This window comes from Glycine soja, chromosome 3 (genome assembly GCF_004193775.1).
Source record: "Glycine soja cultivar W05 chromosome 3, ASM419377v2, whole genome shotgun sequence".
NCBI classification, from domain to species: Eukaryota; Viridiplantae; Streptophyta; class Magnoliopsida; order Fabales; family Fabaceae; genus Glycine; species Glycine soja.
Window position 1 is genome coordinate 8712126 of NC_041004.1, and position 72089 is coordinate 8784214.

Here is a 72089-nt window from a genome sequence, read left to right on the forward strand (position 1 = left end):
TATTTCTGGCCAAATGACTTCTATAGCCCAGTCTAACACTTCTAGACTTGGGTTTCCTACTATGATCACCGCCCTATGTAGAGCCAGAAGGGTTGTCTCTTACAGCCTTACTTTTGAGCGCCTGAGCCCGGTCAATAACTTGGCCTACATCAGGAAGAATTGTTGAAATCCCAAGGATCTAATAGTTTCTATCCGAGGGGCTAGGAGGGTGAGGACGAGGCCAACTGAGCTCCCTTCCACATCTGCAGCTCTTACTCCGGCATCCACTTTAATAGCCCCTTCAGTCCCAACTCAGCGCTTTGAAGCCATGCTTCAGAATATTCATCAGGGACAAATCATTTTATTACAGAGTTTACAGGTGGTGGCGCCTCCAAGATCCATTCCTTCTATTAAGTAGTTTTTGGAGAGGGTAGCATGGCCTGGGACCCAACCTTCTCTTCATAGGGAAGATGAAGGTCCCACAGCTCAGGTACCACAGCATGTGGAGGATGAGTCATCCGAGGCCACCATTCCAGAGCCATTCATGGTAGAGGAGGAGGCAGGTAAGGCACAGGTTAGACAGGAAGCTGCTGCTACTCCTGAGAGGTCTCGAGAGGTCACATCAGATCCACCCACACTAGTGGTGGACCTATCCTCACCATAGCATGCAGCAGACCCCTCCACTCCTATCCTAGAGATACCAGAGGACCCGACTACACCAGTCCTAACTCTGAACACTTCTCCTCCAGCTACTCCAGTACTTCATCTGACAGATGATGAGGATGTTCAGACACAGGATACACAAGACTAGTCATAGGAATTCTAAATTCCTGATAATGCTTTTTGATTGTTATTATTATGATTATAGTTTCGGCATATTGTTTTTTTAGTGATTTTGGTTAATGTTGATATTCACTGATGTTTTTATTTATGGTTAGTTGGTATACTTATTTTGAAGCATATGGAACAGTTGACTTGATTTTGATGATAATGTAGTGAAACACTTTTATCCTTTTGTAAAAATTGGTGTATGAATTGATTTTGGTTTGAATGCATGATTATGATGGAGTTTATGTTTCTTTTCATGAGTTTGAGCAAGTATGTATGTTAGACAAAGAAAGAAAAAGTATGTAAGTCTGCAATTAGAATGGTTAGTCAATAGACAGATTGATTGAGAAAGAAAAGCTTGAACCATCACAGATGAGAGTGTGATCTTAAACAGTGAGTGAACAACTAGCTTTAAGTAATAGTCTTTACATCAATCTCTGAAATCTAGAATGAATGTATGAATGAGGACATGATGAAGGCCATGATTGTCTATATACAAGCCAATTGACCAAAAAACTTACCTTGAATTATAATTGTATCCTTTGCACCCTTTGTGAGCTAAATTACATTTTCAAAATCGAACCATGAACTTGAATGAGTACCTCCAGATACCTTGTTTAGATTCTAGGAGAGCATATGGTTCAAGGCAAATTGACCCCAAATTTAGGGGAGTGGAGTTGATTGGGATGTAAAGTAAAAGGTAAAGCATCAGCACACATAACAATTAAGTTGTGTTAAAAAAATCAAATCAAAAGAAAATGTGTGTTTTTGTAATAAGGTCAAATGCAAATTAAAGTGAAAGGCTAGTGAGTAAGCTAATTGTTTTTAAGAGAACATTTGAATAAATCTAGGATTTATGCTTTCTTAGAATCTAAGCCTTTAAATCCTAGAAAAACCAATGATTAGTAGCCAAGCCTCACTACAAGCCTATAAAAGTCCTTCTGATTCTATTTATGCATTTCTGACTTGATGACATGAGATGAAATTCAAAGATTGGATCTCTTGCTAGTTGTTAATTATGAATAACCTAAACACCTGTGCTTGAGTGAAATAGAAGTCGTGAGACTGTGGTTTAAGCTACTTTCCTTTATATCTGTCTTATGCCTAACTGCATCTAATTGTACAGGTTCCATTTTATTCTTCTCTTTGAATGACTGCATGCTTTGTGAAAGACAAATGATGGGAGCATTTTTCTTCATTCTCATATCATGCATTCAATAAATTTTATGCATACACCTTTGTACATAGTCATTGCATGTTATTTTCACTTAGGGACCAGTGAGTTGTTTTGTATTTGCTTAAGGACAAGAAAAACTTTAAATTTAGGGGAGTTGTTAGTCGATGAATACAACTAACTTTTTTGTATAAAACCTGTGTAAATTGTATAAAACTCCTCTAATTTATGGTTGTTTTGTAGTATTGTAATTACTTTTTGTTAAAGATAGGTAATAAATACTTAGTATGTCCATTTTGTGTGTTTAATAATCATTTTCTCTCAATTTTAGGTTAATTAGGCAAGTTTGTGAAGTGCTGATTTTCACCCTCTCACTAAGCCAATATGCTGGCTTAGCAAGCCATCCACTGAGCGCAACACTCCTCGGCTGAGCGCGAGGAAGAATCTGAAAGAAGGATGAGTTGTGCATTTGCACTAAGCGAAGGGTCATCCAGCGAAGCGCACCGCTTCAGTCCATCCGCTAAGCGAGAAAAGCACGCGCTTAGCCGAAATCTACTAATGAGGGCTAAGCGGTTCAGAATTGTGCTAAGCGTGCAAGCACGAACAAAGCCACCGATTTAAGCCTGAAATCAGATTTTGAAATGGAGTTTGGACCTTTTCTTAAAGCTTCTGCATGTCTAGGGTTTTCTAGAGAGAGAAAGGTCCAAGTTCCAGAGAGTTTGAGAGATTTTGCTATGTGAAGACCTATAGAGAATCGAGCTTGAAGAAGAAGCCGTCTTGAGAACTTGAGATGAGTATGTGAGTGATTGTGAGGTTCTAGAGGTGGAGGAGACATCCCCACCACTTGTATTTCTTCAATCCTTCACCTTTCTCTTCTCTTTGTTGTAAAAAAAGCTTCCTAGTTATGGAGAGCTAAATCCTCCGTTGGTTCTTTCTTGTAGGTACTTGATGTAAATACCTGTATATCTATTTAATGATGTTTTGTGTGTTCACTATGCTATCCAAACTTCATTCTACCATGCTTTTGCCTTGATCACGTAGATGCATGTGTTTTTAGGATCATTCAACAGTGGAAACTGATCTGATTCTTAGAACTTGATAGAACGGGGCTAGTTTATCGTATTATCACGAGGGATCGGGGTACGGTAATCTAGTTGCTGTATGTTTGTCTTAATACGGTTCTGGTCGAGTTTAGTCCAACAAGAGGAATCTGCGGACGATGCCTGATCAGGATTAGGCTAGACTATCATAAGGAATCGGGGTTTAGCATTTCAAGAGACACCATAGAACACATGAGCATTGTTAAGTAAAGAATATCCTTTTAACATCAGGCACCTATTAGGAAGACCAGAGTGTTACCTATTTGTCTTTACGCATCATTACTCACATGATTTTCCTTTTTCATAGTTAGTTACACATCTGTTCATAGTAAAGACATCATTTTTTATACTAGACACCTATTCATTGAAGTAGCTTTACCAAGTAACATAAGTTCCTCGAGAGTTCGATACTTGGTTCTTACCGTTTTATACTACTTGCGCGATCCGGTGCATTTGCCGTGACCGAACAGGGTCCTCATTAGGTAGACCGCGAAATAAATTTCCTTGTATCAACTGAATTAAATAATGAGGGTAAGTGATGTTGTGTGCCTGAACCTCTGGCCGTGCGATGCTTGTAAAGAATTGCGGCACAGTAGAACTAGAATAGTCCTCAAAGGTGACTCTAGGAGGTTGATCTTCAGCCATTCTACGAGCTTCAGATGCACCTGTGTCAAATTCCCTTGTTTGTGGGAAAACAGAAGATGACTCTGATGAACAAGGTTCCTCTAAAATTGGTATTGCTCTTTCCTGCAAGATTTTTCTTCTCCTTTTTGCATTATTTCTTCTGCAAGTGGCTTCAATTTCCAAGTGTAATTCAACCAAATCACCTGCAGAAGATCTACGCAGCATACAAAGCACTAGCAAGAGCAGCGGTTAACCAATTCAAGAGAAAAACAAATTCTGCACTAACTAAATATTCAAAAAAACAATGAATCAAAGAATAAAGAATTAATGCCTACAAACTGAACTAAACTTCCTAAATGGAAAGAAGTTCCCCGGCAACGGTGCCAAAATACTTGTTCGCTCTCTTAACAACTGCAAATTTATCGGCAAGTGTACTGAGTCAAGCAAGTAGTATTAAAACGATAAGAAACCGAGTATCGAACTCAGGGAACTTGTTTCATTCAGCAAGCAAGCATTGGTATAAAGCCATGTAATTAAAATTAAACAAAAGGTGTAAAATACAATTCTAAATTAACTTCAAGTAAGCTATCAACACGGTGAAAGAAACAAATGATTAAAAACGTCGGGTCCTTCTACTAAACGCTTGATGTAATTAAAAGATTTTTCTGTGTTCTATGTTGAGAGCGAAATTACTAAACACCGATGTCTCGCATGAATGGACTAATTCTATTTAAACCTTGTTCTAGGATGTCTCGTCGAACTTAGCCTAAATGAACAACATTACAATTACAACATATTAAAAACTAAAACCTTGCACTCTATGCCTAGCAATGTCGTTATCTAGCCCTGCTTTGTCCAGTTCTAAGGATTAGAAACATTTTCTAATGCTAAAAATCCTAACTTTACACACAAGTGGGTGATCAAACCAAAAGCATGCAATAATTAAGTGCAGATAGAAGCAATGAACACATAAAACAACTTTAAATAGATAGTTAAGAACTTACATCAATGTTCAGCAGAATTTCCCAACACAGAAAGTTAGCCTTCCATCACAAGGAAACACCTTTCAACTACAAGATGGGGACTTTGGAAGAAAATAATAGGTTACATAGCAGTGGGGATGTCTCCTCCATCTCTAGGAACCTACAAATCACTCCCTAACCTAAAATCCTCTTGAAAGCTCAGGTTTTTTGCTCCTTTGCTCTGTTTTGTGCCTCTTTGTTTCTCAACCTTCCATAATTCCTTATTTTTCAAACTTCAGCCTAAAAAGGGGCTTTCTGATCTCAAAGGCTCGCTTAGCGCCATTTTCGCGCTAAGCGCGAGTAAGTGATCTCTGGGTGAGACAAATGACTCGCTGGGCGAGCTGATGATACACTGAGCGCATGCTTGCATGGCAGATCCCCTTTAAGATTCCTCTTACTCGCTAAGCGGGCTGATGTCTCACTTAACGGATGATACTCGCTAAGCGCATGGGCCTCGCTTAGCGAGGAAATAGCTGCTGCACCTTCCTAATTTTTCTCCTTTTTACCTGAAATTGAAGTGAAAATTGCATTAATTTTATGTAAAAAGTATCTACTGAGCAAAGATTAAACTAAACAAAAAAATATCTACAATCCTACAAAAAGAATCATAAATTGGGGAAAATATATACATTTTATAAAACTTTTTTATACAAAAGTTAGTCGTAGATGACGACTAACATATAGGCACACTGGAATCAAGTTAATACCTTTAGGCAATCTAACATACAATGCAAATTCAACCGAGCACTTAGTGAATTTGTGCTTCAAAAGAAAAACATTTATCTTCCTCAGTTTATACATATGATGTTTTCTTCCTTTTACCTCAAAGTCTGGTGGTTGCAGTACATACACTTCTTCCTCCAATGGTCCATTGAGAAAGGAAAATTTCACATCTAGTTGGCACACAGACCAACCTTTTGAGCTAGCAACAATAATCACTAGTCTAATTGTCTCCATTCTTGCAACTGGTGCATATACTTTAGTATAGTCCACTCAGGTCTCTAAAGGAAACCTTTGCCCACCAATCTTGCCCTTTGTTTCGCAATTGTTCCATCTAGTTCCTGTTTCAACTTGAAAACCCTCTTCACATCAATTGGTTGCTTGTAATTGGAGGATCTACAAGCTCCAAGTATTATTCTTCTCAATTATATTAATTTTTCCAGTCATGGCATCCTTCCATTCCTTCTGCTTAAGAGCTTGCTCCTAATTTATTGGCTCAGAGTCTACCACAAAGGCAAAATGCACCAACTCACCACTATGAGATATTGCATCATATGTGTATACTTCATGATTAGTAAGTCTTACTGATGGAAATCTCTCCCTCTGAGATCTTCTCACTTGTTGTTGTTGTAATGTTGGTGTTGAGCCATCTGTTCTAAATTGATCTTCTCCACCAAAGACAAAAGGAATACCAGAATTTGATTGTTTTTCCCAATTCCATGATGTCGCATCTACCTCAACTACTATTGTGGGATGAATAAAAGGTCTGCACAATGATGAGAACAAGAAGTGTCGCAATTGCTAACAATCCTATGAATTTCCACACCGTGGGGATATGATCGCATATCAAAATTCTGCACCGATTTTTCCAATAGTAAACTGTGGTCTCACAAATCCCTCTACATCGATGCCAAGTGACCATAGGCAATTCTTGCAATGCCATTATAACATTCCTCTCTTGTTATGAGTTCAAGCTTTCACAAGTTATCTCATAACTCAAAGCCTTGTGGCACAACACAATAGCTCTTGCTTCATGTGTTTACCTTCTTGCTGTGTCTATTCCATTATGGACAAGTGCATCAAGTGAAGTATGTGGATGCCTCCCGAGTTATTCGCCTCCTGGTAGCCAAAGGCTCTAATGAAGTATGTTGATACCACTGTCGTCCAGGAAGACCTTGTTAGAATTAATGTCTCATGTGAGAGGCATGTGACTTATGTAAGGACTAATAAATAAATCATTAATAATTAAGGACTAAATTGTAATTGGGTCAAATAGGAGAAACTTCTAAACGTAACTGTTACTTGATGGAAGTAGTGGTTGTAAAAGGGGGTTAATACCCACTAACTTGAAACAAAGTCCCCTTCCTGACACAAAGTGTTCTCTCTAATCTCTGGTCATCACAAACATAGAGAGACAGAAAGAATAGTCAAGGGAGTGAAATCTTGTTTTTCTCCTCTTCCGAGGAAATCAAAGTAAACCAAAGAGACGCCTCAGTATGGAGAAAGGTACGCACTGTTTATTTATTATTTGTGAGAATCATAGGTTTCAAGATCCTATTGGTTTCCTATCATTGTTAATCTAAGGAACTCTTAAAATTTTACATATGGTATCAGAGCATGAGTTATGAAATTTATGATTCTCCAATAATGATTTATTTTCTCCCAACTGTGCATAAACCCTAATTATGAAATTTAGGAATTTTATTTTTCTGCTGCAAATATGGTATTTTGTAAATAAAAAAGGAGAATTTTTTCTAAGAAAGTATAATATTGGAGAAAGAAATCAATTTTGTATTGCTTGCTTTCGTGATAACTGCACAAATACATGAAAAGCAAAAGTCCCCCCTGTGCTGCCATGTACATTTTTATCAATCGAAGGAAAGTAAGAGAATAAGCTTTTCATTTGAATGGAAAGAGCCAAATCCCAATTCTTTGTCATGTTGGAATTGTTATTCTTAGCCCGCTTTTACTATTCTCAATCCCGCGTGTTCAATTTTTTTCCAATTATTATTATTGAATGTCATTAAAGGATTTAAAGTTTATGTCCTGAAATTAAATTAATGTGAATGCTTTGAAATTGTCGGAAGCAATAAATATGTATATGCTACATATTTGCTTGAATGTGTTTGAAAGCAAAAGACAAATAAATGTGAATATTATTTTATGGCCTCGAATGAAATTAATATAATGACTATGAATTGTTAATAGCAATAAGTATGTGCACGCCATATATTTGGTTGGAATTAAATGTATGATGAATCTGTTAGTCACCAAAGTGGCCAAATTTATAAGGTTATTTAATTTCGTATTAATGATTATTTCAATTACTCATAGAATAATGGATGCTAAATTATATGGTTGTTGGTATATGGGTAATTGAAATTCATTGTTATAAGTCATTTATGGATCGCCCAAAGGTTGATTAGTTGCTCTTATAATTAGTGAATATAATTGTAGGTGATTTGTGTGTATCATTGATTTTATTTATATACCCAAAGGTAATAGGTACTACCAATTGGTGCATATTTAATTGCCAAATATTGTTAAGAGTTTTATTAGCATCGTCATGTTTGTATGTTGTGTGTTAGTGTATCTTCCAAAGGAGAGCATCAATATACATTGATTGTTATCTGAATGAATCATATGTATGAGATGTGTTTTATGAAGCTTGGGAAAGATCTAACAGACTCAGCCTAATATTCATGAGAATGACTGTTGCAAACAGTATTAAGACATCTTTGCCTAAGACCGATAATATTAAAAAGTTTATGGGGTTAGTGGGAAAGCGCTCTCAAATAGTAGCTAAGTCTCATGCTTGGACATTAATGAGTACATTGACCACCATGAAGTTTGATGGTTCACGTACTATGTATGAACATGTCATTAAGATGACAAACATTGCAACAAGACTTAAGACCTTGGGAATCAATGTGAATGAGAACTTCCTTGTTCAGTTTATTTTGAACTCATTACCGTCTGAGTATGGCCCGTTCCAAATGAGCTATAATACCATGAAAGATAAATGGAATGTGCATGAATTGAACAATATGTTAGTTCATGAAGAAATGAGGCTTAAGAATCAAGGAAGTCACTTAGTCCATTATGTAAGCCACCAAGGGAATCAAGGAGTTGAAAAGAAATTTATGAAAAAGCATGATAAAGGAAAAGGGCCATTAAAGATCAATGACGACTCTTTGTAAATCCAGAAGGAGGTATCAAAGGGCAATAGTTGCCAATTTTGTGAGAAACCTAGACAATTTCCAGAAGGATTCCCTAAAACATAAGTCTTGGTTCGAAAAGAAAGGTGAGCTTAATGCTCATGTATATTTTGAATCAAACTTAACTGAAGTTCCCCGTAATACATGGTGGATTGATTCTAGATGTACGATTCATGTTTCTAATACTATGCTGGGATTCCTTACAATCCAAACTATCAGACCCAAATTTCATCCAGGTATAATGTTTTTATTCGGATATGATGTTTTGATCATTGCTAATTGAGTTATGGTATTTGGCACCAGTTACAGCACAAGGCCAAGGGGTTGCACAAGGTTTTGATGGTTGTTTATCAGTTCCAGAAACAAAATCCATAAGGATGGGGCAAAATGTTCATTTCCTAGAGTTTTCTAACCCTAAACTCGCCTAGGCTAGCATCTAGCTCGCTTGGGCCATGAAATTTCTTCAGGCCTAAGTAAGCTACTCGTCTGGGCAAGCTGATACCTCCAGCTTTAAGTAACCAGCTTGCCTAGGCGAGCATCCCCTGAACCAAATGGCTTTTTCTATAAATAGCCATGTAAGGGGAAGGGTTTAAGGTCCTAAAACTGAAGAAAATAGAGGAAAAACATGGAAGGACAAGGAGAAGAAGAAAAGTAAAGCCGAGGCACTTCAAAATTGTGACCATGGATCATTTCCTTCGCCATTTCTCTTGGTAGCCTTGTAACCTGCGCAACGATCGCTTATTTTTTTTCTTAATAATTGGGTGTAATCTTTGTACCCTTATGTACCCCTCTTGATATTATATATGTAATCTTTTCTACTCAAATATCACTTGAGATTATTTCAAGGTCCAAAGCCTTAAGGACTCCCTCCGCTTTTCAAAAATTAAAACATCGTTTCTAGGTCCAATGCCTTAACGACTCTTTGTTTGCAATTAAAATAAATCCTTAAAAAAAACATAAAATCAATTCAACACACAAACATTCAGACTTAAAGAACTCCGCAAGTCTAATTTTCTCATTGCACCTAAGGATACATAAGAGCAAGGGCAAAACCCTTGTCGATTCAAAAAAAATATTAAATAAATAAAAATAATATAGTAAAAGAAAAGAAATTCACCGCTCTTGGAAAAATAATTAATTTTGTAGTCACGTTATTTTTATTGCATACTCGATTAAAGGTTGTTGTTCCTTGTGACGGGCGCATGGGGTGCTAATACCTTCCCTATGCGTAAACAACTCCCGAACCCTTCTTTTCAAAATTTACAGATCTCTTTTGGTTTTTCTAACGTTTTCCTCGAATAAATGTTGGTGGTGACTCCCACTCATTTTCCCCTTAGGAGACAAACATGCTTTTATTTATTTTCTTTCGTCGTCTCGTCATAAGGTAGGTTGCGACACAAACCATAAGTCCAATTAAGAAGTTCATCTTCATGAGGAATAGAATGAAAGCTTCAGTGGAAGTAGTCGGGAGTTATCGTTTAAAACTTGACACTGGACATCATTTAGATTTACTTGAAACTCTTTATGTACCTAGTTTATCTAGGAATTTTGTTTCATTATCTAAACTTGATGTTATTGGATACTTTTTAATTTTGGTAATGGATTCTATTTATTTAAGCATAATCATCTCATTAGATATTGGTGTTCTTTGTGATGGTTTATATAAATTGAAATTAGATGGTTTGTATGCTGAAACTGTTTTAGCTTTGCATCATAATGTTGGCAATAAACATAGTTTAGTGAATGAATGATCTGCTTTCTTGTGGCATAATCGTTTAGGTCACATTTCTAGAGAAATGATAGAAAGATTATTAAAGAATGAAATTCTTCCTGATTTAGATTTTACGGATCTAAATATTTGTGTGGATTGTATTAAGGGAAAACAAACAAAACATACAAAGGAGCTACAAGAAGCACTAAACTTCTTGAAATTGTGCATACTGATATTTGTGGACCTTTTGATGTTAATTCTTTCAGAAAGAAAAGATAATTTATCACCTTTATTGATGACAATTCATGTTACGGTCATGTCTACTTACTGCATGAGAAATCTCAGGCAGTGGATGCCTTAGAAATTTACTTGAATGAAATAGAAAGGAAATTAGACAGGAAGGTGAAAATTACTAGATCTGATAGACGTGGTGAGTATTACAGAAGATACGATGAAACTGGGCAACACCTAGGTCTATTTGCTAAGCTTCTTCAGAAACGTGGCATTTGTGTGCAATACACAATGTCTGACACACCACAACAAAATGGTGTATCAAAAAGGTGTAATAGAACTTTAATGGATATTATTAGGAGTAGGTTAGTTAATTCAACTTTACTCGTATCTTTGTGGATGTATGCCTTGAAAACTACCATGTATTTGTTGAATAGGGTTCCTAGTAAGTTAGTTCCAAAGACACCTTTTGAACTATGGACAAATAGGACACCCAGTATAAGGCACCTGCATGTTTGGGGTTGCCAGGCAAAAATAAGGATTTATAATCCACAAAAAAGAAATTGGATGCAAGAACAATCAATGGATATTTCATTGGTTATCCAAAAAGTCAAAGGGGTATATGTTTTATTGTCCAAATTATAGCATGAGAATTGTCAAAGCTGGAAATGCAAGGTTCATTGAAAATGGTGAAATAAGTGGGAGTACAATTCCACGAGAAGTGGAAATTAAAGAAGTTAGAGTGCAAGTTCCTTTAGCTTGTTCCTCTAGCAGTAAAGTGATTTCTCCTTTAGTTGTTGTTATAAAATATAATGAAAAAGCACAACACAATAATGATCTCATGATACATAATGAACCTATTGTAGAAGAACCGCAAGAAGTAGCATTAAGGAGGTCTCAAAGATAAAGGAGATCAACTATTTCGAATGACTATGTGGTATACCTACATGAAACAGAAACAAACTTAAGCATTAATGATAATGATCCAATTTCATTTTCACAAGCTGCAAGTTGTGATAATTCTGAAAAGTGGTTAAATGCTATGAAAGAAGAGATAAATTCCATGAAACATAATTGTGGTTGGGACCTTGTAGGATTGCCAAAGGGTTGTAAGAGAGTTGGTTGTAAGTGGGTCTTCAAGACTAAACCTGACTCTCATGGAAACTTTGAACATTATAAGGTTAGACTTGTTACTAAGGGATTTACTCAGAAAGATGACATTGATTATAAAGAGACGTTTTCACCGGTCTCATGAAAAGATTCTTTCAGGATTATCATGGCAATAGTAGCCCATTATGACTTGGAGATACATCAGATGGATGTGAAAACTGCATTTCTTAATGGAGATTATGAAGAGAATGTTCATATGGACCAACCAATGGGGCTCTCAATTGAAGGAAAGGAACACATGGTGTGCAAATTAAAGAAATTAATATACAGTCATAAGCAAGATTCCCGCCAATGGTATTTGAAGTTTAATGATAACATTGTTTCCTTTGGATTTAAGGAAAATACTGTTGATTGGTGGATATATCTGAAGATCGATGGGAGTAAGGTTATTTTTCTAATCCTGTATGTTGATGATATATTGCTTGCAACTAATGATCTTGGTCTTCTTCATGAGACTAAGAAATTTTTCTCTAATAACTTTGAAATGAAAGATATAGGTGAGGTAAGCTATGTGATATGCATAGAAATATTTCGTAATAGATCACAAGGATTGTTAGGCTTATCTCAAAAAGCATATATCAATAAAGTACTAGAGAGATTCAGGATGCAAAGGTGTTTAGCATCACCTGTTCCAATTTAGAAAGGAGACAAATTTAGTCTCGCATAATGTCCTAGAAATGATATGGAGAAAAAAAAATGGAAGCAATTCCACATGCATAAGTTATTGTTGCATCTACCATGGAAGCTGAAGTTGTAGCATGTTTTGAGGCCACAATTCAGGCTAATTGGCTGTGGAACTTTATTTCAGGGTTTGAAGTTGTCGACAGTATTGTCAGGCCGCTGAAAATGTATTGTGATAACTCCGCATTAGTATTTTTCTAAGAATGATGGGTACTCTAAGGGTGCTAATCATATGGAATTTAAGTACTTTGTCGTGAAGGAAGAAGTTCAAGAACAAAAAGTGTCAATAGAACATATTAGCACAAACCAAATGATAGCTAACCCTTTGAATAAGGGATTACCACCCAAGACATTTATAGAACATGTTGAAAGTATGGGTATTATTGTTATTGATGATCATTAAGTGTAATTTACCTTATGCATTTTAGTGACACTCTAATCTCAATTATGATATGTTTTTGATAACCTGTTCTTTATGTTTGCATGCATGTTTGTGTTAGAATAATGTTAATAGATTTTATCTTGAATAAAGACATTATGTTGGACCAATTATGTACTTCTAACTAATGGTCATATTAAGGAGAAGACTAATTTGTAGTACATGGAGGGGACTATGTCGATTAAGTGATGTACAACCACCATGATTTGAATTGTTTCCTATTCTTAATCTTGAAATTATGATGTACCCAATGTATAGAACTGTTTAGTTATTTTAATGTGCATTATGTTAGTTTAATCTATTTATTTATTTAGTCCATAATGTTTAGTAATGTCACATGAGTCAAGTGGGAGAATGTTAGAATTAATGTCTCATGTGAGAGGCATGTGACTTATGTAGGGACTAATAAATAAATAATTAATAATTAAGGACTAAATTTTAATTGGGTTGAATAGGAGAAGTTTCTAAAAGTAACTATTACTTGATGGTAGTGGTGGTTATAAAAGGGGGTTAATACCCACTAATGTGAAACAAGGTCTCATTCTTGACAGAAAGTGTTCTCTCTAATCTCTGGCCATCACAAACGTAGAGAGATAGGAAGAATAGTCAAGGGAGTGAAATCTTGTTTTTCTCCTCTTCCGAGGAAATCAAAGTACACCAAAGAGACGCCTCACTATAGAGAAATGTACACACTATTTAATTATTATTTGTGAGAATCATAGGTTTCAAGATCCTATTGGTTTCCTATCATTGTTAATCTAAGGAACCATTAGAATTTTACAGACCTTTCTGTATAATTTCTTAAGAACAATGAAGCCTTGTGATATCGTTCAGAATAGACTTGGTTTTTTTGTTGTTTCTTGGTATAGGCTCATTAGAAGAACTAATATTGTTGTTCTGGTTACACATAAATCGCCACGCATGATGAGAAGCTCCAACAAAAGGCAACCATCTACAATCATTAATTTAGCTAACTCGTGTGGTTCCGATTCGATGTTACCTCCATAGCTTGCAATGATTATTTTATCCAACATGAGGATGTCAATGCTGCAATCTTTAAGCCTATGATCTGATTTTCTATTTTGCTCGTGTTCCTCTTCTGTGGAGAAACTCTTGCTTGTAACACCATTTGGTTTCTTCCATTATCTATAGGTCCCGGGTGGTTTCTCTATGTAAGGGTCCTATGGAGACCTCCTTTGTCTTGAATGTTGCTTCATTTAGGTTTTGAAGCTTATCTGTGACACTTAAAATGCAGCATGCTTAAGATTGTCCATGATAGAGGATACCCAACATCACTTCAATGGGAACCATCCAACTAAGGTCGTGTTGTTTCATCTTGAATTGAAAAATTGTTTGGATGGATGTGGGAAGATCTAGAACAATAAGTGAGCACCAAGAATTGAAGTGTAAGGCTGGGGAGAATTGAGATATATGGCTTTTATAGATGTGAAGTCTTTCAACAAACCATGGAAAAGGAAAAGGCAAGTTTGAACTTTTCCTGCTTTTTGGTAGAGTTATATATGTGATGACAGTCAATAAACCATGAAAACAAAAGAGATATAAGATTAGTTTATTCATTCCAGATGTATGAAGGAAGAAAGTGGATGAAGGAAGAAAGGGACAAGTTTGAAGTTACCCAGTAGCTCCTTTGCAGAGTTATGAAGAAACCAATTCAAACTATGATACAATTAGTCTTTTTTTTTAAGCAGGGATACAATTAGTCTGAATTGCTAGATGGATAAAAATTAGATTTTATATATTAAAAATCAAACTCAATAATTCATTTAATAAAATCATTAAAAGTCGATGTTAATTATCAAAGTAAAATGCTTCATAATTTAAAATTAGACTAACATATGTTTATGATCTCTAATGAATATTCAAATTTTGTATTTTTTTCCCTAATAAAATTTTCATTCATTTTTATCCCTGATATATGAAAACTTTTGTCTTAGGTCCCTGTCATTAGCAACCTTCCAATTAGATGTCGACATGCCCGCTAAGTTGACATATCAGCATGTCACATGTGGTGCCATATGATATGAAATGTGACACATAAACAGATGATGTAAGCTAAGACAAATATATTTGTATCCCCAATAAATACTCAAAATTTGTGTTTGTTCCCTAATAAAAAGTCGTGTTTGCTCCATGATATTTGAAAGTTTTGTGTTAGATGTAACACCCTTGATTGTCAACTTCTCAGTGGCTCACACACTACGACACTTCACACTGTGTCATTTTACTCAACTCTTTGTTGGTCATAACCCTCTATAGGTAATCCTTTCTGAGACCTCGACAATTTGCTTCAGCTTCTTTTAGGATCAATGACTGTCCCCACAGACCAACACGAGACTTTTCAACATGTTTTGTCCTCACTCACATGCTTTTTGGAAAACTTCCCAGAAGGTCACTTGTCCTATAACTACTCCAAGTCAAGCACGCTTAATTGTGGAGTTCTTAAGTGATAGACTACTGAAAAGTAAATGCATCTTGTTGGTATAAGCAATACCAATTAATTTCTTTAAGTCATCCTCAATTATATAATCTCATATCTGTATAACCTTTGTATCACTCTCATACTTGTGTGATTCAATCAGGGTGTTACATTGGATCCTTGTCGTCATTTAAGTGATAACGTGTTCGTTAAATATTTTGAATGATGATCTGTAGTGGCTAAAAAACCGCTAACATTTGTTTCAAAATTTAAAATACAATTTAAGTGATAATTGCCAGAAATTTTATTTTAAATTTTGAAACAAAAATTGGCTCATCTTTCGAAATGCTTAATTGACGAATCATTACTTAACTGGCGGCATTAACCTAAAACAAAGCTTTTCAAATATCAAAGAGCAAACATGCAATTTTTTATTAGGGAACAAACACAAAATTCAAGTATTTATTATGAATCAAACATATTTTAACCTTGTCATTGGACATGTCATCAACGTACGTGTCACATTTCATCTTATGTGACACCATAAGTGGCATGTTGATGTGTCAACTTAACAGACACATTGACATTTGTTGGAAGGTTGCTAATGGTAGGGACTTAGGACAAAAATTTTCAAACATCAGGGATAAAAAATAAATGAAAATTTATTAAGAAACAAATACACATTTTAAATATTTATTAAACAAGTAATGATGTCCAATTTGGAAAATATAATAGTTTACAACATGTTGGTGTAAACAAGTACCAATTAACTTTTAAAACAAAAAAGTACCAATTGTCTCAATAATGATATTTATTTAAAACATTAATAATGGGTCAACACCTTAAATCAACGACAATAATTAAAGTTTAAGTGTAAAATTTACAACAATTTCACACTAAATATTACCTCTAAAGAAAGTGTTGTTTCATATAAATCATGAAAAGTTAATAAATAAATGAACAAGAGTAGTAGTTTTTCTAATTTATTAAATAGATAAAAGAGAGTGATACTAATATTAGATTCAAAAACTAAATTGACATTTATTAAGGGTATTGGTAGAAAAGAGTAATTAATATTACATTGAAAACAAAGGCGACACTTATGTTGGAATAGAGAGAGTAATCATTAGTGGAGACATGTTTCAATGAGGGATGAAAGTGATTTTGAAGTGATGTGATTTATGTTTAATTTGGATGTTTTTATTATAAAATCAAGTTACTAGCTAGTAAAACTTAGTATAAACTTTTAAATCCAATGCAAAAATTATTTAAAATTGCTTTAATTCAGAATCAATTCTCAACTCCTCTCCAACATTAAATAAAAAATGTCAAAATTATCCAAAATCAATTATAGACTCAGAATCAATTATTCAACATATGTGTTTGGTTTCGCATGGGAGAAATATTTATTTTGAGTCTACAATTGATTTTACGCAAATCCTTACATGTTTGGTTTGATGTTGGAAAAAAATCATAATTGATTTTTAGTTTAAAAATGATTCTAAGTTGAAACAACTCTAGGGAGCTTATGCCTTAAATTCAAAATTTTATCTTGAATTTGACTTCCTAACTTTATTTTTTTTATTAAAAAATCCAAATATTAATCATATCACTTCAAAATCAATTTTCATCAAAATTAACTTTACAAAATCAACTTCATTCAAAATTAATTTTATAAACATTCAATCAAACACGCAATTAATTACTTTTGATACAGATAAGAAAATTTGATCAAACATAGATCCCAGACGCTATAATCCAAAACACACTATATTTCATGTGTGGCTAATTGCTATTAAACATTTCACGGCTTCATAACACTATTAATCACATATTTTGATATAACCAAGTTCTTTTACTCTTAACTACCTGTGAAAAAAGCTAGTCATGTTTATATATATATATATATATATATATATATATATATATATATATATATATATATATATATCTTCACTATGACAATCAATAATCTCAACACTATTAATCATTTTTTATATAAAATTAATCATATTTACATATGTTGTTAATCATGTGTGATAGTCAATAACCTTGTGACAAAGTATACTTTCCCAAATTAATATATTACTTTTTTCCTTAGATATTTTTAGTAAACTGTATCAAAATATATTTTCCAACTAATTAAAATAAAACTGTTTCAAAATATGCATTAAATTAAACTAGAAAAAATGCCAAAATGCCGCGTACCATATATCTTTAAGACCAGTAGGAATGAATAACCAGTACCAAAATATTAGTGTACCAAATGTTAGAAATTATATAGTACAAAGCTTTATAACCTAAGAAGGTCATGAAACTCCAATATAACAATCAATACATAGGGGCGTAATGTCTTATCTGATATTTTTTTATGGCTTAAATATATTTAAGATTTTGGATAAATGATGGAATTTTGTTTTAGATTCTTAATAAATTTTTTATTATTTTGAGTCTCTGATACATTACAATTTTTATTTTAAGTTCTTATCATTGATTAAGTAATAATGTATCACCTTATAAATTAATCTTTTTAAAATTATTAATAGTTGTGATGGTGTCACGTCATTACTTAATTGATGACAATGACTCAAAATAAAAATTTTAATATATCATAATTAAATTCAAAACAATAAAAAAAATTATTAAAAATCCAGAATAAAATTATATTCGATCATTTATCATGAATTTTAAACACATTTAAGTTATGATTTTTCTTGATCACTCCAATCCTTATGCACCCCAGCTGTGAAACCACCTTGACTTCCACATGATAATTTAATTAAAATTGGAGTTTCATGATAACTCGTGTAAGTAAAATCAATTTCAAAAGTTGATAATAATTATTGAAATAAAAATTTAATTTTAAATTAAATATAATACTAAAAATATCTATATACTATACTTAAGTTTTGTTGAACTACTAAATATTTGAATAATAGTCATTCCACATGTTGATATAACAAGTTGTTATGAGTAAATATCAACTTCACATATCACAAACATGTGGCTCACAACTAAATACAATATGAACGATTTAAAAATCATAAGTCGGATAAAAACCTAAATGGTCGATTGAAACAATAATAGTATTGGTAATAATCGACTTTAGATAAGTCTAATGTAACTTTCAGAAAAAATATTTAACACAAATGCTGATAACATCACATAAGCAAACACTATAAATAAATAAATATGTTGTAATCACTCAATGCAGTAACACACAACATAATTCAAAGACTTTAAATATCTCTCTATTTCACACTATGCGATCTAAATCACATTTTGTGTCTTATACCATAACACATTTACATATTATGTCAATAATTACATTTATATAAAACATGTAAATTGATCATCACCTTACAATCAATGATAATAAAATCAATTAAAGTATAAAAGTTGAGACATGTTCACACTAAATATTTGTCAAATGCACAAGATTAACTCATTAATCCACGTTCAGGGATCTAATTACCAAACAATCTCGCTCTTGTACACAAAGGAGAAAAAAAAAAGATAGACTTCACCTACTATCAATCAACAGTCTAAGAGAAGAAATTAAGCTTATTGAAAAGCTAGTAAATATTTGGAAAATATCCATTTGCAACATGTTGGTATAAAAAAGTACCAATTATCTCACTAATGAAATTTATATAAAACGTTAATAAATTAATCAACACCTTACGTACAATCAACGATAATAAAATTAATTAAGGCGTAGTAGAGACATGTTCACAAGCTTAACTCATTAATCTACGTTCAGGGATCCGGCCCAGATACCCAACAAGCTTTCTCTTGCTTTGAAAAATGATTGTCATGAAAAATAACTTAGACTTCACCTACTATCAATCAACAATTAATAAAAGAGAAGTTAAGCTTATTGAACAGCTAGTAAATACTTCGGAAAATATCCATTTGCAACATGTTGGTATAAACAAGTACCAATTATCTCACTAACGAAATTTTTATATATAAAACATTAATAAATTAATCAACATGTACCTTACAATAAGCGATTATAAATTAATCAAAGCGTATAACTAGAGACATGTTCACAGTAAATATTAATCTTCAACTATTATTGATTTTATTTATAAAGAAACTGTAATGAAAAAAAAAATATCAGGTTAGAATTCGGGTGTGGGAAACACAAATTCTTAACTGATTTTTAAAAACAAAAAACAAAATCTGCCTTATGAATTCGGGAGTGGCAAAAATGATTTCCAGCCGGGTACAGTGATGAAAAGGCCATGCATCCAGGGAAATAACATTGGCAGGGGGTCAGGAAAACTATAAAAAAATATTAAATGTGTTACCTGCAATAAATTAGATGATACAAAATTATCATATTATTTATGATGTCAACTAATAATCATGTCACTAACAAAAACTCTTGATAAAGTAACAGGGGTTCCAAATCCTGGGTAAGGATTATGATTTTCTCGGAGGTTAATAAACCACAGGCAACTCCCGGTTTTCTGAGGGTTGTCATAAACCGCTAGTAAGACGTTTGTTACGTACTTACGTACGCTTTCTCGATGGAAACACCAGCAATTTCAAACCCCCTTAAAATCATTTTTTTTAATCTCAAATTTAGATTTAGCCATATTAAATTAAGAGAATGTGTAATATATATATATATATATATATATATATATATATATATATATATATATACATATATGATGATTTTCTTTTCTTATAACATTAACAAATAAAATGAAACATGCATCTGCAATTATAATTTGCATTCATTTACAATTCATAGACACCAGGCAACTTTACTTTCAACAGAAAGTCTTGGAATGTTTTTGTTTAATTATTTTCTTATTTTACATGGAACTTTCTTGGTAGATCTTTATTCCTTTGGCTTTCTTCGACTTATGCCAATTTTCTCTCTCCTCTCTTTATATTTTTTCTGCTGGAGAGATACCAAAGGGAGTAGGAGAGAATCCATTTTCCCAAATACACTCAGAGTATGTTTGGACGAAGGAATTTAAAATTTTGAGAAATTTTAAATTTTAAGAATTTCAAATACTTCAATTGAAATTATTTTATTTTTAAAATTTTGTGTTTGGATAAAAAAAATTGTGAGGGTGAAAGAAAATGAATACAAAGAGAAGAGAAGATATACTTGTGTGCTTCCAAAGAGAAGAATACTAATGTGGCATGGAAAGTCGCAGGGAAACTAGGACACGACGATATACACCACCACACCCTGACCACACATTCAATCAATGGCATAAGGCATGATCCAAGTCCTTCGCGCCAGCGAGCACCTCCGCCTCGTGATAGATATGTTTCACAAGCTCAAACGGTGTTTCTTGAAGAAAAGGATCATCGGCATGAAGAAAGAGTCGCAAGTTGGAGAACGAGATTTCAGGAACTTTCATGTAAAAGAGAAGATAAAGATTATAAAAGAAATATGCGAACGTTTTATAAGATTCTTCTATCAAGAATAGAATTTCAATTTCTCATCTTTTAGAAGGAAATTGAAATTCCACATTTTTAGTTGCTTAAAATTCTGTTTTAAAATTCAAAAAATTTAAATTCTTCATAAAAAAATCCAAATAATGAATTTTACATTAAAGAAATTTAAATTCTCTGATAAATTACTTTCCTCGGTTAAAATTCTCTATTCAAACATACTCTCAATCTTTGAAAAGAACTAGTTCATAAACGAAAACCAAGTAATCTCAACCTCCTTAGGAAGACGATGGAAGGCCAAAAGTCCCATCATTCAACATCCCAAAGGTCAGGTCAAGGCCGGCACAAAAATAAGACGACTTAAATCTTTGTTTTAGACCTATAAAAAATAAATTTTTTTATTATTAATATATGTATATTAAGTATATGCGTTATTCACCGACAACACTTCACCCTTTGTGAGATTCTCAAATAATTTTATTAAATGTTTTATTAGTCTAAATTTTTTTTTCAACCAAAAAATCTCATTTTAAAGCTCCATTTAGGCTACTAGTGTGTTGGACCAGCCCTAGCAAAGTTCCATCAGCTTTAGTGTGTCATCCCCATCCGTTATGTCTAGAGATTCTTCTACGTATGGACACAGCTCGCCTCGTCCTCGTAGAAGAGCCGTGGTGGATGATGTGAACTAAGTTTATCAAATTCGAGAGTTTATGCAAACTGGTGAGAGTTTCATAAACTCGATTCGTAGACTCAACTCATAGACTCATAAGAGTTTACTTCATATATCATATAAAAATAATAACAAAATATCTATAAATAACACTAATTAAATATTTCAACAATATAATAAATTAAAACAGTAAATCATAAAGTTCAGAATATTTAAATAATCAAGTCTAGTAATAACACATCACTACTTGACAATAACTTGTAGAAGTTATAGTAGTGCTAGATCACTTTCATCGAGGGTTTGATGTGTTATTAGAGAATAAGAGTTTGATATTATTAAAGGTGATAATTTTGTATTTGAGAATAATATTGTAAATGAAGATATGTTAAATGCTAAACAAACAAAAAACAATGAAAATGACTTACATTTTGGTTTAATTTTTTTAACTTGTTATCTCGTTGACTCGATGGTAAACTAGATAATATACTGAGTTTACTTAGAGTTTATAGATTTTATCCAGAACTTACGAAAAAAAGAATTTACTCAAAAGTTAACTCGTAGAAGATAAGTGACACTTAAACGAGTTAGAGTTAACGAGTTAACTGAAGAGTTTGATAACCATAATATTAACCGTGCAAGTGAAAAAGCGCATTGCTGTTCATCCCGAATCTTTAGCTAAACAGTGGATTCACTTTTAGCATCCACGGGAGGAGATCCTTCGGAGTGAAAAAGCGTATTAATCCAAATACGTACTCCAGTTAGTGTTTTGGTTTCATGTCTCTGATGTGGTTTTAGTTTTACACGTTTAATAATTTGTAATTGGCTAATTAATTATTAATTTGGCTATCCAATTATTTTAAATAATTTAATTTGATACTCAAATCTTTAAAATATTTAGTTTGATTCTAAAATTCTTAAAATAAATTAATTTGACATTCAAATTTTTAAAAAGTTTAATTTATCTTTAAATTTTTAAAAATAAATTAATTTGATTCCAAATTTTTAAAAATTTAAAATTAAATTGCACCATTCAAAATAATTTTAAAGACCAAATTAATTCATTTGTTAAAATTTTATGCCACGAGGCCATCCTAACGTTACTAGCTTCAAAAAGCCAACTTCGAGCATGAAGCAAATCGTATGATGAATAAAAAAACAAGGAAACAATAAAAGAAGAAGCAAAACTTCTTCGTCCTCCATTGCCGCGTGTGAATGATATGTTGATTTGTGTGGATTTTTTTATTTTTATTGTTTGTCCGTGATCAGTTTGGACTGGGTAATACATCAAGTGCTTTCCATACTGGCCAATTGAGTTTATTTGTGCTGATTGAAGAGGTGTGGATTCTTCATTCTTCAATCCTATCCACTTGTATTGTCGTATTTTAATAAAATTTAAACTAATTAAATCTCAAGGACATATTTCCTCCGATTGATATAAGAAAAAAAAATGTCTTTCTAAGAAAATTAATTATATTTAATTATACTAATTTTAATTAAAAAAAATTCAACTTATTTATTTTTATCAAAACTTGATATCAAGAATAATAAAAAGGGTTATTAAAAATAATACTTGAATTAAATAAAAAATATTTTATAAAATATTTTAGAGATATTAACATTTAATAAGATAAAGTTAGTTGATATTTTACTATATTTAAAATTAAGAAAAAATATTTTTCCTTATATTTAAGATGGAAGAAGGATGTAAGAATGGTAAATTTAAATTTGCTAATATTAATATTGATTATTATTAATTTTGATTGAAAATATGAAAATATGATAATGTTCATTAAGTTAAATTGTTCATAACACAAACTTAATTAACTATCTGACAGTCAACTCATATTGAAAAAGATCAAATATTTTTAAACTGATAACAATAGTCTTGTATGAAATTTATCATCATAACTCATATTGAAATATCACACCAATTTTATCTTTTTATTCTTCTTGATTTAGGTTTGTGTCGATTCAAGAATATCTCTCATTTTTAGAGTAAGAAAAGTAGAGATTCATATCCATAAAGGTGGGGCTGTTGTGAAAAGATTTTTTACATAAATCTTTTAAGTTTTTAATCCATCACATCTCTTTTTTGCAACTTTTTCACGAAATATTTTTCGCACTAAATATCATTTTCCTTTATTTTTACGCTGCTTTACCTACAAATTGGGCTTTCGTCCCACCTGAGAGCACAACTCAAGGATTGAATATGCTCTTCAATCTATGCCGCATAATGAGATGCAACATAGCTATTTAAGTGAGATTTCATTACAGCATTATAAGTTTTTTTATCCTTACTTTGGAAATGACTCCTTTGTGATTTGATTTCACTAATACATTTTATAACTAATAATTAATTATGGGATGAAATGCAGAAGACTGCAAAACATGTTTGTATAGCTATGTCCAAGTGCAGCAAACTTGGGAGAGATACTTTGCTCACTAAATTTCGCCACCCGTGACAGTGGAATCAAGAATCAGAATGGTCCAGAGCTTGCTATAGCAAGTAGATCACAGAGTTGTTTAAGTACAAGCAAATCGTAAGCTAGTTTAAAATTCTTCCTTTAATAAGAATAATCAAGATGTTAACAAATATTAATTGTCATATTGTTAATTTTTTTTTAGCATGAGGCACGGATTGATCCACTTAATGTTTAGTGGGATTGCCCCCAATAAATTTATTTATTTTACTTATATATATATATATATATATATATATATATATATATATATATATATATATATATATATAATAAAAAGTTTACCCCTATAAAAAAATATTATTTCTATAAGATCATTTTTTTAAATATATGTAAAAATTATTAGAAATATAAAAGAAAGAATAAATTGATACTAATTTTACTATGTTATCTTTTTAATTTTTAGATTTAATTATTATTTTTTAGGTTTAATTTGCTCTCTTTAATTTTAAAAGGTTCGTTCTTTATTTTTTAAAAATAAGTTCAATTTAATCTCATTTTTCTTCCACTGTCTCTGAAAATTTTCAAAAAATACCACCAAATTGAATTTATTTTGAAAAATACTGAACTAATTAGAAATTTTACAAATAAGGGACTAAAATAAATATAATATATAAAAAATAAGGGATCAAATTGAACATAAACAATAGAGGTCCAAAATTATAACCTAATTTCTAATGCTCCAACTCCTCTAATAGTCATTTGACATAGCAAATGATTCATTTGCTAACTTACACTACATGTTTTCATTTGAATGATTTCATCTTAATTTTCAAATAGAATAAGAAATGAATTAAGATATTTTGTTATTTAAAAATGTTTCTCTCAAATTAATTTTGTGAAGAATAAAATGTGCAATCACGCGAGAGATCGAAGATAAATGGTTGAATGATTTTTTGGTTATATATATATATATATATATATATATATATATATATATAATACTAACAATTACGATATTTTTATTGTGTAGAAATATTAGAAACTATTTCATATTTCCACTAAAAAAATTTATGGATCCATCACTAGCAAGACAAATCAAACATGTGATCTTTTTTTTCATATTCTCTTTTTTCTTAACCACTCAATCAAATTTATATCACCGCCATTGATGTTATACTTAACTTAAGATTTTGTAAACCAAGGAAATGTAACTAAATTGATTGAATAATATACATTAATTATTATAAACTCTTTTTGATATTTAAATTTGATTCCTATGAATTAAAAAAATTATTAAATATTTTAAGTTGATTTTCTGTTCAATGACTAATGTAAGTGCACTTTATCTTCTAAATTTAGAGAAGCCAATTCCTCAGTTTTATAAAATTATGTTGAATAAAAAAGATCAGAAAAGATAAAGTTATATAATGTTGTTGCTAATGATGGTTAGGTTTAGGCGTTCTAACATAGTTGGAATCTCGATTCCTATTGTCCTGATTCCTATTGATGATGTCATTTAGGTATAAAAGATAAAAATATGGATCTGATTGAAATTTTCTTTGTAATTTCACAACCATTTCATATAGATGACGTTGCCATTATGAAAGATAAGATGTGATATTTGACATATTCTTGTATCTCTAGAAAGATCATAAAGAGAATATACAAATCTTTCATTGAGAACATTGTTATTCATCCATTTTTTAGTCATCTAACTTCACTATATTGATGAACATGCTACACTAGGTATAAAAAATAACCATTAGGATGTAGTTGTCATCTTCTTGTAGTTATATATATATATAATGAGAATAATGAGAATAAATAACAACATAAGAAATTTTTTTAAAGTAATTAATCAATCATACATCATATTATTTATGATTAATTTTTAAAGTAATTATTATAAAAATATAATGAGAATAAATAACAACATAAGAAAATTTATACCATTATATATATATATATATATATGTAGTGTATTTAAATTACACAAAAAATTATTACAAGATTGTTTTAATTTAACTATAAATTGTGAGTTTAAGTCTTAAATATGCACTTGTGTTAAATACCTATAGGAAGAGTTTATCGTCCATAATTACCCCATAAAGAATGAACATAATTTCCTTCCGTAGAGGATATATGTGATTTTATACCAGAAAAAAATTATACAAATCTTTTATTGAAAACTTTTTCTACTTATATTCAATTATTAGTTAAGAAATTTCACCACTATATATTTTGCTGTTCACTACTTTTTCGAGTGCTTTGCTTGAGGCCGGTTTTACTCAGTCAAGGATCGATTACTCCATGTTCTTATTTACCTGTGCATCACATATAACAATTTTACTTATTTATGTTGATGATATTGTAATTACAGGTGATGATGCGTTGGTTATTTCACTCCTACAGAAATACCTTTGCAGCCGGTTCAACATAAAAGATTTGGGCTCTTTAAAATATTTTTTGGGAATTAAAGTGGCACGTTCCAAGGCTGGAATTTTTCTTAATGAGCGGAAATATGCATTATAAATTTTGCAAGACACAGGCCTTCTTGCTAGTAAACCAGTCACAACTCCACTGGATTACAATCACACTTTGATTGCTGATCATGGTGAAATCCTATCTGACCCTGCTTCATATCTTACAGTCACCCGATCGGATATCACTTATGCAGTTAACTTATTGTCACAGTTTATGTCTTCTCCTTGTGACACACACTGGCAGGCAGCACTTAGAGTGGTGAGATATATCAAATATGTCCCGGACCATGGTATCCTACTCTCATCTAATTCTTCTTTACGCTTGCATGCTTATTGTGATGCGGATTGGGCTTCTTACCCCACTTCTAGAAGATCAACCACTAGTTATTGTATATTTTTGGGTCCAAGTCTCCTCTGCTGGCGAACCAAAAAGCAGTCAATAGTTTCCCGCTCCTCTGCCGAAGCGGAGTATCGAGCCATGGAAAATGCGGTTAGTGAGCTCACATGGCTGCACACTCTTCTTCATGAATTGGGTATTCCACCACATCCTCCAACTTTATCTTGTGATAATGAAGCTTCCCTCCATATAGCAAACAATCCAATCTTTCATGAAAGAACAAAACATGTTGAAATTGATTGTCATTTTGTTTGAGATAAAATTCAAGAAGGAAAACTTCGAACCACATTTGTCCCCTCAAATCAGCAATTGGCAGATGTCTTCACAAAGGCTCTTCTTCTGGCTTCACATACTCAGTTAATTTCCAAGCTCATGTACCTTCCTAGTTCTTGAGCTTGAGGGGGAGTGTTACACAATCAAGGATCTGATTATGATATGATATTAATTACTCAGTCAAGGATATGATTGTAATTATTGTCAAATATTATAATTAGCTTAAATAAGGATGCCTACTTAATATAGGAAAAATAGTTGCCTAGTTTCTAGAGATTTAGCTTATTTCTCTCCTAATGCTATGTAACTGACAATGTATTCACTTGTATATGTTTTGCCTCTCGATCAATGAAATATACAAGCCAGAGGTATACTTTCAAGTTTAATATAAATGGTGGTGATATAAATTTCATTGAGTAGTTAAGAAAAAAGAGAATAAGGAAAAAAGATCACATGTTCGATTTCTCTTGCTAGTGACAGATCCATAAATTTTTTTAGTGAAAAAAAGAAATAGTTTCTAATATTTCTATAAAATAAAAATATCGGAAGATTTTACAAAATACATAATGTCTTGGCAAAAAAATAATTTAACTTCTACAAATTACAATTATGCATATTCATTGAAAATGTTATGTGATTATTTCATTGTTAATATTATATCTATCTATCTATCTATCTATCTATGTAACCAAACAATCATTTAACCATTTATCTTCTCTCATGTCATTGCACATTCTATTCTTCAGAAAATTAATTGGAGAGAAATATCTTAAATGACAAAATATCTTAATTCATATCTTGTTCTATTAGAAAATTGGGACGAAATCATTCAAATGAAAACATGGACTGTAAGTTAGCAAATGAATCATTGTGCTATGATAAATGTGTTAGGAATTTTATAATTCCTAATTAATTAATATGGGCTACATATTATATTACAATATTTATATTAGTTATTTATATTTAAATGGATTCAATATAAAGTGATATATTTAAGTGAGCCCATTGGATTGTCAGAAAAATTGATATGGGCTTAATGAGTGGAAACTAGTTTGGCCCATTAGGGAATAATGGGAACCCTAATAGGTTTAAAATATAAGGCATGGTTATGGTTCCCAATACACAAAATCAATAAACAATTTCTCCTCTCCCCATCTGAAGAGAAAACGAAGATCCCATAAGGAAGAATGTGATTTGGTTGAGTAAGGTTATTAAACCAATTGTTCGTGACCACTGTCAGATTTCGTTGTGTGTTAATCAAGCTATATGGATCCAGGTATTCCTTAAAACTTCTTGATAATCTGACGTAATATGTTTTGGTGCTCATTTAATATTTTATAAGGTTTATTGAAAATCCCCAACAAGTGGTATCAGAGCCACCATTACGGTTAGATTATTGAGATTTAAAGTTGTTTGATTATGTATTATATCTGGATTTTTTTTGGTTATATGAACCCTAATTTTATTTTGGGGAGAAACTATTTTAATTAATAAAATTGTAAAACCCCTAAATTTATGTGTTATGGCCATAAAGTTTTTATCCTCTTTAGAATTAATAAAAGGCCTCTACATTTGATTTATGGGGTTGTAAATTTATTTTTTTTTGTCGCATTTGCTGGCATATTATTCTATTTGGGATAAAGGTTCTACATATCTGGTGTTGGCATTTAGTACCTGGCACAATTTCATAAATATATTTGTTTTTTGTTTATATGAATCAGTAATAAGATAATGGTCTTTTGTCTTATATGAATAATTTTTTTTTGGGCCAATTTTTTTTTATGAAATGGTGATAAACTGTTAATTTATGATATTCATGTGGATCCAGTATAAATTTGTGATGGTACCGTGGTATGTTTGTTTCGGGTGCGTAAAGTGTACAATGATGTAGTTTTTCAAACATTTACTGCTATCACAATTGGATGCAAATTTAACCATTACGGATCCTTTCCATTTAATTGTGTGTCTAGTAATTTTAATTAAATTGGTTGAACCATTATGTTGCCAAAGTAACCTCTATTGTGTAAATTGATTTAATTAAATTGCATGGATGTTAGTATGAAATTATTTATGCGAATTGTGTTCGGCCCAAAGGAAGACATAATTTGGCCAAATAATAACATTCCTGCGATGATAATTAAATAAATTTACGCGACAGAGGTTACTTTGACAACATGTTGTTTAAATCAATTTAACCAAAAATACAAGACAATTTAATACAATAAATGGGAGGTCTTAAAATTACACAAATTTTCTTAAAATTACACAATTTAACCAAAAGAATCCTTTAAAGATACTAGAGAAAAGGTTTCTTTATAGTCAATGTCTTCCTTTTGAGTAAAGCCTTTAGCAACTAGACGAGCCTTATATCTCTCGATATTACCCTTTGAATCCTTCTTGATTTTAAATATCCATTTACAACCAATAGGTTTCACACCTTCAGGCAATTCGACTAGATTCCAAAATTCATTGTCATTCACAGACTTCATCTCATCCTTCATGGCATCATTCCAATTTTGAGAGTTAGAACTGTTCATAGCTTGACAGAAGTTGATTGGATCATCCTTTGTTAAACCAACACCATCCTTATGTTCTTGGAGAAATATAATATAACCATTTGAGATTGCACTTCTCCTCTCTCTAATGGATCTTCTTAATGACACTTCTTGAAGTTGTTGAGGTTGCTCTAAAGGTATTTGATGGAGAACCTCATTGTTGTCTTGTTTTGGAACAATGTCAATAGTTTGAACATTGTCTTCTATTACTGGAGTTGTGTCTTATTTATGCGAATTGTGTTCGGTCCAAAGAAAGACACAATTTGGCCAAATAATAACATACCTGCGATGATAAATATGTGACAATTATTAGGTTTTTTTTCATGAGAATAATAGTCGGTCCAAAGAAAGACTATTATTTGTCAAAACTAATTGTCAATATTTGATCATTGCATTAAGAGTACCAATTACAAATTAATTTCTCTGTCCAAAGACTAGAATTAATGTTGTGCTAGGTATCTTGTGATGGATCTGTTATGGGAAATATTTGCATGTCTTGTTATATATACTTTATATGACTTGCTTGATTATTTGTAAACATGTTTTTTTTTGTTCTCTGTATAGTTAATATTACCAGTGCTGCAAATATTACTGCCCAAGTGAATTCTATCCCAATGCTGAATGAGACAAATTTTAAGGTCTGAAAGGAAGTCGTAGAAATTGTTCTTGGCTGTATGGATTTGGACTTGGCATTGAGGACAGAACGACCGATTTCCACTCCGGAAACCTCTAATGAGGTAAAAATTGAGAAGTGGGATCGGTCCAACCGAATGTGCCTTATGATCATGAAGTGCTCTATTTCTGAGGGTCAAAGTGCAAAGAAATTCCTTGAGGAAATTGAGCAATACTTTGCCAAAAATGAAAAGGCAAAGACAAGTAACCTTTTGGCCAAACTCATCTCCATGAAGTATAAAGGAAAAGGAAACATAAGGGAGTATATTTTGGAGATGTCCAATCTCGCATCAAAACTCAAGTCACTTAAGTTAGAGCTTGGTGAAGACCTGCTCGTGCACTTGGTTTTGATCTCGCTTCCTGCACAGTTTTGGGCAATTCAAAGTGAGTTATAACACTCAGAAGGACAAATGGTCCCTCAATGAGCTTATATCTCACTGTGTGCAAGAGGAGGAGAGACTGCAGAGAGATAGGACTGAAAGTGCTTACTTGACTTCGACCTTTCAGAATAAGAAAAGGAAGAAGACTAAGGGTGCTGCGGAAGGAACTTCTCAGCAAAAGAAACAAAATAAGGATGAGGAATTTGCATGTTACTTCTGTAAGAAGTCAGGACACATGAAGAAAGAGTGTCCCTAGTATGCCGCATGGCGTGTGAAGAAAGGTAAATTTCTTACTCTAGTTTGTTCAAAAGTTAATTTGGCTTTGGTACCTAAAGATACTTGGTGGGTAGATTCTGGTGTTACTACTCACATAAGTATGACTATGCAGGGTTGCCTGTGGAGTCGACCACCAAGTGATGATGAAAGATTCATCTTTGTGGGTGATGGCAAGAAGGTTGCAGTGGAAACTATTGGAACTTTTAGATTACATTTAAAAACTGGATTTTATTTGGATTTGTTTGAGACTTTTGTTGTACCGTCTTTTAGACGAAATTTGATTTCTATTTCTAGTTTGGACAAATTTAGATTTTCTTGTTCATTTGGAAATAATAAAGTTAGTCTCTACCAAAATTCAAATATGGTTGGTTCTGGTTCTTTAATTGATAATCTTTACATGCTTGATGTTGTTAGTTCCTATAATGAAATACTGCAAATAAGTTCACATGGTACAAAACGAAAAATTGAATGAGAATTCAGCCACCTTATGACAAGCGTTTGGGCCATATCTCTAAACAAAGAATTCAGAGACTTGTGTTGGATGAAATTCTTGACCCTTTGGATTTATCAGACCTTGAGGTCTGTATTGAATGCATAAAGGGAAAATGAACAAACATAAGGAAATTAGGTACCGAAAGAGCTAAAGACGTCTTGGAACTAGTGCATACAACCATTTGTGGTCCTTTTCCTTCAACTTCTTGGAATGGACAACAATATTTCATTTGTGGTCCTTTTCCTACAACTTCTTGGAAAGGCCAAGCATTAAACATTTGCACATTTGGGGTTGTCCAGCTAAGGCACGGCCTTATAGGCCATATGAAAGAAAGCTGGACTCAAGAATAATTAGCTGCTATTTTGTTGGCTATGTTGAACTCTCTCGGGGCTATAAATTTTACAATCCCACCTTAAGATCTTTTTTCGAGACAGAAAATGTGAGATTTCTTGAGGAAGTTGAGTTTGGGAAGCAAGAGAACATAAGGAATATTGTCTTTGAGGAAGAACCTATTATTTACAGTGATTAAGTCCTCATACCTATTACTGTTCAAGACACAACTCCAGTAATAGAAGACAATGTTCAAACTATTGACATTGTTCCAAAACAAGACAACAATGAGGTTCTCCCTCAAATACCTTTAGAGCAACCTCAACAACCTCAAGAAGTGTCATTAAGGAGATCCATTAGAGAGAGAAGAAGTAAATCTCAAATGATCATATTATATTTCTCCAAGAACATAAGGATGGTGTTGGTTTAACAGAGGATGATCCAACCAACTTTTGTCAAGCTATGCACAGCTCTAACTCTCAAAATTGGATTGATGCCATGAAGGATGAGATGAAGTCTGTGAATGACGATGAATTTTGGAATCCAGTCAAATTTCCTGAAGGTGTGAAACCTATTGGTTGTAAATGGATATTTAAAATCAAGAAGGATTCAAAGGGTAATATCGAGAGAAATAAGGCTTGTCTAGTTGCTAAAGGCTTTACTCAGAAGGAAGGCATTGACTATAAAGAAACCTTTTCTCTAGTATCTTTAAAGGATTCTTTTGGTTAAATTGTGTAATTTTAAGAAAATTTGTGTAATTTTAAGACCTCCCATTTATTATATTAAATTGTCTTGTATTTTTAGTTAAATTGATTGAAATAACATGTTGCCAAAGTAACCTCTGTTGCGTAAATTTATTTGATTGAATTTACATGGATGTTGCATGAAATTATTCATGTGAATTATGCTCGGCCCAAAGGAAGACACAATTTGACAGAATAATTACATGCTTGTAATGGTAAACATGTGGTGATTATAAATAGTGTGATTTTCCATGTGAATAATAAAATGTTCAAAGACAATCATTATTTGTCTGGAATAATCTTCATATAAGTTTTCCATGTGAGCAATAGAGTGTCCAAAGACAACCTTTGTTTGATAGGACTTATCACCAATGTTTGATCAATGCATTGAGAGTACCACTTGCAGTTAGTCTTTTTCAATCCAAAGATTGAGGATTAATGGTGCGCTAGATATCTTGTTTGGGTCTTGAAATTTACCATAAAGATTATTTGTGCATTGCATGTTTATTGCTCTCTTCTTTAATTGTTGTTGTTGTTACTACTATGGTTTAAATTACTTATATTATGTGAATCCCAAATCTGCATGTGTAAAATTTAGAGTTTGAAAAGGGAGTCCTAAGGTGATATATGAGTAATCTTGGTATGTAACACTAGAAGCAGTAAAGCGCATTATGCGTTAATTGAAGAGAACAATAAACTACGTGATTTCATATCAAAAGTCTAGAAGTTTAGAGATCATTGGATATTCTGACTTCGATTTTTCAGAATGTCTTAATAGCAATCACTCTACATAAGGATCCACATTTAACCATGTTGGTGGAGTTAATATTTTGCTATGAGACATCATACTAGAATTTTTGATTGCTAAATTATTATAACCGATTTGCCTGTTGTCGCCAACATTAAGTAGCCATCAGGTGTTTATTGAGACAATATCTTAGCAGTCTTATTAAGGATTCAACCAAATAAAAGTTTGTTGACATAAAATATTTGGTTGTTAAATAAAGAATCTATAAAATATAGATTTGTATAGAACATATAGGAACTCATTCCATGCTAACTGATCCACTTATTAAAGGTATGATACTAAAGTTTTTTTTTATGAACACACTGCTCATATGGGTGTAATTCCTGATAGTACCTTAGTTTAGTGGGAGTCTTACTCATGTTCTATATCTTACGGTTTACAAACATTTTGTTATTTGGATTTTCTGCAGAAATAAAGTTGAAGTTTATCATTTCATTATAAGTTTGTTTGTGTGCAATTTGTATTGCATTTTGGATTGATCTCTATAAAGAATAAAGTTTGGACTAATTGGAAATAGACATGATTAAGATCACATTGTATGTAATTTCCATGTCGCTTATCCATATTTGATCTATGTCATCGAGTATGAGTAACAGTGGTGATCATTGTGGCTTAGTCAAGCTAAATTGTGATGAAAACTGCAGTAGTTTTCTGTTGCTATATGAGATGGACCAGATTGTATAAAAGAAGTCTAAAAGTAAATAACATACGGTTGCGCGCCTAAAAAACTTTGTGATATAAATGTCTAAGGTTAATATGAAGCTCAAGTGGGAGATTGTTAGGAATTTTATAATTCCTAATTAATTAATATGGGCTACATATTATATTATAACATCTATATTAGTTATTTATATTTAAATGAGTTCAATATAAAGTGATATATTTAAGTGAGTCCGTTAATCTGTCAGAAAAATTGATATAGGCTTCATAAGCGGAAACCAGTTTGACCCATTAGATTATTATTTTGGCCCTCTATTATTTAGCTTCAATTTGATCCCTTATTTTATATATTAGATTTATTTTAATCCCTTATTTTTATGGGATCCCGGTCCCGTCATCTTACTTACTACCTAGACTATATATCTCACTTGTAGGGATATGTTTCGTTTATAAGAGAGGCTTGGAGCTTACTCATTTTTATAGGGACATTAAGGGGATACGTAACCAAGCATCCTTATTTTTTTCTATACACTAAAAAGTTTGGAAGACTTGGTTTTCGAGCTCATAGGAATGTTATTTTTTAAAAATATGTATTAGTTTTGATGATAATTAAGTTTCGTAAAACAAATCTAACTCATGACCATTTTTAATGGAATATCTTTTTTTAATCAAATTTTTTCTGGTTACAAACTTTGAATTCAACTAAGATGTTACTTAAAAAGATTAAGTCTGATATCATCATTTAGACCAATGACTTGTCGTAAAAGATCCTTAGTTTAGTCTTAATAAATAAAAGAGAGATATTTAAGTTATATTACCGTAGAGGATAAGTTTTCTATAATAAGAATTGAAACCACTTGGGTTGGGCTAATATGAACGGCATTCAAATAAAATAAAACAAAGTTTGCAACAAACATAAAAAATAGTGTAGAAACTTCGTCATCAGGCATGAAAATCAACTTGATGATGTACTAATGGGAGATTTTGTTATTATGTGAATAATAAATAAAGATTTGGTTATATGTAATAAATAAATCAACTTAATAAATATACTCTTTATGATCGATCTTTCTAGAGATACAAGAATTTGTCAAATATCATCACTCTTATTTTTCATAATGGCAACGCCATCTATAAGAAATGGTTGTTAAATTACAATGAAAATTTCAATCAGATCCACAACTTTATCTTTTATACCTAAATGACATCATCTAATCAAATGATGATAAGATTATTTTATTTATGTAAATTTGGAATTCAAAGCGGTGACAATTACACTCTATTCTTGACAAAATTAATTGGAAAGAAACATCATAAGTGACATGATATCTTAATTCATTTCTTGTACTATTTTAAAATTGGGATGAAATCATTCAAATGAAAACTTGTAATGCAAGTTAGCAAATGAATGGTTGTGCTATATTAAATGACTATTAGAAGAGTTGAAGCATTAAAAATTAGGTTATTATTTTGGCCCTCTATTGTTTAGCTTCAATTTGATCCCTTATTTTATATATTAGATTTATTTTAGTCCCTTATTTTTAAAATTTTTAATTAGTTCAATATTTTTCAAAATAAATTCAATTTGATCACTTTTTTTTTAAATATTCAGAGGTGATGGATGAAAAATAAAATCAAATTGAACTTATCTTAAAAAAAATAAAGAATGGACCTTTTAAAACTAAAGAGAGCAAATTGAACCTATAAATAGTAATTAAATCTAAAAATTAAAAGGATGAAATAGGAAAATTAATTTAAATTTTATTAAAAATACGACAATACAAGTGGATAGGATTGAAGAATGAAGAATCAACACCTCTTCAATCAGCACAAATTAATAAACTCAATGGGCGAGTATGGAAAGCACTTGATGCATTACCTAGTCCAAACTGATCACGGACAAACAATAAAATAAACAAAAAAACCCACACAAATCAACACATCATTCACACGCGGCAATGGAGGACGAAGAAGTTTTGCTTCTTCTTTTATTGTTTCCTTGTTTTTTATTCATATACTTTTTGCTCCATGCTCGAAGTTGGCCTTTTGTAGCTAGTAATAACGTTGGGATGGCCTCGTGGCATACAGAGAATAGTTACGCGATTCTACACTCCTAATCATAAGATCCAACAGCTGTTGGTTACTGACGTATTGCGATATTGAATACGCAATTTCACTCCGAATTGCGGAACTCACTCTCCTTTCGTAGTTATAACTAGAGATGCCTCCTGTGGATGCTAAACGGTTTGAGGTGGAGTTGGAGACTTGGGATGCCAAAAGCAAAGACACCGTATGTCTGTGTGAAACCCTGCGGATAACCAAATTGATAATTAAACCAATTATAAATTGTTAAGCGTGTAAAACTAAAACCACGTCCGAGACATGAAACCAAAACACTAGTTGGAGTGGATGCATACGGTTTTTCACTCCGAAGGATGGAGCCTCCCGTGGATTCTAAAAGCCAATCCACTACTTCGCTAAAGGTTCGGGATGAACTGCTATGCGCTTTTTCACTCCGAACGATGGAGCCTCCCGTGGATGCTAAAACCGAATTCACTTTTTCGCTATAGGTTCGGGATGAACTGCTATGCGCTTTATCATTCACCACGGCTCTTCTATCACGACGAGTCGAGCTGTGTCCATACGTAGAAGAATCTCTAGGCATAGCGGACCGGGATGACACACTAAAGCTGATGGAACTTTGCCGGGGATGATGACCCTAAGGAGGTTGAGATTACTTGGTTTTCGTTTTTGAACTAGGTAGTTCTTTTCAGAGACTGAGTGTATTTGAGAATATATAAAGAGAGGAGAGAGAAAATCGGCATAATAAGTTGAAGAAAGCCAAATTAAGGAATAAAGATCTACCAAGAAAGTTTCATGTAAAATAAGAAAATAATTAAACAAAAACATTCCAAGACCTTCTGAATTGTAAATATTGAATGGAAATTATAGTATTTGGAACCCGGCCCTGTTGCTTTTCCAAGTATTTACTAGCTTTTCAATAAGCTTGACTTCTCTTTTATTAATTGTTTAATTGTTATTTTTCATTACGATTAATGACTTTTCAAAGCAAGAGAAAGCTTGTTGGGTACGCCTTAATTAATTTTATTATCGTTGTTACTTTTTTATACTACCATGTTGCAAATGGATATTTTCCAAATATTTACTAGCTTTTCAATAAGCTTAATTTCTTCTCTTAGACTGTTGATGACGTCTATCTTGAAACAGTTTACTAAAAATATCTTAGATTAATTATTATCATAGTGAATATATATATATATATATATATATATATATATATATATATATATTATCTATAAAAGAGAACCCTCTGAAAATTCCTAAAATATCCTTGTCTAAGATTGTGACAGCTGTTTATTTCTTTGATTTTTTGGTCTTTTAGCCCTTTCATTTTCCACTCTCCTGCTTCTTACATGTGTCTGATTTTCCAAACTCCACTTGCTCACCTATTTTGGATACGTGTTTTGCTTTTTTTTCAATAGCAACACGTGTTTTGCTTTTTTTCCAAAACAACAACACGTCTTCTTTTTCTTAAAGCACTAAAACAGCTTTTAATTCCTTCATTTCACACTTTCGTGCAGTCTCCCCCCCCTATTTTGTTACCCTCTTGAGTTTCTTCCTCATTCACTGAACTTTCTATCTATTTATACAAACAAGGCCCTGACTACCTTTTTCTCTGTCCTGTTGACACCTGTCCACTGTCTATTCTCTGTCCTGTTGACACCTGTCCAGTTATAGGCCTTCTTTTATGCTTCTTCTTTGCTCATTTTGTTCATTGCCGTGTTTTATGCTTCTTCTTTCCTCATTCCCGTGTGTTGCCACCTGTCCAATAATAAACCCTCTTTTATGCTTCTTTGCTCTTCAGCCTGTGTGTTGCCACCTGTCCATTAAAAAACCCTTTTTTATGCTTCTTTGTTGATTGCTCACTTCAGTCCACGTGTCCTGTCCCTTTGTTTATGTTCATCCTGTCCCTTTTTGCTTCTTCCCTTTTCTGCTTTCCATTTTTTCCCATTTCTTCTTTTCGCATTTCCTGTGCTCACTCCGTTCACTATTTCTCTCATTTGCGCTTGCTTTCTAAACTTTTGGTTTGTGTTGCATTTGCTTATTTTTTTCGGTTATGTGTTCATTGTCAGTTTACCTTTTTTCGGTTTCCTTTGGACTGAAGTGCTAAAAACATGCATGAGCTTTGCCTGATTCTGATTTACATTGCTATTGTTTATGCCTTTCTGCTCGTTTTGATGCCTACAACTGTTTCTATTTTGTTTTTTTTACACGTTTGCATGCATGTGTTCGTTTTGGCCTTTATGTTCATTTGCATGCATGTGTTAAAAAACATTTACCTTTGTGTTTGTTTTTTATGTGTATTGTTTTGGACTCTTCATTTTCCTTCATGTTTAAAGCTTTGCCTTTGTAGTTGGTTTTTTTTGTGTATATTTGCTTTGTACTGAAAAAAAAACATACTTGAGCTTTGTCTCATTTTGATTGTCATTTACTTTCGTTGTATTTGGTTGTATATTGCTTTGGACTGAAAACAAATGTTGTCTCATTTTGATTTTTTTTTTGGACTAAAAACAAATGTAACCTTTGTCTCATCGTCACTCTCATTTTGATTAGTACTGTTTGACTTCTTCTATATCCAATCGTGAAGCTGTCATTTGATTCTTCTTTTTCCAGGTTTGTGTATGGTTATTGTGTTTCTGTCCGTTTTCATTGCTGTGTTAAAATCTTTTATTACTTTTGTATTTGATTTTTTTTATTTCCTCTGTTTTTGTCCATTTTTTTCCTGTTACCCTTTACCTTTTTGTTGGGCTTTACTGATCTGTGTTGCTATTTTCTTCTCTTATATGCAGGTTTCTATTTTCGTCCAACTTCTTTTGCCGGATTGCTCCTGTTTGCCACTGTTTGCAAAACCAAAAAGGTTTGCTAATGTCTGTTGTTGTTTTGTTCTTACCACGTTTTGAGTTATGCATTTCTGTTTGGCGGGGTTTTTTGCAATGACAAAAATGTTTTCAATGTTGGTATTGTCCCAACTATTTGTTCCTGTTGAATGTGATTCCTATTTTCTTTGTATTAGTCTCTCTTTTTGTGATTTGCAATGGTCTTTATTATCTGTGTTGTAGTGATGTCTCGCAAAGAAAATCTGATATCTAAGTTACACACCAGAAAAGGAACATGGAAAATAGTTGTGCGTATCACTGATCTTTGGCAAGCTCGAAAGCAAAATAGTAAACAAACAATTGAGATGGTGTTGATGGACCAAACGGTTATTGTTGTGTTCTTTCTGATTGTTGTTATTACTAATTTGTATTGTATGTCATGTCACTTCATTTTATGGTTTAAGTGTTTCAGGGTTCAAAAATTGGAGCTACTCTCTGGCAAGAACTCTTCACTGAATTACGGGACAAGTTACAGTGTGGTTCTTCGTATTTGATTCAGAATCTGAGGATTGTTGACAACCAATCTGAATACAGAGTCAGCCCAGCTCCATATTTGGTTTATTTCCTAAAAACTACATCTGTCAAGGAAATCCACTGTCCAGAAATTCCTTCTAATATTTATCTCATAACTCCTTTTACTGATATAATCTTTGGCCTCGCACAACGCCATACTTTAGTGGGTCAGTTTGTTTAGTTTTTTGTTTAACCAACAATTTTATATGCATCTTTGTGTCAGACTAACATTTGTCTTGCCTGACCATGTTTGACAAGATATTGTTGGTGTGGTTGCTGATCTAATCGATGTTAAGACAGTTAATCCCCCTCACAGGATGACAGTCAGGCTCAGGGATAACAGGTATTCAAATCTCCTAATTTTACATATACACACACACACACACACACACACACACACACACACACACATATATAATACATATATATATATATATATATATATATATATATATATGTTCACACACTAACCAAATCAGACGATTGCAGTTTGTCCTTATTATTTTATATGATGATATATGATACGATGAATGGGTTAACAACAACTAACATACTGATTGTGATTGTTTGGTCATAGTAACTGCGACATTCTAATAACTGTTTGGGAGGACTATGCTATTCAGCTACATGATGCTATTGACAAAAACCTTCTGCTTCAGGAACCATTGGTTGTTATGTTGACCCTAGGTAAAATCAAGGATGCTACAGGTGTGTCTGGTGTTGGTTAGTCTTTATTATGTAGATTGATTTACTTTGGGTGATAAATATGTATGTTGTTGATGATATTGATGGATATCATTCCAGACAAGTATCCCCTAAGCGTGCAGAATATCAAATTTGGATCTAAATTGTATGTCAACGCTGATATTACAGAGATACACGAATTTCGTCAAAGGTTTGTCATTAAATTTACATTTTAACAGTGTTGGCATACTGCAGCGTTTATGTTTTTTAGTTCCTTTGCATTTTTTATACGCTTTAATGGTCGAACTCTAATTTTTTATATTGTTGTCCATTCAGTTTGTCTGCCCCATTTTATTTTGGTGGGATAATCAATGATAAAGATGGTTCTCAGTCCCAATCTAGCCAGAGTAATGTGGTGGAAAATTTTCTGTAGAATGCTCAGGTGGTCAGTATAGGTGAAATCAACAATCTCAGACAGTTTAATAGTTGAACAATGCTTTCGTTAATATGGGCTCTACCACATGTTTGTTTCCTCATCTATTATTCACCATGTTACATGATTGTTACTGCTTAACTGTTGGAACAGTTGACGAAATCATTATTGATGCTCCATGGAGTTATGATAGTTGTCCTAACTGTACAACCACATTAGATCCATCAAAAGGTGGCTCAGCTTGCCATTCTTGCCGTACCAGTGTGATCGATACAGTTCCACGGTTAGCCATGATCATTTTTTGTACTGATTATTTATTTACATGCTTTGTTGTTTTAGCAAATTTCTCTGAAATTTCTATGGATGTCAAGGTATAAATTAAATGTTAGGATGGAGCATAATGGGGACAAAGGAAACTTCCTTCTCTGGAATGCAACATGTATCAAGCTGTTTGGTAAGATTGCTGAAGAATGTCGAGATGAGTTGATAGCGGTATGTTCTACACAATAGAACCATAGATTAAATAATGATTCTGTGATTTGTCATTGATACCATTTATTTCACCTGTCTAGGTTGGGGATGATATTAAAGTGTTTCCAACGTGTGTTGATGAAATCCTGTCGAAAACTTGGGCTGTCAGATTTAAGTTCCGTTCACAATTACGCCAATCATTTGTGTTGGATGTGAGTAAAGAACTCCATCATATTCAATCATTGATAGCCACCCTTGGGTTGAAGGTAATAACTAAATAAGTTTATCACAGTATAAGGTCAACAACAATAAATGGTGTTTCTCCTGTGTTAATATTTTTCATGCAGGAACAATCAAGTAAGGGAAAAGGAATAACTGTTGAGCCAGAAAGTTCACCACCAATTTTTGTTCCCACGGTGGGTCTTTTGTTTCAATATTGCATCATGCCAAATATTTACTTATGATATTGTTCTTAATATATATATTGATAAATGTGTTCACAATCATCGTTGTCACAGTCTTCTGATTACGATCCTGGAAACTCTACCTGTTTAATTCCAACCAAAAGGATTAGTTGTCAGCAAATCAGTTCTGATTTCGATTCTGATGAGCATGCAGAGTATCAGTTATCAACTAACAAACATATCAAAGCTGAGTAATTAGGACTTTCACAATCCTGTGGCTTCAGCTTCTATGTTTTGTTTAACATCAATTTGATCGTATTGAATCTGCTTACTGAGTAGATATGACAATATATTTTGTGTGGTGCACCATCATTTCATAGCAAATGATGTATAAACAATCGAATATCAAATATATATGATATATGATAATATTTGATTAAACTTTAACTTTTCATTGGTATTCATCCGTCTTATACTCTTTACTATCATGAATACCATCACAATTATTAATTAAATGAATAACATACAACCATATCAATTAAGTATTCAAATTGCGATACGATAGCATATAAATCGATTGGGTTTGCTTTATTTGCATGTTACTAAGTCAAGTTTGACTGTATGACGAACAAAATACTTGGTTTCATGCAATAAACTGCTGTTGTATTTTATCAGTTAGCTTTAAATCATCTATGAGGAGCAATCAACTTTAAATTCTTACAATCAATTAATTTTAAGATTTTAAAGATGAGACAAAAAAATTTAACTTATGTCATTTAATGGTTTAATTTATTTATTCTTATATTCGTATTTATTTATGTTTTTATATAAAATTATATATAACAGGCAAGGGATAACACTTATAACAGTGTTTCGTTCCTTTTTCAAGTATATAACAGGGTTTGTTTTTTGCTTTCAAATATGTTGGCATATTACACTGGAATTAGTATTATTATATATTCATATATGATTTTAAATTTTAATTCAATTAGTATTAGTATTACTATTAATATTATTATTATTACTACTTTAATAATTATAATAAATAGTACTAATTATATTATAATAATATTATTATTTTTAAAAAATTAACCCATGCTTAATGTATCCCAGACTTCCATAATTTATTATTATTTATACATTATTATTCATATATACAATATTCAATACACTGATTTTTTGAATACTTTACAATTATTATTATTTTGTTACTGACCTCATTATCTGCAAATGCATTTAATGTGTGCAGCTATAAAAATATATGGTATGATTGTTCTATGTTTTATAGGCGGCTATTTTTTGGAATGCCACGCTCAATGCCTCAATGCATTTAATGGAACACATATAAATACACGTTTACCAGCAACACTGACTAAGCTTCATGGGTTAGCTGGATTCACCAACTCTACTAACTTATTTCCCTCATTCGACGACCTTTGTCAATTCCCCATTGATGTCAATCAATCAATATCAATATCAATATCAATATTAATACTATGAAAACAATTGTTAAAAAACTTTTGTTACTTCCGATTCATCTGGCAATGCCCCATTTATTTTCCAACATTTTGTTTCCTCCCTCATAAAAAATTACATGTTTACAACTTCAATAAGAAAAACGATGATCATAAATGTTCACACAACAGAGAATTTGCAAACCTAACATTTTAGAGCAGCAGATCATTCGTACTGCACTAAACCATTGAGTATGAAATTTAATGCGTGTTCGAATACAAATTTTTCTATTGTTTTATGTTGTTCTGCTTTTTCTATTGCAAATACATATCCCTTTACTCGCTGAAGCAAATGCAAATAACTATAATGTTGGTATCATTTTAAAGTCAGCCTACTACAACAACTTATTTAACTCAGTTTCAACATTTGATTTTCCTGTTGTTTGGCAATTATAAGCCAGTTGTTGCAGAAATCGAACTACTCATGGACATATATGCTGAACGAAGGAAGCGTAGGAAAACTATTTTACAAGAACGAAAAAGACAACGTTCAGCTACTAATGGTAATACTTAATACAAATTTGTAATTTGTAATTTGTAATTCATTTATAGATTATTATTATTCTTCATATCATCACATTAATATTATATTATACTTACAAAAACTATTGTTATAGACAACTTACAGTGTATCTCACAATGTAGTCCAACCATTAACCATAATAATAACCCTACTACAAGCTTCCAATCTACACCACCATCACACGGGACTTTATCTATAAATGATTCTGAACGTTACTCAAAAAGACATACAGTCAATGTTTCTTGCATCCAGAGAAATTTGATGTCATCTTTTGAGCATAAAAAAAATAGAACAACTGCTTCTACATCCACATGCCAAGGTAGTAATCCTTATTCCAATATGACACAGTCAGACATTCATAGAGGTAATTTTTATTGTTATGCTATTATCAAATATCTACATGCACACATTTTATTTATTATTACATCCTTTTCAAAGTTTGTTCTACAGTCAACTTATATATAGAATGCCAAATTGTCTGTTTATTATGCAGATAAACATGAGAGAGCAACTAACACTACACAGCATAATCAATTTGTCGCCCATGATAGCTCACATTCCACCGATAATGATGTAAATATGACACAAGAAAAGATCAATATAAGTATTTAGCAACTTATTTAACACAATTTTAATGTTTGATTTTGGTGTTGTTTGGCAATTATAAGGCAGTTGTTGCAGAAATCAAACTACTCATGGACAAATATGCTGAAAGAAGGAAGCGTAGGCAAAGTATTTTACAAGAACGGAAAAAACAACGTTCAGCTACTAATGGTAGTACTTAATACAGATTTCTAATTTGTAATTTGTAATACACTTATACATTATTATTGTTCATATCATATTAATATTATATTATACTTACAAAAACTATTGTTATAGAAAACTTGCAGTCTAACTCACAATGTAGTGCAACCATTAACGATAATAATAACCCCGCTACAAGCTTCCAATGTACACCACCATCACACAAAACTTTATTTATGAATGATTCTAGACATTGCTCAAAAAGACATACAATCAATGTTTCTTCCATCCAGAGAAATTTGATGTCATCTTATGACAATCAAAAAGATATAACAACTGCTTCTACATCCACATGCCAAGCCAGTAATACTTATTCCAATATGACACAGTTGGACATTCACAGAGGTAATTTTTATTGTTATGCTATTATCAAATATCTACATGCACACATTTTATTTACTATTACATTCTTTTCAGATTTTGTTCTACAGTCAACTTATATATAGAATGTCAAATTGGCTGTTTATTATCCAGATGAACATCAGACACCAATTAACACTACACAGGATGATTAATTTGTCGGCGATGACAACTCAGATTCCACTGATGATGATGTAAATATGACACAGGAAAACATTGATATAGGTATTTATCCATCATTTATATTTTTTTATATTCTGTTTCTTCGATGATCAAATAAATAAATCAAATATTTTCGGCTGATGTGTGTTATACCATATCAATATGCATAGAATACTCATTAAATGACCCAACAATAGATGATCTTGATGATTATGATGAACAGACCTTTCTATCTGCCTCATCTGTATACCAAAATACAGGTTTGATCTTCCAACTATAAAATATATTCAAATGTGTTTGATATATTTAATTATTATTCATCCCTTATTTATAGGTGGTACTTACATTGATATCAGAGATCCTGTATGAGAATGCCCACATTGTAAGGCTATGATGTGGTATGATGAGAGGATAAATAAAGACAAACAAACAAACAAACCAAGGTTTTCATTATGTTGTTCTGATGGAAAAATACAATTGCCTCTGTTGCATGAACCACCCCATCCATTAAATCACTTACTTTTCAATAACCAGGATCCTAAAGCTAAGAATTTCCAGCAGTACATACAAATATATAATCTAATGTTTGCCTTTACATCTCCCGGTATCAAATTTGACAAATCCTATAACACTGGAAAAGGACCTCCAACTTTCCGTATACATGGACAAACACATCATCTTATTGGAAGCCTCCTCCCTATGCCTAATAACCCACCTAAGTTTGCACAACTATATATTTATGATACAGACAATGAGATCATCAACAAACTTTCACAAAACCCGTTAGTATTCATACTTATGTCACACATGTAAAAAATTACATATTCAAATAGCTGTGTATACTGTTCTGGCTAATTTTTTATTTACAGGATGCATGATATGCTTGATGAACAGATTATCATTGCAATCAAAGACATGCTTGATCATCACAATCACTATGCTCAAAGGTTTCGAATGGCAAGGGACAAATTGCATTCTACTGCAGCTCCAGACCTGAAGATGAAACTCATTAGTCAAAGACAAACAGACGGAAGGTTGTATAACTTACCAACTACCACTGAAGTTGCTGCCTTGATTGTTGGTGATGAACACTCAGCTGATAAAAGAGATATTATAATAGAAAAACAATTCGTACTTCTGAAGAGAATACATGAACTTCATCCGGCATATTTGCCTTTGCAATATCCACTTTTATACCCAAAAGGAGAAGATGGTTACAGACTAAATATACCTCACAAAGATCATGCCAATATACATGCTGCAAAGAGGAAACAAGTCACATTGCACGAATATTTTTGTTACCGCCTACAGTCAAGAACAAATGAAGCACAGACTATACTTCATTCCAGAAGATTATTTCGGCAATGGATTGTTGATGGATATTGTATGATTGAGTCTCAAAAACTAAACTATGTCAAAAAACATCAACAACAACTCAGGGTTGACAAATACATCAATTTAACTGGCTCTAATGATCATTTTGAAACACTTGGTAGGGACAGAGGAAAGAGAATCATACTACCAAGTAGTTTTGTTGGTAGTCAAAGATATATGGAGCAACTGTATTTTGATGGCATGGCAATTTGTGGACATCTTGGATTTCCTGACTTATTCTTAACAATGACATGTAATCCAACATGGCCAGAAATACAACGTAAGGTCACACAATCCAATCTGACCCCTAATAATTGCCCTGATATTATCACACGAGTTTTCAAAATAAAACTCAATCAATTAATGAATGACTTAAAACATGGCAATATCTTTGGCAACATTATTGGATGTAAGTAATAAAAAATTCTATGACTTTTTCCCTACTTTCTAAATTGATGTTTATAATATCACTGATGCAAGTTTATTACAAATATTTATACAATTGAGTGACAAAAAAGAGGATTGCCACATGCCCACATTTTAATTTTTCTGCACCCTTCAAACAAGTTACCAAACCCACACGATATTGATCAAATGATTTCAGCAGAAATACCTGACAAACAGACCCAGGCACAATTATTTGAAATTGTGTCCAACCATATGATGCATGGACCATGTGGGTTTGCAAATAAAAAATCACCATGTATGGTCAATGGAAAGTGCATTAGATGTTTTCAAAAAAAATTCCATGGAGCAACAATTGTTGACCAGGATGGATTCCCAGTTTATAGGAGAAGAAATGATAGACGTACAGTAATGAAAAGTGGAATTGAACTAGATAACATATTTGTTGTACCATACAATCCACAACTCTTATTAAAGTATAAAACACACTTAAACATGGAATGGTGTAATCAAAGTACATCCATTAAATATTTGTTCAAATACATCAACAAAGGTTCTGACCGTATCACAGCTTTTCTTGGAAATCAAGATGAAATTAAGCAATATCTCGATTGCAGGTATCCTTCTATTCTCACCTGATTCAATTAACAAAATCATTTAACATAAATTAATTTATTTGATGTGATATGTTTAACTCAAACTTACCAATATTTGATTCTATCTTCAACAATATATGTGTGCTGCTTGAATCATTAGATATGTATCTCCCCCAGAAGCATGTTGGAAAATTTTTGCATTCCCAATGCATGTGCGTTCCCCGGCAGTGGAGCGGCTATATTTCCACCTTGAAAATCAACAACATGTTTACTGGACAGATGATCAACAAATAGGTGAAGTCCTATCAAAAAACACAATCAAAGAATCCATGTTCACAGCCTGGATGCATTCTAACAAAATATGTTCTTATGGACGGGATCTTACATATCATCAATATATCTCAAGATTTGTTTATGTCGCCCGCAAAAGATGCTGGCAACCAAGAAAACAAGGGAATACAATAGGCAGACTCATATGGGTCCCACCTTCAGCTGGTGAACTGTTTTACCTTAGAGTGATGCTATCCACTGCCAAAGGTGCACAGTCTTACAATGACATCAGAACAGTCAATGGTCTGGTATATCCTACATTTAGGGAACCATGTTTTGCAAAATTCTTTCTAGGTAATGATCAAGAATTTATTAGTGCTTTACGGGAAGCTAATAATTGGGGTACTGCACACTACCTAAGAAAATTATTTGTCAAGCTTTTATTTATGAACACCATGGACAAACCAGAATATGTTTGGCAACAGACATGGCAATGGATGGCAGATGATATCATATTCAATCATAGAAAACAAGGTGATTTTATATATTCTAAATAAATATTGTTTACTCATAATCATTATGTTTATTATTTTACTAATCACAGGTATTCGCCTTACTGAAAAGGAAATAATTCATTTATGCTTAATTGAGATTGAGAATATGCTACAAGCCAACATAAGGAGCTTGCGAGATTTTTCATCCATGCCATACCCAATAGGATATGCATGAAACAAACATCATAATAATCTGATCCATAATGAAATGGCATATGACAAACAAATGCTAGCAGAACAATATAACACGCCATACCAATTGCTCACAGTTATTCACAAATTATGACACATTTGATATAGCAACTCCTTAATCACAATAGTATATATTACTATTTGTTAATATGTGAATATATAATTACAGATGAGCAAAAAACTATTGTCGATACCATTATGTCTGTGGTTAACACTCAATCAGCTGCAGTTTACTTTCTCTATGGATATGGTGGAACTGGCAAAACATTTGTTTGGACAACCTTATCATCTGGTATACGCTCCAATGGTGGAATTGTTTGTACAGTTGCTTCAAGTGGAATTGCTTCATTACTATTGCCTGGTGGTCGGACCGCACATTCCAAATTTGCTATACCAGTCCCTGCAACAAAAAATTCAACATGCAATATTCATCAAGGCAGTGAGTTAGCTGAATTATTAAAGGTTACAAAACTAATAGTTTGGGATGAAGCACCAATGTGTCACAAATTTGCATTTGAGGCACTAGATAAAAGTCTTAAAGACATCATGCAAAACAATCTTCCTTTTGGTGGAATTGCTTCATTACTATTGCCTGGTGGTCAGACCGCACATTCCAAATTTGCTATACCAGTCCCTGCAACAGAAAATTCAACATGCAATATTCATCAAGGCAGTGAGTTAGCTGAATTATTAAAGGTTACAAAACTAATAGTCTGGGATGAAGCACCAATGTGTCACAAATTTTCATTTGAGGCACTAGATAAAAGTCTTAAAGACATCATGCAAAACAATCTGCCTTTTGGAGGGAAAATTATCGTTTTTGGTGGAGATTTCCGACAGATCTTGCCAATTGTTCCAAAAGGTAATCGCTCAGACATCATCCATGCAACTATAAATGCATCATACATTTGGGACCATTGCCAAATTCTTAAACTTACAAAAAACATGAGATTGCTATCAAATGCTCTCCAACAGCCCAACAATGAAGAACTCAAACAATTTTCACTTTGGCTACTTGACATAGGAGATGGGAAAAATTGGATAATATAATGACGGATTTTCAGAAATCACTATTCCAGATGAGTTTCTTATAAAAAAATTATGATGATCCTATTCATGCTATTGTTGAAGCCACCTATCCCAGCTTGATAGATAACTACAGTGACACAGATTACTTGCAAAAAAGAGTTGTTCTTGCCTCTAAAAAAGAAATTGTTGACAAAATAAATGATTATGTCCTATCACTTATACCCAATAACGAAAAAGAGCATTGTAGCGCAGATAATATTGATAAATCAGATGAATTGCTCAATCCTGCTTTCGCATTATTGCCACCTGAATTTCTGTATTCATTGCAAACATCAGGTATACCTAATCATAAATTAAAACTCAAGGTTGGAACTCCAATCATGCTAATACGAAATCTCGACCAGACTGATGGCCTGTGCAATGGAACTAGGCTCATTATCACCAAACTCGGATCTAATGTGATTGGGGCTGAAGTAATTACTGGGCCTAATTCAGGAAATAGGACATACATACCCAGAATAAATATGTCTCCTTCTGAATCTCCATGGCCATTCAAACTTATAAGGAGACAGTTTCCATTCATAGTTTCTTATGCTATGACTATAAACAAATCTCAGGGACAATCATTACACCACATAGGATTGTATTTGCCACACCCAGTTTTTAGTCATGGCCAACTATATGTTGCACTCTCAAGGGTTAAAAGCAAAGATGAACTTCATATTCTCATTCATGACAATGACGGTAATCCAAAAAATATTACCACTAATGTTGTTTACAATGAAGTCTTTGCCAATTTATAAACAAGTATCCTTCCATCATACAATACAATTATGATGTCGCATCAATTACACCTTTCTGTTTGTTTGTTTTATTCAGTCTGACATATAACACATGTACTATGTATGTTGTTGCATTCCAAAATTGTTATACTGACTTCGGGGAATTCAATGCAACTTCAACAAATATATTTAATTCTACAAATATTATCTGAAAATTTATATTACATGGTCAATATCAAATTGTTTATTTCATGGTAATTTATTTATATAACTGCAAATCATACAATTATTTACGAAATACACGTATAAATCCATATTATGGTTGATTAAATTGAAATCCTTTTTTATTTAATGTGATTTAACGAAAATGTTTTCCAACTACCTGGACCACCCCTGCATATTTTGTATTCGTGCTTACACTCCTATACGATTGGTTTTTACACTTCCACTTAGTCTACAAATAAGTCCAACTTCAATCCTTTAATATTTAATATGAATGATATGATATGATTTAATTTAATGAAAATGTTTTCAAAGTCCCTAGGGTCCTGGACCAACCATCCACAGTTTGTATTCGTGCTTCCATCCTATACCATTACCTTTTGAACTTCCACTTAGTCTACAAATAAATTCAACTTATATTCACTGCCAAATTAAAATTACACCAACGAATCCGTATTCCTAATAAATACACTGCACAATTGCTGCTCAACCCTTACTTTTCCCGATACGTAGATACTTCCTACACGCTTAATATCCTGCTTACTCTGCTATTAGATTGCCTTCTGAACTTCCACTTTGTCTAAAAAAAAAACTGCTTTCCCATCCCACATAAAACTTACACCACTAAGGCACCATCGTAATAAATGCACTAAGACAATTAGTGCAGTTGTATCTCCCTATACTACATCAAATGTAATCATTATCGGGAGACGTCAGTGTTGTATAGGGTTGTGACTCTTCACAACTCTTTTTTGCATCTTTCAACAACAAAGAGTCACCATTTAATTTGTTAATTAAATCAGTCATTATATCGATATAACACCACTGCCACTTACAACACTTCTATACACATATATCTATCTATACTACACTTCCTATTCATCTTCTTCGCATCCTGCCAAACCAAACTAGACTCCCTATTCATCTTCTTTGCATCCTTATGGCCACTTCCGCATCACGCTCCACTATTGTAATTTATTTCCTCTTCTTCTCATTTTCATCTTTCTTATATCAGTTTCCTCTATTCCTTTGGTTACTTAATATTTTCACATTATTCGTATAGTTCCCATGCAATGCAATGGACAACATAAGATTCACCGCACCCTTCAAAGTTCAGAAGGTAACATTTCACATAAAAAATCGTTTTCTACTTAACTGCATTTCCATTTTTTTTCAACTGCCTCACCTTACTTTCTTTGCCTACAGAACCTTCTCCAAGTTCCTTTCTCTTATCACAGACAATGGCTCCGGAACTACCCCAAATATGTTTTATTCCACTGCGATGGCGAGATACATTTCATTCGGGTAAGAACACATGGTACTAATTGCTTTTTTGCTGACGGCTTGAATGATTTTAGAAAGGCACACAACCTCAACGAAAGCATCATTCTACGTTTGGTTGCTGGTGACAAAAATACCACTTTCACCGTTTATATTGACGGACCTACACACCACCACTCCAGCCTAAAGCCCATCATATATAGAAGAAGATACATTTTCACAGCTGATATACTATAGTAGAACCTGCCTTTGGTGCGTTATACTACACTTTTTTCAATCTATCATAGTTTGTCGTTTCCTCATCAATTTGTTTAATCATCCTTTGTTTTGATGATACAGACACTTCCTGCAGCAGCTTCCAAATTTGTCTATGGCTCAAAAAAAAGTATTACCATCCACCACGGACTTCCAAAATCCACCAAATGGCCACTCAGCATCCACAATGACATGCCAGCTATTACAGAACCATGGTTCAACCTGATTCATGAAAAAAATTTAAGACCCGGAGATGAGGTAGCTTTTTACTACCGTTTTCATGAGCATGCATGGGAACTGCTCATCAGGAAAACCATCGAATGGGACAACAGCAACATCGACCTTGACTTTGACGAATAAGTTCTTTTATATTCATCTTTATTTTTTAAAAAGTTTAATATTTTGTGGTTTTTGTTTCCTGCTACTACCAGACAATTTCTTCACTATAACTGCACGATTCCTATCTTAATATTAACAATATTTACGTTCTCTTAATTTTTCTCAGCGCTCTGTTTGTCTTTTGATATTTATATTGATTTTGCGACCTTTGTCTTCCAAATTACGTTGAAGCACATACCTTTTGTTGGTATTTATACGAAAAAAGCGATAGGTCAATATTGGCTTCTAAATTAGATTAAATGATGAAATAAAATGATCATTTAAGTTTAAATTATATTATTCCATAATAATATAATGGTTGGAATTTCTGTTTCAAAAAAATGGTTGCAATTAGTAAAACTGTTTTGATCAAAAGTGTAGCCGCAGGATTAAACCTTCTATTTGTATGCTGCTGCCATTCGTTGTCTCTTTACCTTTTTCGGTTTCCTTTGCACTGAAGCACTGAAAACATGTGTCAGCTTTGTCTGATTTCGTTTTCATATACACTACTCTTTCTATTATGTTTTTTTTTGCACATTTGTATGTGGTCCGTTTTCAGCTTTATACGAAAAACCGGATAGCTCAATACTGCCACCACCTGTAACACATAACTAAAATTGTTCTAAAACATTATTTTTTATACATGATTAGATTTTTTTTTCTGAATTAAATTAAAATTTATTTAGGATCAGAATTAAATACTATTATTTATAGAGATAACAAAATTATTTAACATAACAACAAATTATTTGTATAGACTGAAACATTTTTTAAAACAAAGACTAAAACATAGTTTTTTTTATAAGTCTAAATTATCTTTTATAATCAAAATATTACTTTCATATGCCCACTAAACATTTTTTAAAACAAACACTACAAAATTATTTTAAAAATTTAGTCCCTCTTCACAATTAAATACATCTAAAATATTGTTTTTCCAGAAAAACAAAATATTTTTTAATTTATTTCCTATGTTTCTTTTATATAATTTAAATCAATTTTAAAATATTTTCAACACAATCAACTCTTCATACAAATTATCTTTATGTTATTATATACAAACATCATGCTGACAAATAATATTTATGTCACTTATAGTAAAATTATACAAACAGCACCCTGACAAATATTATTTATTCACTTACAGTCTAATGATACAAACAACACTCTGACAAATAGTATTTATGTCACTTATAGTAAAATACCGACCCGTGCATCGCACGGGCTCTCCACTAGTTTGTGAATATTTTTGCATTTTTATCGTACTATGTTTGCCAAGTTTTTGTTTTTGTTTTGTTTTAACGTGTTTGTGAGTTTTCTAACATTTTTCCCTTCCTTAATGGTGTTTTATTTTGTCTGCAGAAAAGATGCAGGGTATCACGTGCATGGATGCTGCCCTGGACGCAATGCGTCCACTTGGATTTAGGACACAACTGATTCTACGAACGGTTAATGAGCTTCTCGATGTTGGTTTTCTCTTCTCCGAATAGTTAAAGCAAAACAAGTGCTAAATATTTTGTTTTCATAATTTTGGTTTACTTTTTAACATGTGGTGTGGGGGCTTCTTCAGGTGTATGGTGGAAATCAAGGATGGTGCTTTATTGAAGAGGCCTATTACAAGCTCCTAATGGAGGCCAGTCGCTGCCATTGTTTTTACCGTTAAGAAGAAATTTAGTCACTCCGGTTCCGATAAGCCTGCTCCAGTTCTCGGTCCCCCTGGCGCCGTTGACCAAAAATACTGCAGTGCACTCAAAACCGCAATGCAATTCTTCGATGTTTAGAAATGTATTCATTCTTTAACCTTCTCTTCTTTTACGTCCTTTTCCCCGTTCTTTTCATTTCAATATTTCACAATGTGGCTCAATACATATTTATCAAGGCATTTATTTTATTTCCCCTGAAATATGGTATGCTAATGCTTTAATGGTTAATTGATTAATGTCATTCAGCTGGGAGGTTAGTTGACAGTAAAATATCTTGGAGAGGGAATTCGGCTCTTAAGGATGGGAGCCAAGCGAAGTTGGATCTATCAAAAGGGATGTATGATGCTAGGGATAACATGAAGTTTGGTTTTCCGATGGCTTTTATGGCCACAGTGCTGTCTTGGTCCATTCTGGAATATGGAGATCAAATGGATCACGTTGGCCAGTTAGACGCCGCTCAGGATTCGCTCAAGTGGATCACTGATTTTCTCATCAATGCTCACCCTTCTGAGAATGTTCTTTATATTCAGGTTATTGTGTTTTTCAGCTTTCGTTTCATGCCTCATTTCTGTGCAAGTTGGCCAATGTGCATCTGTGCATGCATTAGTTTATTATCTTTTGTCTTCTTACAAGGACATGGACACTCTTACTACTTAATGATTATTGGAATGTTCTTTATGGTTAAACTGTAGGATTTGACTTTGATCCATCTATAGTGCAAGAGATTTTACACAATCAGTGAATTATATGATGCCACCTGTTTGAAAAACAATTAAATGCTTTAGCAAGCAGTGTAAAGTATTTATTAGTTACGACAATTATGCAGCGTACTGTGGTTTCCTTACAGTGAAAATCTGTTACATTGACAGCTAATCAAATTTAAAATTAGATCTATATTGTTGTTCTTCCTATTTGTAAGGTTATTGGTATGTTTGTGGTGTTAATCCCATGCCAGGCCATGAAGTTAGATAAGGGATTTTGTTCAGGGCAGGCTATTGATTTGAGATTTTCTAGATTGGAAAAAAATGAAGAAATAGGAGATAAACAGTTCCAACTATCCAGTGCTGGTCAGAGGGTTCGGTGGTACTGGTACTGCTAGAGTTGCTATGGTGGCTCATGGCTCCTCCACCCTTTATGATTTGGAAGGCAGGGCCTTTGTACAGAGTCATAACCATAGCTCCTGAAACTGTTATGACGGTTCCAATGACCTTGGCTACACTGTGAAATTTTCTCAAGTTCACCTTCTCTAGCCTGCACGTACGTTGGTAGAATCATTTCCATCTCATTAGATTCACTAGAATAAATCTTGAACAATGAATAACTAAGAAAATCGGGAGAATCTTATTTGATATGCACATGTCTTGACAAAAAAAAAAGGTTGTTTAATCCAACTTGCACACGCGATAGCATTGGACTACATGGAATCAGTTAATCAATTAGCTTTAATATATTTTAAGAATGAATATTGCAAAGAGTGTGGATATGATATGGAACAAAATAGTTTGTGACATCATTTGTCAAGTAGCGGCCCCATGTCATGCATGCAGGGTGGCTTCTATAGTGTTTTGATTTGATCCTATTATTATTCTTTGGAATGCCATGCCACTAGCTAGGAACTAGCCTTATTTCTTTGCGTAAGCACGCAAACTTTGCATTAATATAATGGTGAACAGTGATTGAATCATCTTTTACCTGAAAATGAGTGCCATTACAAAAGTAATGGCCGGGAGGACATTAACAGTGGTGGATGCAAACGTTGTTGAGGTCATTTTCATCCCCATGTTGTACAAGTTCTGATCTAGCACTGGCCTGTTCCATTTCATCACCAACAAACTTATTAATTATACAAAACCACAAGAAAAATTTCATCTCTAACTTTTTTTTTATACAATTTATAGGATATATAAAATGTAACTGTAACCAAAATGATTTTAAAAAGACTCGGGGAAACCTTTATCTATAGGTTAAAAGAGACATTATAACTGTAGAGGGTTTGATTTAAATTATTTGAGGATAATTTAATTGAATAAACATAAAACTTTCTTCATCCTCTGATAACTGCTAAATAATTGTGAATTTATAGGAGTTAAATAGTCAAATTTTGGCTTAAAATTAATTATTTAGCAGTTATTTGTAATTAAAAGTGAGAAAATTAATTTAAATTGAATTTTTGGTTGCAGATACAAAAAATAAGGTTGCATTTAGCAAAAGTGGCACAGAAAGGAAGAAAAAAAGAAGAAATTCTGAAGCAGGCCCAATCCAATAGGGGCGCTCAGCGCGCATCAGGCGCTAAGCGAGCAACTAACTGGAGGCGCTGAGCGTGGCGGAAACCGTTGCGCGCGCTAAGCCCAGCCAGGCGCCCAGCGCCCGATCCAACAGACGCACAGGCGCCCAGCGCCCGATCCAACAGAAGCACAGGCCCAGCGTGCATGGGGCGCCCAGCGCGCGATCTGAATGCGCTAAGCGCGAGGTGTGGCGCTGAGCGCGACTACGAAGGCCCGTAAGCCCACTTCAGCCACTATAAATAGAGAGGCAGTCCCAAGGAAATTGCATCCCATCTCAGAGCATCACTCTCAGTACTTCAAGCCTGAGTTTTCTTCCCTCTTTATATTCTTTGTTTTGTTTTGTTAGCCTTTCTTTCTTTCATCCCCAGTTGTAAGCCCTCAATGGCCATGAGTGGCTAAACCCCTAGCTAGGGCCTGGCAGGCCTAAAAAGCCAACGATGTACACTGAGCTTCAAGAGTTATCAATGCAAAGGAATTTATTCCAGGTTTTTCTGTTCTATTTCTTTTCTTTTATTCTTGCATTCATTCTTAGATCTCTTTTTGGGTTTTAATCGCTCGGGAGAGGGTAATTCTCAATAATATTTAAGATTCAATGCATGCATCAGTTTTAGGGGTTATACGCTTGGGAAAGGGTAACACCTAATAGAACATTTAAAGAAAAGAATCATTGGGTTGGCATTGCTAGGCATAGAATGATAACTCACTGCCCATGCATTTAAGCAACATCTAGAATTTAATCTTAACACATTTTAATTATTGAATCTTCGCAAAGGTATTTGGGAGATAGGTAATTAAAATAGGCTTGCCAACGTGAGGCATCAGGGGCAAGTAGTCAACAGATGTGGGTAGAACTAACACCATTTCATTGGTAATGAATATCATACTTACATGCATCGTAGGCCAATTGGGTTTGTCTGGTCTTGGCATTTCTATCAATTGTTTTCCCTTTTACTTATTTGTTTTAGTCATAACACTCTCTACTATTCCTACTTTCATTTCTACTTTACTACTTTACTCCCACTTACAAATTGAGAGGTATTGAAAAAGTGCAATAAAATCCCTGTGGACACGATACTCGGACTTCTGAGCTTTACTACTTGTCACGATTTGGTGCACTTGCCAAAGTCTTAACAAGTTTTTGGCGCCGTTGCCGGGGATTTTGTTTTCGCACTTAATACTGTATCAGTTTGTAAGCCCGACTCTTCTTTTCTTGGCTTACTTTATCAGTATTTTCTCTTTACTTCTATTCTTTCTTTCTTTCCTCTATAATTGCACGGGTAGTGCCTTCTTGTTTTTATGCGACTTAGGACTGCATCTGGAGACGTGGTCCCTATCAACTTGGAAATCGAAGCCACTTGTCGGCGTAACAACGCTGCAAGAAGAAGAAGGGAACAGGACACCGAAGGAAGCAGTCACACATCACCTCCTCTCTCTCCACATCACGCTGAAATGGACGGGGAACAGGCACGAAGAGTCACCCTAGAAGACTTCTCCAACACCGCCACTCCTCAGTTCTTCACAAGTATTGCAAGACCGGAGGTGCAAGCCGCAAATATCTCCTACCCGCATTCCCTTATCCAGCTGATTCAAGGGAATCTCTTCCATGGTCTTCCAAGCGAAGATCCTTATGCTCACCTTGCCTCATACATTGAAATATGCAACACCGTAAAGATCGCTGGAGTCCCAGAAGATGCGGTACGCCTTAACCTCTTCTCTTTTTCTCTAGCAGGAGAGGCAAAACGATGGTTGCACTCCTTCAAAGGCAACAGCTTAAGAACCTGGGAAGAAGTGGTGGAAAAGTTTTTAAAGAAATACTTCCCAGAGTCGAAGACCGCCGAAGGGAAAATGGAGATTTCCTCCTTCCACCAATTTCCGGATGAGTCTCTCAGCGAAGCACTAGACCGTTTTCACGGGTTGTTACGAAAGACACCGACACACGGATATAGCGAGCCGGTACAACTGAATATATTCATCGATGGCTTGCGGCCCCACTCGAAACAGCTACTAGACGCGTCCGCAGGGGGAAAAATCAAGTTGAAGACTCCGGAGGAAGCAATGGAGCTCATCGAGAACATGGCGGCCAGTGATCAAGCAATCCTTCGTGATCGAAGCTATGTGCCTACAAAAAGAAGCCTTTTGGAACTTGGCACGCAAGACGCGACATTTTCAGGAACTTTCATGTAAAAGAGAAGATAAAGATTATAAAAGAAATATGCGAACATTTTATAAGATTCTTCTATCAAGAATAGAATTTCAATTTCTCATCTTTTAGAAGGAAATTGAAATTCCACATTTTTAGTTGCTTAAAATTCTGTTTTAAAATTCAAAAAATTTAAATTCTTCATAAAAAAATCCAAATAATGAATTTTACATTAAAGAAATTTAAATTCTCTGATAAATTACTTTCCTCGGTTAAAATTCTCTATTCAAACATACTCTTAATCTTTGAAAAGAACTAGTTCATAAACGAAAACCAAGTAATCTCAACCTCCTTAGGAAGACGATGGAAGGCCAAAAGTCCCATCATTCAACATCCCAAAGGTCAGGTCAAGGCCGGCACAAAAATAAGACGACTTAAATCTTTGTTTTAGACCTATAAAAAATAAATTTTTTTATTATTAATATATGTATATTAAGTATATGCGTTATTCACCGACAACACTTCACCCTTTGTGAGATTCTCAAATAATTTTACTAAATGTTTTATTAGTCTAAATTTTTTTTTCAACCAAAAAATCTCATTTTAAAGCTCCATTTAGGCTACTAGTGTGTTGGACCAGCCCTAGCAAAGTTCCATCAGCTTTAGTGTGTCATCCCCATCCGTTATGTCTAGAGATTCTTCTACGTATGGACACAGCTCGCCTCGTCCTCGTAAAAGAGCCGTGGTGGATGATGTGAACTAAGTTTATCAAATTCGAGAGTTTATGCAAACTGGTGAGAGTTTCATAAACTCGATTCGTAGACTCAACTCATAGACTCATAAGAGTTTACTTCATATATCATATAAAAATAATAACAAAATATCTATAAATAACACTAATTAAATATTTCAACAATATAATAAATTAAAACAGTAAATCATAAAGTTCAGAATATTTAAATAATCAAGTCTAGTAATAACACATCACTACTTGACAATAACTTGTAGAAGTTATAGTAGTGCTAGATCACTTTCATCGAGGGTTTGATGTGTTATTAGAGAATAAGAGTTTGATATTATTAAAGGTGATAATTTTGTATTTGAGAATAACATTGTAAATGAAGATATGTTAAATGCTAAACAAACAAAAAACAATGAAAATGACTTACATTTTGGTTTAATTTTTTTAACTTGTTATCTCGTTGACTCGATGGTAAACTAGATAGTATACTGAGTTTACTTAGAGTTTATAGATTTTATCCAGAATTTACGAAAAAAAGAATTTACTCAAAAGTTAACTCGTAGAAGATAAGTGACACTTAAACGAGTTAGAGTTAACGAGTTAACTGGAGAGTTTGATAACCATAATATTAATCGTGCAAGTGAAAAAGCGCATTGCTGTTCATCCCGAATCTTTAGCTAAACAGTGGATTCACTTTTAGCATCCACGGGAGGAGATCCTTCGGAGTGAAAAAGCGTATTAATCCAAATACGTACTCCAGTTAGTGTTTTGGTTTCATGTCTCTGATGTGGTTTTAGTTTTACACGTTTAATAATTTGTAATTGGCTAATTAATTATTAATTTGGCTATCCAATTATTTTAAATAATTTAATTTGATACTCAAATCTTTAAAATATTTAGTTTGATTCTAAAATTCTTAAAATAAATTAATTTGACATTCAAATTTTTAAAAAGTTTAATTTATCTTTAAATTTTTAAAAATAAATTAATTTGATTCCAAATTTTTAAAAATTTAAAATTAAATTGCACCATTCAAAATAATTTTAAAGACCAAATTAATTCATTTGTTAAAATTTTATGCCACGAGGCCATCCTAACGTTACTAGCTTCAAAAAGCCAACTTCGAGCATGAAGCAAATCGTATGATGAATAAAAAAACAAGGAAACAATAAAAGAAGAAGCAAAACTTCTTCGTCCTCCATTGCCGCGTGTGAATGATATGTTGATTTGTGTGGATTTTTTTATTTTTATTGTTTGTCCGTGATCAGTTTGGACTGGGTAATACATCAAGTGCTTTCCATACTGGCCAATTGAGTTTATTTGTGCTGATTGAAGAGGTGTGGATTCTTCATTCTTCAATCCTATCCACTTGTATTGTCGTATTTTAATAAAATTTAAACTAATTAAATCTCAAGGACATATTTCCTCCGATTGATATAAGAAAAAAAAATGTCTTTCTAAGAAAATTAATTATATTTAATTATACTAATTTTAATTAAAAAAAATTCAACTTATTTATTTTTATCAAAACTTGATATCAAGAATAATAAAAAGGGTTATTAAAAATAATACTTGAATTAAATAAAAAATATTTTATAAAATATTTTAGAGATATTAACATTTAATAAGATAAAGTTAGTTGATATTTTACTATATTTAAAATTAAGAAAAAATATTTTTCCTTATATTTAAGATGGAAGAAGGATGTAAGAATGGTAAATTTAAATTTGCTAATATTAATATTGATTATTATTAATTTTGATTGAAAATATGAAAATATGATAATGTTCATTAAGTTAAATTGTTCATAACACAAACTTAATTAACTATCTGACAGTCAACTCATATTGAAAAAGATCAAATATTTTTAAACTGATAACAATAGTCTTGTATGAAATTTATCATCATAACTCATATTGAAATATCACACCAATTTTATCTTTTTATTCTTCTTGATTTAGGTTTGTGTCGATTCAAGAATATCTCTCATTTTTAGAGTAAGAAAAGTAGAGATTCATATCCATAAAGGTGGGGCTGTTGTGAAAAGATTTTTTACATAAATCTTTTAAGTTTTTAATCCATCACATCTCTTTTTTGCAACTTTTTCACGAAATATTTTTCGCACTAAATATCATTTTCCTTTATTTTTACGCTGCTTTACCTACAAATTGGGCTTTCGTCCCACCTGAGAGCACAACTCAAGGATTGAATATGCTCTTCAATCTATGCCGCATAATGAGATGCAACATAGCTATTTAAGTGAGATTTCATTACAGCATTATAAGTTTTTTTATCCTTACTTTGGAAATGACTCCTTTGTGATTTGATTTCACTAATACATTTTATAACTAATAATTAATTATGGGATGAAATGCAGAAGACTGCAAAACATGTTTGTGTAGCTATGTCCAAGTGCAGCAAACTTGGGAGAGATACTTTGCTCACTAAATTTCGCCACCCGTGACAGTGGAATCAAGAATCAGAATGGTCCAGAGCTTGCTATAGCAAGTAGATCACAGAGTTGTTTAAGTACAAGCAAATCGTAAGCTAGTTTAAAATTCTTCCTTTAATAAGAATAATCAAGATGTTAACAAATATTAATTGTCATATTGTTAATTTTTTTTTAGCATGAGGCACGGATTGATCCACTTAATGTTTAGTGGGATTGCCCCCAATAAATTTATTTATTTTACTTATATATATATATATATATATATAATAAAAAGTTTACCCCTATAAAAAAATATTATTTCTATAAGATCATTTTTTTAAATATATGTAAAAATTATTAGAAATATAAAAGAAAGAATAAATTGATACTAATTTTACTATGTTATCTTTTTAATTTTTAGATTTAATTATTATTTTTTAGGTTTAATTTGCTCTCTTTAATTTTAAAAGGTTCGTTCTTTATTTTTTAAAAATAAGTTCAATTTAATCTCATTTTTCTTCCACTGTCTCTGAAAATTTTCAAAAAATACCACCAAATTGAATTTATTTTGAAAAATACTGAACTAATTAGAAATTTTACAAATAAGGGACTAAAATAAATATAATATATAAAAAATAAGGGATCAAATTGAACATAAACAATAGAGGTCCAAAATTATAACCTAATTTCTAATGCTCCAACTCCTCTAATAGTCATTTGACATAGCAAATGATTCATTTGCTAACTTACACTACATGTTTTCATTTGAATGATTTCATCTTAATTTTCAAATAGAATAAGAAATGAATTAAGATATTTTGTTATTTAAAAATGTTTCTCTCAAATTAATTTTGTGAAGAATAAAATGTGCAATCACGCGAGAGATCGAAGATAAATGGTTGAATGATTTTTTGGTTATATATATATATATATATATATATATATATATATATATATAATACTAACAATTACGATATTTTTATTGTGTAGAAATATTAGAAACTATTTCATATTTCCACTAAAAAAATTTATGGATCCATCACTAGCAAGACAAATCAAACATGTGATCTTTTTTTCCATATTCTCTTTTTTCTTAACCACTCAATCAAATTTATATCACCGCCATTGATATTATACTTAACTTAAGATTTTGTAAACCAAGGAAATGTAACTAAATTGATTGAATAATATACATTAATTATTATAAACTCTTTTTGATATTTAAATTTGATTCCTATGAATTAAAAAAATTATTAAATATTTTAAGTTGATTTTCTGTTCAATGACTAATGTAAGTGCACTTTATCTTCTAAATTTAGAGAAGCCAATTCCTCAGTTTTATAAAATTATGTTGAATAAAAAAGATCAGAAAAGATAAAGTTATATAATGTTGTTGCTAATGATGGTTAGGTTTAGGCGTTCTAACATAGTTGGAATCTCGATTCCTATTGTCCTGATTCCTATTGATGATGTCATTTAGGTATAAAAGATAAAAATATGGATCTGATTGAAATTTTCTTTGTAATTTCACAACCATTTCATATAGATGACGTTGCCATTATGAAAGATAAGATGTGATATTTGACATATTCTTGTATCTCTAGAAAGATCATAAAGAGAATATACAAATCTTTCATTGAGAACATTGTTATTCATCCATTTTTTAGTCATCTAACTTCACTATATTGATGAACATGCTACACTAGGTATAAAAAATAACCATTAGGATGTAGTTGTCATCTTCTTGTAGTTATATATATATATAATGAGAATAATGAGAATAAATAACAACATAAGAAATTTTTTTAAAGTAATTAATCAATCATACATCATATTATTTATGATTAATTTTTAAAGTAATTATTATAAAAATATAATGAGAATAAATAACAACATAAGAAAATTTATACCATTATATATATATATATATATATATATATATATATATATATATGTAGTGTATTTAAATTACACAAAAAATTATTACAAGATTGTTTTAATTTAACTATAAATTGTGAGTTTAAGTCTTAAATATGCACTTGTGTTAAATACCTATAGGAAGAGTTTATCGTCCATAATTACCCCATAAAGAATGAACATAATTTCCTTCCGTAGAGGATATATGTGATTTTATACCAGAAAAAAATTATACAAATCTTTTATTGAAAACTTTTTCTACTTATATTCAATTATTAGTTAAGAAATTTCACCACTATATATTTTGCGGTTCACTACTTTTTCGAGTGCTTTGCTTGAGGCCGGTTTTACTCAGTCAAGGATCGATTACTCCATGTTCTTATTTACCTGTGCATCACATATAACAATTTTACTTATTTATGTTGATGATATTGTAATTACAGGTGATGATGCGTTGGTTATTTCACTCCTACAGAAATACCTTTGCAGCCGGTTCAACATAAAAGATTTGGGCTCTTTAAAATATTTTTTGGGAATTAAAGTGGCACGTTCCAAGGCTGGAATTTTTCTTAATGAGCGGAAATATGCATTATAAATTTTGCAAGACACAGGCCTTCTTGCTAGTAAACCAGTCACAACTCCACTGGATTACAATCACACTTTGATTGCTGATCATGGTGAAATCCTATCTAACCCTGCTTCATATCTTACAGTCACCCGATCGGATATCACTTATGCAGTTAACTTATTGTCACAGTTTATGTCTTCTCCTTGTGACACACACTGGCAGGCAGCACTTAGAGTGGTGAGATATATCAAATATGTCCCGGACCATGGTATCCTACTCTCATCTAATTCTTCTTTACGCTTGCATGCTTATTGTGATGCGGATTGGGCTTCTTACCCCACTTCTAGAAGATCAACCACTAGTTATTGTATATTTTTGGGTCCAAGTCTCCTCTGCTGGCGAACCAAAAAGCAGTCAATAGTTTCCCGCTCCTCTACCGAAGCGGAGTATCGAGCCATGGAAAATGCGGTTAGTGAGCTCACATGGCTGCACACTCTTCTTCATGAATTGGGTATTCCACCATATCCTCCAACTTTATCTTGTGATAATGAAGCTTCCCTCCATATAGCAAACAATCGAGTCTTTCATGAAAGAACAAAACATGTTGAAATTGATTGTCATTTTGTTTGAGATAAAATTCAAGAAGGAAAACTTCGAACCACATTTGTCCCCTCAAATCAGCAATTGGCAGATGTCTTCACAAAGGCTCTTCTTCTGGCTTCACATACTCAGTTAATTTCCAAGCTCATGTACCTTCCTAGTTCTTGAGCTTGAGGGGGAGTGTTACACAATCAAGGATCTAATTATGATATGATATTAATTACTCAGTCAAGGATATGATTGTAATTATTGTCAAATATTATAATTAGCTTAAATAAGGATGCCTACTTAATATAGGAAAAATAGTTGCCTAGTTTCTAGAGATTTAGCTTATTTCTCTCCTAATGCTATGTAACTGACAATGTATTCACTTGTATATGTTTTGCCTCTCGATCAATGAAATATACAAGCCAGAGGTATACTTTCAAGTTTAATATCAATGGTGGTGATATAAATTTCATTGAGTAGTTAAGAAAAAAGAGAATAAGGAAAAAAGATCACATGTTCGATTTCTCTTGCTAGTGACAGATCCATAAATTTTTTTAGTGAAAAAAAGAAATAGTTTCTAATATTTCTATAAAATAAAAATATCGGAAGATTTTACAAAATACATAATGTCTTGGCAAAAAAATAATTTAACTTCTACAAATTACAATTATGCATATTCATTGAAAATGTTATGTGATTATTTCATTGTTAATATTATATCTATCTATCTATCTATCTATCTATCTATGTAACCAAACAATCATTTAACCATTTATCTTCTCTCATGTCATTGCACATTCTATTCTTCAGAAAATTAATTGGAGAGAAATATCTTAAATGACAAAATATCTTAATTCATATCTTGTTCTATTAGAAAATTGGGACGAAATCATTCAAATGAAAACATGGACTGTAAGTTAGCAAATGAATCATTGTGCTATGATAAATGTGTTAGGAATTTTATAATTCCTAATTAATTAATATGGGCTACATATTATATTACAATATTTATATTAGTTATTTATATTTAAATGGATTCAATATAAAGTGATATATTTAAGTGAGCCCATTGGATTGTCAGAAAAATTGATATGGGCTTAATGAGTGGAAACTAGTTTGGCCCATTAGGGAATAATGGGAACCCTAATAGGTTTAAAATATAAGGCATGGTTATGGTTCCCAATACACCAAATCAATAAACAATTTCTCCTCTCCCCATCTGAAGAGAAAACGAAGATCCCATAAGGAAGAATGTGATTTGGTTGAGTAAGGTTATTAAACCAATTGTTCGTGACCACTGTCAGATTTCGTTGTGTGTTAATCAAGCTATATGGATCCAGGTATTCCTTAAAACTTCTTGATAATCTGACGTAATATGTTTTGGTGCTCATTTAATATTTTATAAGGTTTATTGAAAATCCCCAACAAGTGGTATCAGAGCCACCATTACGGTTAGATTATTGAGATTTAAAGTTGTTTGATTATGTATTATATCTGGATTTTTTTTGGTTATATGAACCCTAATTTTATTTTGGGGAGAAACTATTTTAATTAATAAAATTGTAAAACCCCTAAATTTATGTGTTATGGCCATAAAGTTTTTATCCTCTTTAGAATTAATAAAAGGCCTCTACATTTGATTTATGGGGTTGTAAATTTATTTTTTTTTGTCGCATTTGCTGGCATATTATTCTATTTGGGATAAAGGTTCTACATATCTGGTGTTGGCATTTAGTACCTGGCACAATTTCATAAATATATTTGTTTTTTGTTTATATGAATCAGTAATAAGATAATGGTCTTTTGTCTTATATGAATAATTTTTTTTTGGGCCAATTTTTTTTTATGAAATGGTGATAAACTGTTAATTTATGATATTCATGTGGATCCAGTATAAATTTGTGATGGTACTGTGGTATGTTTGTTTCGGGTGCGTAAAGTGTACAATGATGTAGTTTTTCAAACATTTACTGCTATCACAATTGGATGCAAATTTAACCATTACGGATCCTTTCCATTTAATTGTGTGTCTAGTAATTTTAATTAAATTGGTTGAACCATTATGTTGCCAAAGTAACCTCTATTGTGTAAATTGATTTAATTAAATTGCATGGATGTTAGTATGAAATTATTTATGCGAATTGTGTTCGGCCCAAAGGAAGACATAATTTGGCCAAATAATAACATTCATGCGATGATAATTAAATAAATTTACGCGACAGAGGTTACTTTGACAACATGTTGTTTAAATCAATTTAACCAAAAATACAAGACAATTTAATACAATAAATGGGAGGTCTTAAAATTACACAAATTTTCTTAAAATTACACAATTTAACCAAAAGAATCCTTTAAAGATACTAGAGAAAAGGTTTCTTTATAGTCAATGTCTTCCTTTTGAGTAAAGCCTTTAGCAACTAGACGAGCCTTATATCTCTCGATATTACCCTTTGAATCCTTCTTGATTTTAAATATCCATTTACAACCAATAGGTTTCACACCTTCAGGCAATTCGACTAGATTCCAAAATTCATTGTCATTCACAGACTTCATCTCATCCTTCATGGCATCATTCCAATTTTGAGAGTTAGAACTGTTCATAGCTTGACAGAAGTTGATTGGATCATCCTTTGTTAAACCAACACCATCCTTATGTTCTTGGAGAAATATAATATAACCATTTGAGATTGCACTTCTCCTCTCTCTAATGGATCTTCTTAATGACACTTCTTGAAGTTGTTGAGGTTGCTCTAAAGGTATTTGATGGAGAACCTCATTGTTGTCTTGTTTTGGAACAATGTCAATAGTTTGAACATTGTCTTCTATTACTGGAGTTGTGTCTTATTTATGCGAATTGTGTTCGGTCCAAAGAAAGACACAATTTGGCCAAATAATAACATACCTGCGATGATAAATATGTGACAATTATTAGGTTTTTTTTCATGAGAATAATAGTCTGTCCAAAGAAAGACTATTATTTGTCAAAACTAATTGTCAATATTTGATCATTGCATTAAGAGTACCAATTACAAATTAATTTCTCTGTCCAAAGACTAGAATTAATGTTGTGCTAGGTATCTTGTGATGGATCTGTTATGGGAAATATTTGCATGTCTTGTTATATATACTTTATATGACTTGCTTGATTATTTGTAAACATGTTTTTTTTTGTTCTCTGTATAGTTAATATTACCAGTGCTGCAAATATTACTGCCCAAGTGAATTCTATCCCAATGCTGAATGAGACAAATTTTAAGGTCTGAAAGGAAATCGTAGAAATTGTTCTTGGCTGTATGGATTTGGACTTGGCATTGAGGACAGAACGACCGATTTCCACTCCGGAAACCTCTAATGAGGTAAAAATTGAGAAGTGGGATCGGTCCAACCGAATGTGCCTTTGTTAGCCCATATTTTTGATGAGCTAAAATATGCTCTAAATATGCGTTAGATGTCGTCTCAAGTTTCGAAGCATGTTACAGAGCAAGAGTCTGGTCAGGACCTGTTCGAATCGAAAAGAGAGAAGAGTCTTTTGAAAGGGATTCCCAGGTTCAAGGAAGTATTTGCGAAGTACAAGGCTAGGACAGGAAAGAGGGCTTCGAATCATTGGGCGATTCGAGTTGGTGTATGGTCGAGTCGAAGTCAAGGCAGCAAGATTTCTGGACTTAGCACAATTTCTGACAAAGCTTCACAAAGCCAGTTCGACTTCGAGCAATGTGGATAACCGTTCTAAGGAGCAGTTATGTGCATGTAAGATGTACGTGGCAGGACACTTGGCATTAGGATAGTGTTCGACCGTTAGGGCAGTTTATTTTCGAATGTCTATATATAGCAGTTTTTAGTTAGATTTCGTGGTTGCAAATCATTGATACAAATCCTTATACACTCAAAGTACCCAGCGCAGAGAGAAACGAGTACACAAGGAGAATGTATGTTTGTTTGTGAACCATTTTAAATTTCTGTAAACTTTACATTTCGAATGCAATGCAATTTACGCTTCACTTTATAATTCCTGTCTTTTAAATGGTTCATTCGATCGAATGAACTCACTGCTCCTTCACATTCTGCAATTTATCTTCCCTTGTCAAGTTACTTTCAGCATTTCGATTCTGTCAGAATTTTCCTTTTTGCACATTTCGAACCAGTAAATGTTTATTGCAATGATGAACATTCAAAAGCTTTACATTTAAACGCAAAATACACAAATGACATGCTCCTGAGATTCACTAGTTGATCTCGCAAGCAATTAACTTAGACTAGCGGTTGTTTACCAAATTCCGGTGTAAACAAATTGGCACGCCCAGTGGGACCGGTCAATTGTGTGTTTTGGTTTTAAATTATTATTAAAGTTGTTTAGTGCAGTTGGTTTATTGCATTCTTAATTGTTTTGATTTTGTATGCATTTAAGAAGTGGGAAATCTGTTCCACACTTAACAGAATTCAAAACTCGTACAAGGATGGCTAGACCACCCCCAAGTAATCGAAACAATGACCTTCCAAATATGGAGGGGCAACCAACGCAGACCTCTGTCAGTAATGCCAATATAAATTCTGGCATAGGAGCAATTCCTGACCAAACTGTTGGCACGATAAGTTCGACCGCTTCGACGGTTATGAATCAGACAGGGGTAACTTCTCCCACGACCAACATGACGTTGGCAAGTTCGACCACGTCAGCGTCTGCTTTTGCCCCATGGAATAACCCTAGTTTAGGGAATCCCAGTGGAAGTCCCTTTCGACCGCCTCAAAACCCTCTATATGGCATGCCTACATCTTTAATGGCAGGGCTGCAAAACTCTCAACCAAATATAGAGAATCTTAATATGTCCTCTCCATCAGGATCTGTAGCGGGCAATCAAGGTAGGGTAATTCCTCAACATTTAACCAATACATCCGTTTTGTCACTTAGACAACAAATGGATGAAAGTAACCATGATATGGTTAACATGTTAACACAACAAATAGGAACTGTTATTAACCCCTTAATTCAAAATACAAATGACAGTTACCAAATGTTAACAAATCAAATAAGTCGAATTGCTGACTTTTTTGGGGCACCACCCATACAGCAACCACCAATTCGACAGATCGAAATACAGGCGCCTGTCCAAGAGATATAGATGCCTAATAACCCAGGGATGCAAATGGCTCAAGCACCACAACCAGCGGCACGCATAGAGCCACCAGTCCAACAGGTCGAACCAAACCCTGGTATAGTATTGGTAAATAGGAACCAAAATGCTGATGAAGTAATAGGGAATATTCAACAAAACCGTTTCGATAGGCAGAATAACCTGGCCCAAATGGTCGAAACGATTTTGGTGCAGAATGGTTTGAACTTAGGCTTACATAGGCCTAATTTTGTGTCTCCATTGTCTGAGTATGTGTTACAGACAGAATTACCAAGGGGTGTGAAAATCCCTAAGTTTACTAAGTTTGCAGGAGAGACAAATGAGTCCACTGTCGAACACATTGCTAGATATTTGGTCGAGGCAGGGGATTTGGCTAATAATGAAAATTTAAGAATGAAATTTTTCCCTAATTCCTTGACTAAAAATGCTTTTACATGGTTTACAACTCTTCCTCCTCATTCCATACATAATTGGAACCAATTGGAAAGGATTTTCCATGAGCAATTTTATATGGGACAATCTAAGATCAGCCTTAAAGAGTTAGCCAGCGTTCGACGCAAGGCACCTGAATCAATTGATGATTATTTGAACAGATTCAGACTCTTAAAGGCAAGGTGTTTCACCCAAGTCCCTGAACATGAATTAGTCGAAATGGCTGCTGGTGGCCTAGACTATTCGATCAGAAAGAAATTAGATACCCAGTATTTAAGGGATATGGCTCAATTGGCTGATAGGGTTCGGCAACTCGAACGATTGAAGGCTGAAAAGGCTAGAAATTCTAAATTCCACAAGAAGGAAAAGGTTGCATATGTCGAAACCAATGACAGTGACCAGGAGTTCGATATTATTTATGAAGATATCGAAGACAATGAGGTTGATTTAGCAGAATTAAAACCTGGACCTCCTTATGTTTGTAAACTCCTTAGACCTTCCAATGGAAAAAACCCTGTTGAACCTAAAAATGATAAATTTGTGTCTAAAACTTATACATTTGACATAACTAAATGTGATGAAATATTTGATTTATTAGTCACAGATGGCCAGATTGTTGTTCCTAAGGGCTTGAAAGTACCCCCAATCGAACAACAGAAGAAAAGGGGTTATTGTAAATTTCATAATTTCCTTGGCCATAAAACCTCACGTTGTGTTCTTTTCAGGGATTTGGTTCAAAAGGCTCTCGACGAAGGGAGGCTCAAATTTGGTGAGAAACCAAAGGTTGCTCAGGCAAATGTGGAAATATCCAAAGCTGCTGAAATGCTTTATGCAGAACCTCAAGAAATAATGATGGTCGAAACAATGGAGGTGTCCCATGTGCAAGTTCAGGACATATCTGAAGAGGATTACAACGAACAAATGAAGGTTGTGTATCCTCAGGCTGAGGAGGAGTTAATTGATTTCTTGAACAGATGCAAACTCGAAAACAAGATTGTGATGCTCTGCCCTCGCTGCAGTGCAATATGTGATAAGGAGGCTACTGAGGGCCTCAAGAAATACCAAGTTGTTAACAAGGGGGCAAAGCAGAACCAACGTTTCGATAAAGGTAAAAGAGTTATGGTGCAGTCGAATACTAATCAGAAATCTGGTCGAAGGAATACTTTTGCTCCTCCTGGTTCAGTTCCGGTCGAAAAATGGATGCACCAGGGACTTATAAGGTTCAACAAAGGGATTATGGAAGTAGGTGGTTCGAGTGGAACGAAGCAAATTGGCCCACAGGAGGCCAATAGGTACTCTTATAGGAACAATTACAAAGGAAAGAATCCTGTGACGAGGACCCAATGGCGCAGGTTCCAGCGTCAGAAGAAATTGGCCCAACAGAATCTACAAACGGGCCAGTATAAAGAAGTATCTAGGAGGCCGGTAAAGGAGAGACTCCTGCCTCCAGTGGATGAAGACAAGATGGAGGATGAGGATCTACTGGATTCTGAGCCAGATTTCGATGTCATCTGTGTGGTATCTATCTTGCCATCTGAATATGATGTCCAATCTGAAGTTACTGAGATCGAAAGTGAGTTCGATCATTTTGATATGGCTGACCCAAAGCCAGTATGTTACTATGTTATGAATAATGGCTGTGTGGAAGAGCAATTAGCTTATTTCGAAAAGCCAGATTTTCAGATGAAAAGTCATCTCAAACCTCTTTTCATCAGAGCAAAAGTTGAGAATGTTGGAATCAACAAAGTGCTCATTGATGGAGGAGCGGCTGTCAACTTAATGCCTCGATCTATGCTCTACAAGATCGGGAAACATGACACTGATCTATCTGCCCACAACATTGTGCTTTCGAATTATGAGGGTAAAACTGGCTATTCTTTGGGAGCCATTCAAGTAGATGTTGCTGTAGGCAGTATAGTTCGACCAACTCTTTTCCTGGTGATACAGTCTAAGGCTAATTTTAACTTGCTATTAGGAAGGGAGTGGATTCATGGAGTTGGGGCTGTGCCATCTACCCTTCACCAGAAGCTCATTATCTGGAGGGAGGATGGGATTGTGGAAAA

General features: G+C 33.0%; 3 protein-coding genes, 2 long non-coding RNA genes and 1 pseudogene across 5 annotated transcripts; 4 read left to right on the forward strand and 2 right to left on the reverse strand.

The window, feature by feature from the left end:
* Positions 1 to 35660: 35660 nt before the first annotated feature.
* On the reverse strand, positions 35661 to 36841 carry LOC114406134. The gene is made up of 2 exons (XM_028368721.1): positions 36342 to 36841; positions 35661 to 36232 (listed from the first exon to the last, which is right to left on the reverse strand). The coding sequence occupies exons 1-2, from the start codon at positions 36587 to 36589 to the stop codon at positions 35977 to 35979; spliced, it is 504 nt and encodes a 167-aa protein (XP_028224522.1). The 5' UTR covers positions 36590 to 36841; the 3' UTR covers positions 35661 to 35976.
* A 512-nt stretch (positions 36842 to 37353) lies between these two features.
* LOC114406136 lies at positions 37354 to 39436 on the forward strand. The gene is made up of 3 exons (XR_003665383.1): positions 37354 to 38619; positions 38796 to 38863; positions 39066 to 39436. It is a non-coding gene; the product is annotated as an uncharacterized LOC114406136 (long non-coding RNA).
* A 1085-nt stretch (positions 39437 to 40521) lies between these two features.
* On the forward strand, positions 40522 to 46654 carry LOC114406135. Its single transcript, XM_028368722.1, has 13 exons — positions 40522 to 40534; positions 40666 to 40795; positions 40884 to 41004; positions 41085 to 41249; positions 41331 to 41399; positions 43299 to 43404; positions 43519 to 43788; positions 43918 to 43997; positions 44093 to 44198; positions 44307 to 44576; positions 44706 to 44816; positions 44924 to 45013; positions 45623 to 46654. The coding sequence occupies exons 3-11, from the start codon at positions 40903 to 40905 to the stop codon at positions 44744 to 44746; spliced, it is 1209 nt and encodes a 402-aa protein (XP_028224523.1). The 5' UTR covers positions 40522 to 40534; positions 40666 to 40795; positions 40884 to 40902; the 3' UTR covers positions 44747 to 44816; positions 44924 to 45013; positions 45623 to 46654.
* Positions 46655 to 48416: 1762 nt separating this feature from the next.
* On the forward strand, positions 48417 to 49976 carry LOC114405403 (annotated as a pseudogene).
* Positions 49977 to 53343: 3367 nt separating this feature from the next.
* Positions 53344 to 54646, forward strand: LOC114405406. The gene is made up of 3 exons (XR_003665198.1): positions 53344 to 53557; positions 53662 to 53876; positions 54041 to 54646. It is a non-coding gene; the product is annotated as an uncharacterized LOC114405406 (long non-coding RNA).
* Positions 54647 to 54789: 143 nt separating this feature from the next.
* LOC114405405 (WAT1-related protein At1g44800-like) lies at positions 54790 to 55632 on the reverse strand. Its single transcript, XM_028367961.1, has 2 exons — positions 55487 to 55632; positions 54790 to 55045 (listed from the first exon to the last, which is right to left on the reverse strand). The coding sequence occupies exons 1-2, from the start codon at positions 55615 to 55617 to the stop codon at positions 54805 to 54807; spliced, it is 372 nt and encodes a 123-aa protein (XP_028223762.1). The 5' UTR covers positions 55618 to 55632; the 3' UTR covers positions 54790 to 54804.
* Positions 55633 to 72089: the final 16457 nt, after the last annotated feature.

Excerpts from the sequence above, each read along its gene's own strand:
- LOC114406134 (XM_028368721.1), bottom strand. The coding sequence starts at position 36,589 with ATGCCTAGAGATTCTTCTACGTATGGACACAGCTCGACTCGTCGTGAT. Across the intron at positions 36,233-36,341 it reads ATCCTTCGGAGTGAAAAACC|GGTTTCACACAGACATACGG; the intron begins GTATGCATCCAC and ends GGTTATCCGCAG.
- LOC114406135 (XM_028368722.1), top strand. The coding sequence starts at position 40,903 with ATGGAGCATAATGGGGACAAAGGAAACTTCCTTCTCTGGAATGCAACA. Across the intron at positions 41,250-41,330 it reads TAGCCACCCTTGGGTTGAAG|GAACAATCAAGTAAGGGAAA; the intron begins GTAATAACTAAA and ends TTTTTCATGCAG. Across the intron at positions 44,577-44,705 it reads ACAGTTGGACATTCACAGAG|ATGAACATCAGACACCAATT; the intron begins GTAATTTTTATT and ends TTTATTATCCAG.
- LOC114405405 (XM_028367961.1), bottom strand. The coding sequence starts at position 55,617 with ATGAAATGGAACAGGCCAGTGCTAGATCAGAACTTGTACAACATGGGG. Across the intron at positions 55,046-55,486 it reads GTAATGGCACTCATTTTCAG|GCTAGAGAAGGTGAACTTGA; the intron begins GTAAAAGATGAT and ends ACGTACGTGCAG.